Source organism: Elephas maximus, chromosome 17 (assembly GCF_024166365.1).
Source record: "Elephas maximus indicus isolate mEleMax1 chromosome 17, mEleMax1 primary haplotype, whole genome shotgun sequence".
NCBI lineage: Eukaryota > Metazoa > Chordata > Mammalia > Proboscidea > Elephantidae > Elephas > Elephas maximus.
The window spans coordinates 41,892,034-41,964,122 of record NC_064835.1 but is presented as its reverse complement, the minus strand read 5'-3'; the positions used below and the strand labels follow the sequence as shown (position 1 = coordinate 41,964,122).

General features: G+C 43.4%; 1 protein-coding gene across 1 annotated transcript; it reads right to left on the bottom strand.

Moving 5' to 3' along the window:
* Nucleotides 1-22,614: 22,614 nt before the first annotated feature.
* SLC20A1 (solute carrier family 20 member 1) lies at nucleotides 22,615-39,084 on the bottom strand. The gene is made up of 11 exons (XM_049857652.1): nucleotides 38,825-39,084; nucleotides 37,483-38,085; nucleotides 37,211-37,351; nucleotides 36,944-37,029; nucleotides 31,784-31,880; nucleotides 29,297-29,416; nucleotides 26,553-26,822; nucleotides 25,882-26,443; nucleotides 25,058-25,243; nucleotides 24,438-24,522; nucleotides 22,615-23,528 (listed from the first exon to the last, which is right to left on the bottom strand). Exons 2-11 carry the CDS (start codon nucleotides 37,814-37,816, stop codon nucleotides 23,367-23,369), a joined length of 2,043 nt encoding a protein of 680 aa, XP_049713609.1. The 5' UTR covers nucleotides 37,817-38,085; nucleotides 38,825-39,084; the 3' UTR covers nucleotides 22,615-23,366.
* Nucleotides 39,085-72,089: the final 33,005 nt, after the last annotated feature.

Below are 72,089 nucleotides of genomic sequence, written 5' to 3'. Positions count from 1 at the left end.
ACGCCTGTGACCCTTGTGCTTCCCTTTCACGAGCAGCAGAGAGGCCCTCTTTATCCCAGAATTCTCAGCAAAAGTCCTGATATTCATTCTGATTGGAGCATAGTTGGCTATACGTCCATCCTGGAACTAATCACTAGAGGAGGATGGAATGTCTTGATTGGCTTAGTAGAGCTGGAGCCACTGAAGTCCCCAATTAGAAACCTAAGGCTGCTGGGAAGGAGAAAAGGGAAGAAGGAATGGATGCTGGGATACCAACAATTGTGCACTGTACCAAGCTTCCTGAAAGAACTGGAAGGGAAACAACTTGGAGCCTAGATCTTGAAATCTGGAGAGTAATACTCTTCAGTCATTGGAGAAACTTGGCCTCTACATCTTTGATATACTCATAGCACTTTTGAACTTTTAAGAGACTTGTCCTTAACATTTTTCCCCAAGCTCAGGATTTAAAAACTCTGCCTGCCCCAGGGTAAGGCTTAGCCCATTCTTAAACTTACCTTAGTCCAGGGTTAAGGCTAAAGAAATGTAAACACGGGAAATGCATGTGACCTAAATCAGGAACCAGAACATCAATACAAGGCAAAGCCAGGTTCTCATTGCATATTCTGGCCAGCCCTTCAGTGAAGGTCACACGTAGAGCTCTAAGTGACAGTGTTTTATCTGGGAAACAATTTGTAGCTACTACAGCAAAAAGTGTCCTGGTGACTTAGGCTGGCTCTTCCTGAGATGCTCTTGGCTGTTTCTTGGTGCCAAAAAGGCTGCTCAGGAGAAACCAAGCAAGAAAGCAAGTTCTAGGCTGGTGTTTGCCCAGCAGATTTGCAAAGGCATTTTCTGGGAGCGGCCTCACTATCTCACCACAACACGTTTCTCATCTTGGTTTCCCAGAGGTTTTGCATCGTCCCCCCTCCCCCGCCCCTCACCCCGTCAAGAAGATCAGTGGCTCCTACCCATGAACTCTGCTCTGTTTCACAGAAAGTTCTGCAGGGCAGGGTGATGGGAGCAGACGTAGATGAGGCCCCTCTTCCATCCAGGCTGGGGTAAACCCAGGCTTAGCCTGGTAATGGCACCATCATGTCTCAGGTTCCTCCGTGGTCGGGGTAAACCGAGCTGCCACAGACCGCAGGGTCCACTGGGAACCCCAGTGCTGCTCTGCAGCCCCAGAAAATGGCAGTATTGTCAATATTATTATAAATGTACTTGGAAATCAGACTGTTTTTAGCACAACACTCCACCTTGGTTTATTTATATGGGAAATCTTACCTAGAGTACAAGACGCCAGCAACAAAATCCCCCAAACAGGTAACAGAGATACCATCTACAAAGCCAAAGATAACGTCCCTTGTTCTTTTTTTTTTTTTTTTTCCTTCAATCACCCCACACCTATTTTTACTGGTTTTGAAGATTCCAAAATCACAAGCCACAGGTTTCTTCCTCCAAGCACATATACAAGTCTCAATGGTCTTCATTGTCTCTGTGGTGCCCTGATCTGATAGCTGCATGTTCTTCAGAAGCACATTGCCAATGCACACACCAAATATTGTTTCAAAGTTTCTTAAATAATTTTCCTAGCACTCACTCCCTTTACGAGGAGCAGTCCAGTTGGCAAATAGCAGTCTCATCTATTGGAAGTGTTGCTGCCTTACTGACTGAATGTTTTCTCTGTGTGTGGGTGCCAGATAAACTATCCCTTGCTTAGCTTCAACGTTCTCCACTATTATAATGATACATTCCCTAGTGTGCTGGCTATGCGACCTTGGGTTGTTTTCCTCACCTCTATAATGCCTTAGTCTTCTCATCTGTAAGGTGTAACTTCCTGGCTTATCGTGAGGCTTAAATGAGTCAAAGCAAAGTGACTGTTAAATTAGTGCGAGCAAAGACAAATATTGCACCATCCTACTTACTGTCTGATTTGCTTTAGCCAACTCTATCTAAAAATTACATGACACAGAAAATCTAAATCCTATCATTCCATAATTACATATTTAATTACAAATTAAATATGCAGTAAAAGCAAAGACTAGAACAGAACATGGAAAAATACAAACAGTACACTGGGAACCATGGGTAGGTGATTTTATAATATACCATTTGGATAACATGGGAATAGGAAACCCAAAATAATCATATTCAGTGGATTATAAATTTTAAAATGCATTAAGTATACATATGTTGCAATACCCATGAAGGGGAAAAAAAAAATCTTCTGCCTTAGCTATAATTCTAGTCATCTACTATTACCTAACAAACTATCCTAAAATTTAGTCGCATAAACAGGCATTTTATTTTACACACAATTTGGTGTATCATGAATTTGGAAAGGGCTCAGCTTGGTTGATCTTCTCTGCTCCATGTGGCACTAACTGAGGTGTCTCAAGCTGGAGAATCAACTTCTGAGATGGCTTATTCACACAACTATCAAGTTGGTACTGGCCATTAGCCAAGAGCTCAGGTAGGCTGTTGGCTTGAGGGGCTTTGGTTCTTCTCCTGAATCTGCTTGGACTAGCTCATGGCACGGCAGTCTCAGGATATGAGGCTTCTTACATGACAGCTGCCTTTCCCCAGAGTGAGGATTCCAAGAGACAGGAAGTGGAAGCTCTGTTTCTCAGGGCCTGAACCTGGAAACTGGCAGTGTCACTTTTGCCAGATTCTACAGATCAAAGCAGATACAGAGCCCATGTGGATTTAAGGAGAGGAGACACAGACCTTATGTCTATGAGAAGAGTGTCAGAGAATTCATAGCCATTCTTCAACGTCACAGTGATCACTTCCTTAGGCCAGCCTTGCGTGCTGCCACTACAAACAAGCCACGGCCAAGGTTCTTACTTTACACACTCCCTTACGTTCCTCCTTCCCTCCCCCCGCACCCCCCCCGTACCTCTTATTCCTTCCTAATTTCTGGTCCCTAGCCCGTTTCTCACATTTGCCGATGCTCATCTCCAGTTACAGGTTCAGTAGGTCCACTGTGTTTCAACAACTTCAAATTAATCAAGAACTTTGGGATCCGGCAGGTCTGAGTTAGAACAAACTTTCTCAATTGTTCTCTGTAACCCTGGACAAGGTACTTAATATCTGAAGCTCAATATCCTCACCTAAAAGAAGAAGGCTACCTCATAGGATCATTGGGAAGATTAAAAAATAATGTATTTGGCAAAAATTTTAAAGTCTGACAATACCAAGTGTTGGCAAAGACTATGATGAGAGTATAAACTGGTTCAATTTGGAATCAAATTTAGCAATATTTGTAAGATTAAAGATGAACAAATACTACAATCCAGTAATTCTACTCCTAGATACAGACTGTCTTAGTTATCTAGTGCTGCTGTAACAGAAATACCACAAGTGGATGGCTTTAACAAGTGAAAATTTTATTTCCTCACAGTTGAGGGGGCTAGAAGTTCGAATTCAGGGTGCCAGCTCTAGGGAAAGGCTCTTTCTCTCTGTCAGCTCTGAAGGAAGGTCTTTGTCTCTTCAGCTTGTTTCCTGGCTCCTTGAAGATCTCCAAGTGGCTTGGCATCTTCCTCCATCTCTGCTCTTTTTGCTTGCATGGTTAATCTCTTTTACATCTCAAAAGAGATTAAGAGACACTCTACACTAATCCTGACTCATTAACATAACAAAGACAACCATTCCCAAATGGGATTATAATCACAGGCATAGAGGTTAGGATTTACAACACATATTTTGAAGGGACATAATTCAATCCATAACACAGACCCTAGAGAAACTTGCCTACAGGTGCTCAAGGAAACCCATATAAGAATGCTAGTGGAAGCACTGTCTGTAATTGCAAAAAAATGGAAACCACTTAAATGGTGACCAGGAGAACAGAGAACAGAACGTGGTATGGTCATGAATGAGTCAGAGCTACACATATATAGAGGAATCTCATAACTACAATGCTAAGCAAAAAAAAAAAGTAATTTGTAGGAAAATCCATATAGTGTGAGACTATTTATACATAACTGCCCTCAGAAGAATGACAACCCTGAGAATTCAGGTTGTCTTTCACCATCCTTCCATATGTAAAACACTAACTCCTTACTGCTATCAGCTTTTATAATTCAATTCAGTCATGGATTCCAACGCAGTGATAAGACCCGTTAGGCCTGGGACTGTGACAGAGTGCTAGCTGCCTGGACCAGTAACTCTTCTCCCCCTAAAACTAAAAAAGACCAAATTCATTGCCATCAAGTCGATTCCAACTCATAGCGACCCTATAGGACAGAGTAGAACTGCCCCATAGGGTTTTCAAGGAGCGCCTGGCGGATTTGAACTGTCAACCTTTTGCTTAGCAACCATAGCTCTTAACCACTGTGCTTCCAGGGTTTCCCTTCTCCCCCTAGTCCTTAGTAACAGAACTCCAAGTTTTAGCGGGGTATATAGCACCCCAATTAAAAACCACATTTCCCAGGGCAGAGGGTAAACGAGAAGGGAAGGCATTTCTTTACTGAAAAATGTACAGGAATGAGGAAAATAGAAAATCATCATTTCACAACCACCTTGATTCAGGGAAGATTTATCGATGGATACTAAGACTGCCTGGGCACAGAATATTCACACAATTTCAAAGTATTGCCCCTCCACAGGTAATGTATTAATTCCAAGGGAGAAAAAAAAACAAAAAAAAAACAAACCCAGTGCCGTCGAGTCGATTCAGACTCATAGCGACCCTATAGGACACAGTAGAACTGCCCCATAGAGTTTCCAAGGAGCACCTGGCGGATTCGAACTGCTGACCCTTTGGTTAGCAGCTGTAGCACTTAACCACTATGCCACCAGGGTTTCCAGGGGAGAAAAAGTACCTTTAAAATGGAGAAATCAGGCAGATACCACTTGTGTTGGCTGTTAAGCTACCATATCTCAGCTTCAAACCAGGCCTTTGAACCAGTTCATTCTGGTTCAAACCCCTGCTGAGAATTTGCATTTCCACCCTAGATATACTAAATGAGAATCTACGTTTTAACAGGATCCCCAGGTGATTCTTATATATAATTTCCTAGGAACTTGTCAGAATGCAAATTGTCAGCAGGGAACTGGAACAAACCGGTTCAAAACCCTGCTTCAAACCCAGCCCTCCATACTTTGCTGGGATGCTGGGGCTGGGCCTCTTCCAACTGTATTTGTTATGCTCTGCCAGCAGGGGGAGCTATGGGGAGACTGTGAGGCTGGAGAAAGCAGAACGAACTTACTCCTCCTTTGCCTCCTGTTCCTGTGAAGGTCACCCTCACAACGCTTCTGTACTCCAGCCATAAATAGCAGTTCTTTCCTATATTGCAGTTGAATTCTGTTGACAGTTTTTCAGCTTTCACAGAATGAGCCTCTTCACATACCTTTTTTTTTTTTAATAATTTTTATTGTGCTTTAAGTGAAAGTTTACAAATCAAGTCAGTCTCTCACACAAAAACCCATTTACACCTTGCTACACACTCCCAATTACTCTCCCCCTAATGAGACAGCCTGCTCTCTCCCTCCACTCTCTCTTTTCGTGTCCATTTTGCTAGCTTCTAACCCCCTCCAACCTCTCATCTCCCCTCCAGACAGGAGATGCCAACATAGTCTCAAGTGTCCACCTGATCCAAGAAGCTCACTCCTCACCAGCATCCCTCTGCAATCCATTGTCCAGTCCAATCCATGTCTGAAGAGCTGGCTTCATGAATGGTTCCTGTCGTGGGCCAACAGAAGGTCTGGGGGCCATGACCACCAGGGTCCTTCTAGTCTCAGTCAGACAATTAAGTCTGGTCTTATGAGAATTTGGGGTCTGCATCCTACTGCTCTCCTGCTCACTCAGGGGTTCTCTGTTGTGTTTCCTGTCAGGGCAGTCATCAGTTGTAGCTGGGCACCATCTAGTTCATCTGGTCTCAGGATGATGTAGTCGCTGGTTCGTATGGCCCTTTCTGTCTCTTGGGCTCATAATTACCTTGTGTCCTTGGTGTTCTTCATTCTCCTTTGATCCAGGTGGGTTGAGACCAATTGATGCATCTTAGATGGCTGCTTGCTAGCGTTTAAGACCCCAGATGCCACTCTCTTAAGTGGGATGCAGAATGTTTTCTTACTAGATTTTATTATGCCAATTGACTTAGATGTCCCCTGAAACCATGGTCCCCAGACCCCCACCCCTGCTACGCTGGCCTTCAAAGCATTCAGTTTATTCAGGAAACTTCTTTGCTTTTGGTTTAGTCCAATTGTGCTGACCTCCCCTGTATTGTGTGCTGTCTTTCCTTTCACCTAAAATAAAACTTAACTACTATCTAATTAGTGAATGCCCCTCTCCCACTCTCCCTCCCTCCCCCCCTCGTAACCATGAAAGAATGTTTTCTCAGTTTAAACTATTTCTCAAGGTCTTATAATAGTGGTCTTATACAATATTTGTCCTTTTGCAACTGACTGATTTCACTCAGCATAATGCCTTCCAGGTTCCCCCATGTTATGAAATGTTTCACAGATTCCTCACTGCTCTTTATCAATGCGTAGTATTCCATTGTGTGAATACACCATAATTTATCCATGCATCCGTTGATGGGCACCTTGGTTGCTTCCATCTTTTTGCTATTGTAAACAGTGCTGCAATAAACATGGGTGTGCATATATCTGTTTGTGTAAAGGCTCTCATTTCTCTAGGATATATTCCAAGGAGCGGGATTGCTCGATCGTATGGTAGTTCTATTTCTAGCTTTTTAAGGAAGTGCCAAATTGATTTCCAAAGTGGTTGTACCATTTGACATTCCCACCAGCAGTGTAGAAGTGTTCCAGTCTCTCCACAGCCTCTCCAACATTTATTATTTTCTGTTTTTTGGATTAATGCCAGCCTTGTTGGAGTGAGATGAAATCTCATTGTAGTTTTCATCTGCATTTCTCTAATGGCTAATGATTGTGAACATTTCCTCATATATCTTTTAGCTACCTGAATGTCTTCTTTAGTGAAGTGTTCATCTCTTTTGCCCATTTTTTAATTGGGTTATTTGTCTTTTTGCAGTTGAGTTTTTGCAGTGTCATGTAGATTTTAGAGATCAGGCGCTGATCAGAAATGTCATAGCTAAAAACTTTTTCCCAGTCTGTAGGTAGTCTTTTTACTCTTTTGGTGAAGTCTTTGGATGAGCATAGGTGTTTGATTTTTAGGAGCTCCCAGTTATCTAGTTTTTCTTCTATATTCTTTATAATGTTTTCTATACTGTTTATGCCATGTATTAGGGCTCCTAATGTTGTCCTTATTTTTTCTCCCATGATCTTTATCCTTTTAAAAATATATATCCTTTTAGATTTTATATTTAGGTCTTTGATCCATTTTGAATTAGTTTTTGTGCATGGAGTGAGGTGTGGGTCTTGTTTCATTTTTTTGCAGATGGATATCCAGTTATGCCAGCACCATTTGTGAAAAAGACTGTCTTTTCCCCATGTAACTGTTTTGGGGTCTTTGTCAAATATCAACTGCTCATATGTGGATGGATTTATGCCTGGATTCTCAATTCTGTTCCACTGGTCCGTGTATCTGTTGTTGTACCAGTACCAGGCTGTTTTGACTACTGTGGCGGTATAATAGGTTCTCAAATCAGGTAAAGTAAGGCTTCCCACTTTGTTCTTCTTTTTCAGTAATGCCTTATTTATCCAGGGCCTCTTTCCCTTCCATATGAAATTGGTGATTTATTTCTCCATCTCATTAAAGAATGTCGTTGAGATTTGGATCAGAATTGCATTAAATGTGTAGATCGCTTTTGGTAGAATAGACATTTTCATAATGTTAAGTCTTCCTGTCCACGAGCAAGGTATGTTTTTCCACTTATGTAAGTCTCTGTTGGTTTCTTGCGGAAGTGTACTGTAGTTTCTTTGTATAATTCTTTTACATCTCTGGTAAGATTTATTCCTAAGTATTTTATCTTCTTGGGGGCTACTGTAAATGGCATCGATTTGGTGATTTCCTCTTCGATGTTGTTTTGTTGGTGTAGAAGAATCCAACTGATTTTTGTATGTTTATCTTGTATCCCGATGCTCTGCTGAACTCTTCTATTAGTTTCAGTAGTTTTGTGGAGGGTTCCTTAGGGTTTTCTGTGTATAAGATCATGTTGTCTGCAAATAGAGATACTTTTACTTCTTCTTTGCCAATCTGGATGTGCTTTATTTCTTTATCTAGCCTAATCGCTCTGGCTAGGACTTCGAGTACAATGTTGAATAAGAGTGGTGATAAAGGGCATCCTTGTCTGGTTCCTGGTCTCAATGGGAATGTTTTCAGGCTCTCTCCATTTAGGTCTTCACATACCTCTTAGTGTCACCAGCTGCCAGCATGCCCTCCTCAGTGGTTTGGGTCCCAGGCCCAGGGGACTACCTTCCAAGCTCAGAGGTACCAGCGCCAACCAAGCGGTGATGCTTCCTGAGACCCTGAATTTCAGCTTCACAGGGGTCCTTCTCCAAGCTTCTAAAGCTTTAATAATTCTACCCTCTTTCCTTTATTCCCCCAACCTCTGTAGCTGCTACCACTATGATGCCTTAGTGTTCACTTTCTGCCATTTCAATCACCTGGTTAACACTTTACACCTACCTAACAATTCTTTTATTAAATCCTTTGTTAAATAACTAATGTGATTACTGTCCCCTGGCTGGATCCTGATGCAGAAACTGGTACCAGGGGTAGGATTTATATCACACCCTCTGGTGTGCATATACCTAAGGCATCTAAAGCTACTTCCTGTTCATCAGAACTCTGAGTGAGCAAACTAACATTACCGACAATGAGACAACTGACATCTTTGGGTCTTGACGTGGCAACCACACGTTGAGGATGATGAAGCAACACAGAAGAAGCCTATCCTTCTACCCTGATGACCACAGAAGCACCGTAACAACCCTGGGCTTCCTTTATTTGAGGGAGAAATAGATTTTCTTCTCTGAGCCAGTATTCTTGAGGTTTTCTGTCATCCACAGCTTAACTTAGTCCTAACTGACACAGGATCTTAAACACTTTTCTTCAAAGGCAATATACCAAAATTAAATCATTAATTTCAGATTTAAGAAATGAAGTTACAATTAAGTAAAATTACTTGCCACACAGGGGTGGATTATCCAATAAGCAGGATAAGCACGGGCTTATTTGTGCTTACTTACTAATCCGTAGTGAACAATCAATCACACATGGGTTTCACCACGCCACATTAAAGTGAAACCCATGTGAAACTGTTCACGACAGATTAGTAAGTAAGCACTAATTAAGCCCATGCTTACCTTGCTTACTGGGTCATCCACCCCTGTCAGGGACCCTAAATTTGAAAAGAGGCCTTAATTCTGTAGGAAGATGTTTTGGGGTTGGGAAAGAGACAGACGCCAGCCATACCTAGAAGCAGAATCTTTAATATGGTGAGAAAATGTGCAATTGTTCACTAATATTAGTAAGTAAGCACAAGTAAGCCTGGGCTTACCTTGCTTGTTGGATAATACACCCCCGTTGCCACACTACAGTTAGGGAAAGGTGAATATTATTACCATGTCAAGAAAAGTTATATATATTTATTTAGAGAACATTATCAGTTAATAAATACCATTTACGAAACGCCTGTTAAAAAGCATCAGGCAAGGCACACTTTAGATGCATTGTTTGATTTAATCCTCATGAAAATTTTATGATCTTTTTTTAGCTGTCATTGAGTTGGCTCCGACTCATGGCGGTCCCATGTACAACAGAAGGAAACACTGCCCTGTCCTGCACCATCTTCACAATCGTTGGTATACTGAGTCCGTTGTTGAGGCTACTATGTATTTTGAGTGCCTTCTAAGTCAGTGGGCTCATCTTTCAACAGTTTATAGGACAACGTTCTGCTGTGATCCACAGAATTTTCATTGGCTAATTTTCAGAAGTAGATCACCAGGCCTTTCTTTGGAGTCTGTCTTAGTCTGGAAGCTTCACTGAACCCTGTCCACTAGGGCTGACACTGCCGGTATTTGAATTACCAGTGGCATAGCTTCCAGCATCACAGTCCAGCATCACAGCAGCATGCCAGCCACTGCAGTGTGGCAGACTGACAGACGGTTGGTGGCCTGTGACAGGAGTGCCATTATTGTCAACAATCTTTAGACAAGGGAAGTTTGGAATGATTAAAGAACCTCCTGATAAGTGCTAGGGCTAGCATTAGAACCCAGGTAGGTTTGGTTCCAAAGCTTATGCTTCTCACCACTACATTATACTATAACCAGGAGATAATGAGCCGACTTTAAGATCTCTGACTCCAAAGGAAACTGAATTTAAATCCTCCCCTATGCTAGACAGTGATTCTATGTGGAACAGAACTGAGCCACTCTAAAAAAAAAACACTAAGACTCTAAACAGATGTGTCAACTTACCAACTCTATACTCCCAAGCTATTAGCATTTCCAAAAAGCTGGCAAGATCGTCCACATTTAGAATGATGGGGAGCTCATTAGAAACCAAGATTTTATCTAATGCCCTTAGCTAAAAGATTAGTTCCCTTTCAAATCAATAAGGTACACGCAGGCCTGCTATAGGACTGTTTGACTAATGGCCATATCGACTAACATTCCCAGAACCTGGCCCCCTCCCAATTTTTTTTAATTGAAATTAAATGTAATAAGGGATCCCAGAAAAAGACATCAAGTCAATAACCACTTGATTGTAATAGGCTGCCATTAGATCTCTAAGGTCCTCATAAACAGCACAGGCTCTCTCTGGGATGTGCAAAGATCCATTACCCTTAGTGCTAAACTTAAAAGTACTGATTCACTTTAGGATCCAAATTGGTAACTCAGCTGCCAACCATTATTTTTCAAAGCAGGACACCGTTAGTGGAAAATTATATTTTTCCAATTAGCACAGTGGGAAACACTGCGGAGGCATTCAGCCCAAGGCTGCAATTAGAGAACATTTGCTTGCTTCTAGAAATAGACTAGCTGGGAAGTAGAGACCTGCTCTCTAAGGCCTTCTGCAGTAACACTATGGGGCTGGAGACCTTGCTACAGTTTCAGTAGTCCACAGGAAATAACCATCTTTACTCGTTTTAACAGGTAGCGTTCTGCACTTCACCGCAGTATGCCCAGGAGAGATGAAGAAATCCAGCAACGTCTCTGAATGTAAAACAGGACTTACACGAGAGTCCAAATCACTAGAAAGGCAAGTGCTACTGCCAGTGAGCAGTTCTAGGGCTTTATTTCAGTAGTTATGTTTAAAATCTGTTAATAAAGGCTCAAAGGTCTCCATCGGTCACAAAAGTAAGTTTGGTGTGAGCACCTCAGTAAGCTTCGAACTAGCTGATGCTTCTCAGCTTTTCATGCATCTGATTTCTCGCTGTATCTCAGGTGAGACAATGGAAAGTTAAAGAATTCACAGCTCTTGGGTAGAAAGAAAGACACAGGCAGAAAGCAGTATTAGAGAGAAATAACTGTCCCGCCACGAGGTATGAGTTCAGTACTCCTAACTTTATTAAAATTTGGAGCCCAAAACCAGTGTTGCAGTGAACCAAGAGAAACGACGGCCATTAAGTCTGCAAACATCTTATGTGTGGCACAGACATCACAGCGTAGGAATGGTTTCATAGACCAGGCATCCCCATACTACCAGGTTTTACAGGGAACACCTCGGCCCAACTTGGAATGAGCAAGAGTCATAAACGTTGTCACCTTTGGCTTTAAGTGGCTTTATATTGCCTGAAGGGGAAAGAGTGAGGTAGACTGAAAACAACTCCTCTGATTTCCTGCCAGTCAGGAAATGAACCATTGAAAGCACTAGCAATGACCAACTAGCTTAGCCCAACTTGCAAAACTGATGGTAACTTACGAGTGAACACATGCATGATTATGTAACATTCATCTAGTTCTCAGCTACTGTGGTAGGTTAACCAAGTGATTCAACATTGACACGTTTACTCTGTGAATGACATGGTTTAACTTCTAGACACCAGATGCTTTATTAAGGAATAAACAGCTTCATTTCTCAAAAACAAACAAAAAAAACCCTGCAAGTATGCAAGTGTGTGCATACGTGCACACGAGTAGGCAATGCCTAAGATGTGCTAACTACTGATAGTGGTTGCCTTCGGTTAACAGGGAAGCAAACAAGGTTCTGTTTTCTTTACCTTCTGCACTTAATTGCTCCAAAAAATTTCAATTTAAATATTCCAATAAATATTTTGCTTCTTAAAAAATTACTAAACTATCAACTAGCCAGGACCTTCTAGGTCAAGACAGGTTGCAGCATTTACCCTCACACCTTCTGGAGCTCCACCAAAATGGTGGTGAGGGAACATTATACAGGCACAGAACAGGAGACAGAGACAACCACAAACTGTGGAAGCTAGACACGTATGGAAACAGGCTTGGCAGACCTGAAGCTAGGTAGATCACTAAAATGCTCAAAAATGGGGAATACAGGTACCTCTAAAAGAGGCAATGAAGGAGGAGCTAAAACCAGAAAGACCGCCTGACGGTCTAAGAAGCAGTTGGGGCAGATGGGGTATTAAAAACTAGTAAGTTGATAGTAAAGAATCAATATTAATTTTATTGGATGTGATAACAGTATTGTGGTAACTTAACAACAAAAAAAAACCCTTATCTTTTAGTTATATCCTGAAGTATTTTACAGGTGAGATGGTATGTCTGGGATTTGCTTTAAAGCACTCCAATAAAACTGTGTGCAAGGAAGAAAAAAGAGAGAACACAGGAATGGCAGATTGTTGACTGTTCCTGGAGCTGGATAATGGGTACATGGTACAAGCGTTCATTATACTCTTCTACTTTTGTGTATGTTTGAAATTTTCCATCACTAAAAAGAAAAAAAGTTTTCAAAAGACAGCAACAATGAAACCTCCGATTCTTTACTCCACATTGCAAAGCCAGGGATCTGTCTTCCATGTGGTATTAAGCTGAAGTTTACTGTATAAAAGTCCTAACAGAGAGTCTGTGGACTGGGAAACTGCAGAGCTGAGGGCACGTAATACACAGGCAGTCCTTCCTTGGACCCTAGATGTGAAACCACACAAATGGCCATGCAAGCTGAAACCATACAAAGCAATCTAAGAATGAAAAAATTATGGTTGTTCCATGAACTTGAAAATTCTTCTCAAAACATTAAAAACTGTCAGTTACAAATGTATAGGGAAGTGAAAAAATGTAGTAAAACTAGTATTTTAAACTGTAAACATTAGAACATTAGAAATAATGGGATTAAAGTGTTTTGAGATCAGCTTCCAACAGTTTACCCTTTATGCTTTCAATGTTGTGAAGTATCTCCAAGGGGGCCCTTAATGTGAGGTTTCTGCCAGCATCACCACCCCTGGGACATGTGCAGCCTCTTCATCACCTTCACCTTCCGCATTGATGCTGCCAAGTTCCCCTTCACTAAGTTCCTCCAGCTGCACATACAGAATCTCCCAAACAGCAGCAGCATCAACACTGCCACGGCCAACCATTTCTCCCATAACTCCGTCTATGTCTGCTTTGAATCCTGCAGTTGTTTGTGGTGTAGTAGAAGCTTCTGCCACACTGCATATTTCTGTTACCTTCTGTGATGATGCTTGAACATTTGTAATTACCTGCTTTGCTGTATTTTTTCCAAACCTCAGCTAAGGGAACTATGAGTTCTCCAGTTGTAGGGTCAATAACCTGCCCAAAAGTCCATCTGAAAACCCCAGTCAACACCCATTCCCCTCCTCCCCTTCTCTGTCTTGCTAACCACAAGCTTGTTTTGAGCAACATTTTTCAGGAAGTCGCAGCAGGTAGTGGCTCCATCCACTGAATTAGCCCGAGCTATTTTTTCCACACACCTTGAAAGCACACGCAGATTGAAGAGATCACATCCTTCAACCCACCCCGGGCCCAACTGTCACCAGAAAGAACGCTATTTCCCAGCCCATGATTTCACCTGATTCCATTTGAGAAGTGAGGGGTCCCACTACACACACATCCCACTTAAGATGATTTAATATCTGGACCTTCAAGTATGGACACGGGAGGGCTAAGAGTGGAGAGTCCCGGGTACGCAACCCAAACCCCAAAGCCACTGGAAACAAAAAGCTCCCCGGCCCCCATAGACCGTGAGCATGTGGTCTTATGGTCACTAGACCCCACGTTGCTCCTTGTCTGCATAGACAATAAATTTCCACTTTCTGTTTCCCTTGCAACTGGTGGTGTGCCATCCACCTTATTTCGATCGGCTAATAGGACAGGACAAGAACCCTCATTCGGTTACATAACCATCATAGGCTTTCAAAATTGAAGTAACCCCTTGTCCACTGGCTGGATTAATGTTGTTTGGTGGTAACATGTTTTCATGCAAGACCCCAAGAGAATCAGAACGACCTGGAGCATTATCCAACAATAGTACTGAAAATAAGCCTCCAGTGTCTCTCTACTGCTAAGAGATAAGAGGTTAATACAACCAAGGTTTGCTGTCAGTGCCTGAATTAACTGATGTGCAGTGGTTAATCACCAAGACTTTGAAAGAAGTGACATAATTGTCGTTCATCATAAAGCACACCTGGTTTTTTATGTAGTGATTTGTGGACTGAACGGCCAGCAGTAAAGCTTGTACTTAATGCCAATTACTCACAGTTCATCTACCATGGTAAGTGAAATTCAAACCATGTTGTTTGGCGATTGGTGTTACTTATCTAAACTGTGGTAACTGAAATTCGTGCATACCAGAACTATGCAAAGCAAATACTGCCTGTACTGAAAACAGGGAGATTAAAATACACAGTGACCTCTTCCCCAACTGAGCCTCTGAACTCTAGGCCATCAGGCTTTACCCTCTTGATTCTTCTCTGGAGCTCCCCAAGGAAACAGCCTAGCCGAATCACCCCAGGCCGGGTTTCTCAACCTTAGCACTACTGACATCTTAGGCCAGGTGATTCTTTGTTGTGGGCTGTCCTGTGCATTGTAGGATGTTTCAAACAGCATCGATGGCATCTGCCTACTAGACGCCAACAGCATTCCCCAGTTTGACAACCAAAAATGTCTCCAGATATTGCTGCACATCCCTGGGAGAAGACAAACATCTCAACTGGTTGAGAACCACTGCCCTAGACAAAGGCCTCACAGTTCAAGTGCCACCCACACAGAAATCTTCCCATCAGCATTGTAGTGCTCTACTCACGAGTAGATGACCGAAGACTACCAAGCAGAAAAGGGAAGCCTTTGGCATGAGACCAAAATAGAAAAGACAACTACAGTGAAAAAATGAAGAAAAATATTTTAATGAATTAAAATTATTCGTATCCTCAGATATTACATCCACGGAAGAATAGGATTCTAATTTTTTAATGTTGTTAGCTGCTGTAGAGTCAATTCTGACTTACGGTGACCCCAAGTGTGCAGAGTAGAACTGCTCTGTAGGGTTTTCAAGGCTGTGGTCTTTTGGAAGCAGATTACCAGGCATGTCTTCTGAGGCGTCTCTGCGTCAGTTCAAACTGCCAACCTTTCGGCTAGTAATCAAACGCTTAACTGTTTGCACCATCCAAGCACTATTATTTTTTAGTAGAGTCTTAAAAATTAAAAATAAGCAGAAATCAGAAACTTAACAGAAGGATAAGATGATAGGGTTGAGGGTATCTCCCAAAAAAGGACACCAGAAAAATAGAAAAATGGGCAGAGCAAAAAAAAAAAAAAAAAAAACTGAGAAATTAGAGGACTAGACTGGTAGCTCAGAAAAAGATGTAGAGGATATCAAAGTAATTCAGGAAGTTCCTGTCTTGGTCATCTAGTGCTGCTATGACAGAAATACCCCAAGTGGATGGCTTTAACAAACAGAAGTTTATTTTCTCACAGTCCAGTAGGCTAGAAGTCTGAATTCAGGGCACCAGCTCCAGGGAAAGGTTTTTGTCGGCTCTGGAGGAAAGTCCTTGTCATCAATCTTCCCCTGGTCTAGGAGCTTCTTAGCCCAGGGATTCTGGGTCCAAAAGGCACACTCTGCTCCTGGCACTACTTTCTCATTGGTATGAGGTTCCCCTGTCTCTCTGCTCACCTCTCTCTATCTAAAAAGAGACTGATTTAAGACACAAACTAATCTTGTAGATTTGAGTCCTGCCTCATTAACATACCTGCCTCTAATCCTGCCTCGTTAACATCATAGAGGTGGGATTTATAACACATAGGAAAATGAAATCAGATGACAAAATGGTGGACAATCACACAATACTGGGAATCATGGACTAGCCGAGTTGACACATATTTGGGGGGGATACATTTCAATCCATGACAGTTCCTAAAACTCAAAGATATGCATTTCTTCACTTAAATGAGTAAAGTACCCAGCCCACTGGAAAATATGCCAACTCTTCATGGTCAAGTTTTCAACACTGAGGACTAAATAACCCAACAAGCGCTGAGAGAGAAGGATGGGTGGGCCACACTCATACAAAGGATCAGGCATCAGAAAGGCTTCAGATTGGAAGGTAAATGAAGCTAAGCAGTACCTGCAACATTCTGAAGGAAAATTATTTGCAGCCTAGAATTCTATACTCAAATTACTGATTAAATGTGGAGGTAGAATAAAGACGTTTTCTGATGTGCAAGGTCTCAAAAAGTGCTCCCCCAGCACTGTTTCTCAGGAAGCTGCTAAAGTATATGCTCCACAAAAACAAGGGAGTAAACCAAGAAAAATTAAACCATGGACTATAGGAAACAGGAAGTCCAACACAGGAGATGTAAGAAATCCCCAGATTGATAGAGGGAAATTTTAGAATGCAACTGTGAAACCTGTCCAGACTGGAGATCAGAAGCTTTGGGTGAGGCTTCCCCAATTAAATGACATCAATAACCTTCCTGATTCTTTTGATTTTCCTATAAGGAAATTCAAACTGGTGGAGACTTTTGGGATGGATTAGTGATTAAGAGCAGACAAAAAATGACCAAAAAATATATGGAAAGGAAAGAGGCCCCAGATAAGCAAAGCCTTATTGAAGAAAAAGAACAAAGTAGGAAGCTTCACACTACCTGATCTCAGAACCCATTAAAGAGCCACAGTAGTCAAAACAGCCTGGTACTGGAACAACAACAGACACATAGACAGTGGGACAGAATTGAGAGCTCAGATGTAAATCCATCCACCTATGGCCAGCTGATCTTTGACAAAGGACCAAAGTCCATTAAATGAAGAAAAGACAGTCTTTTTAACAAATAGTGCTGGCAAAACTGGATGTCCATCTGTAAAAAATTAAACAGGGCCCATACCTCACACCATACACAAAAACTAACTCAAATACCTAAATATAAAACCTAAAATGATAAAGATCGTGGAAGAAAAATAGCGACAGTGCTAGGTGCCCTAATACATGGTATAAATACAATACAAATCATAACTAACAATGCACAAACACTAGAAGATAAAGTAGATAACTGGAAGCTCCTAAATATTAAACACTTGTGCTCCTCAAAAGGCTTCACCAAAACAGTAAAAGGAGAACCTACAGACTGCAAAAAAGTTTTTGGCTACGACATATCCAACAAGGGTCTCATGTCTAAAATCCATAGAATACTTCAACAGATCAACAACAAAAAGACAAATAATCCAATTTAAAAATGGGCAAAGGATAGGAACAAATACTTCGCCAAAGACATTCAGGCAGCTAACAGATACACGAGGAAATGCTCATGATCATTAGCCATTAGAGAAATGCAAATCAAAACTATAATGAGATACCATCTCACCCCAACATCACCGGCACTAACAAAACAGAAAATAACAAATGTTGGAGAGGTTGCAGGGAGATTGGAACTCTTACGCACTGCTGATGGGAATGTGAAATGGTATAACCATTATGGAAAACAATATGGTGCCTCTTTAGAAAGGTAGAAATAGAAATACCATATGATCCAGCACAATCCCGCTCCCAGAAATATACCCTAGAGAAATAAAAGCCACCACATGAATAGACATATGTACACTCATGTTCACTGCATCATTATTCACAACAGCAAAAAAGATGGAAACAACCTAAGTGCCCATCCACAGATGAACGGATAAACAAATATGGTACATACAATGGAATACTACGCAGCAATAAAGAACAATGATGAATTCGCAAGACATCTCACAACATGGATGAATGTGGAGGGCATTACACTGAGTGAAATAAGTAAATCACAAAAGGATAAATACTGCATAAGATCACCATTATAAAAATCCAAGGAAAGGTTTACACACAGAAAAAAACAATCTTTGATGGTTATGAGGGAGGGAAAGGGTGGGGAAGGAAAAACATTAACTAAACAGCAGACAAGAAACCCTGGTGGCATAGTGGTTACGTGCTATGGCTGTTAACCAAAAGGGCTGCAGTTCAAATCCACCAGACGCTCCTCTGACCTATAGGGTTGCTATGAGTTGGAATTGACTCGACAGCAATGGGTTTGATTTTTGGTTAAATAGCAGACAAGTTAACTTTGATGAATGGAAAGACAACACACAATATAAGGGAAGGCAGCATAACCTGACCAAGACAAAGTCATAAAAGCTTCCTAAATACATCCAAACACCTTGAGGGGCCGAGTTACTAGGGCTGAAAGCTAGGGGTCATGGTCTTAGGGGACATCTAGGTCAACTGGCATAACGTAATTCATTAAGAAAATGTTCTACATCCTACTTCAGTGAGTATTGTCTGGGGTCTTAAAAGCTTGCGAGCGGCCACCTAAGGTACATCTATCGGTCCCATCACATTCGGAGCAAAGGAGAATGAAGAAAACCAAAGACACAAGGAAAATATTAGTCTGAAGGATTAATGGACCATCTGAACCACAGCCTTTGCCAGCTGAGCCCAAAAGAACTAGATGGTGCCTGGCTACCACCAAGGACAGCTCTGACAGGGATCACAACAGAGGTTCCCAGACAGAGCAGGAGAAAAATATGGAACAAAACCCAAATTCACAAAAAAAAGACCAGACTTACTGGTCTAACAGAGACTGGAGGAACCCCCAAAACTATGGCCCCTGGACACCCTGCTAACTCAGAACCGAAGTTACTCCCGAAGTCTACCTTTCAGCCAAAGATTAGACAGCCCTGTAATACACCACCACTACACATGAGGACATGCTGCTTAGTTTATTCAAGAGAAGAGACTTAACAGGAACACCTGCCCAAAAGCAAAGATGAGAAGGCAGGAAGGGGCAGGAAAACTGGACTAACGGACACAAGGAACCTGGAAAGGGAAAGGGGGAGAGTGCTGACACATTGCGGGGATTGCAACCAATGTCACAAAACAATTTGTGTGTAAGTTTTTGAATGGAAAACTAATCTGTGCTGTAAATTTTCACCTAAAATGCAATTAAAGTTAAATTTAAAAAAAGACAACTTAAGGAGGCAGGGAGAGTGGTTTTTACTAATTAGATAGTAGATAAGAACTATTTTAGGTGAAAGGAAAGATAGCACACAATATAGAAGAGGTCAGCACAACTGGACTAAACCAAAAGCAAAGAAGTTTCCTGGATAAATTGAATGCTTTGAAGGCCAGCGTAGGAGGGGTGGGGGTATGGGACCATGGTTTCAGGGGACATCTAAGTCAATTGGCATAATAAAATCTATTAAGAAAACATTCTGCATCCCACTTTGAAGAGCGGCGTCTGGGGTCTTAAACACTAGCGAGCGGCCATCTAAGATGCATCAATTGGTCTCAATCTACCTGGATCAAAGGAGAATGAAGAACAACAAAGGCACAGGGTAATCATGAGCCCAAGAGACAGAAAGGGCCACATAAACCAGAAACTACATCAGCCTGAGACCAGAAGAACTAGATGGTGCCCAGCTACAAATGATGACTGCCTTGTCAGGGAACACAATGAAGAACCCCTGAGGGAGCAGGAGAGCAGTGGGATGCAGACGCCAAATTCTCGTAAAAAGACCAGACTTATGGTCTGATTGAGACTAGAAGGACCCCGGAGGTCATGGTCCCCAGGCCTTCTGTTAACCCAAGACAGCAACCATTCCTAAAGTTAACTCTTCAGACAGGGACTGGACTAAACTATAGGATATTGACAATGATACTGGTGAAGAATGAGCTTCCTGGATCAAGTAGACACATGAGACTGTGCTGGCATCTCCTGTCTGAAGGGGAGATGAGAGGGTAGAGGGGGTCAGAAGGCTGGCAGAAAGGACTTGAGGATAAATAGAGGACGGAAGAAGTGTGCTGCTAATTACGGGGACAGCAATTAGGAGTATGTAAGAAGCCGTCTATAAATTTTTGAATGAGAGTCCAGCTTGATTTGTAAACTTTCACTTAAAGCACAATAAAAATTAAAAAAAAAGAACTTATTCGGGGAAAACAAAAAGTCATACAGGAATAGTGGTCATGATGTATTTAAAGACTCAGCAGCTCAGCAGTATTTTTAAAATACTCTTAGTACCAATCTCATCAAAATTATATCGTGAAAGTGGGAGATTAGGAAGAGTCTGTGTATGGTAGTTGATGACTGGAATTTAACATCATTTTCCACTATGGGAAGTTGTCTTAGTCATCTAGTGCTAAGATAACAGAAATACCACAATTGGATGGCTTTAACAAACAAATCTATTCTCTCACAGTTTAAGAGGCTAGAAATCCAAATGTAGGATGCCAGCAGCAGGGGAAGTCTTCCTCTGTCGATTCTGGAGGAAGGTCCTTATCATTAATCTTTTCCCCTGGTCTAGGAGCTTTGCAGCACAGGGACCCCAGGTCCAAAGGACACATGCTCCTGGCTCTTCTTGCTGGTGGTGATGAGGTCCACATCTCTCTGCTTTCTTTTATATCTCAGAAGAGATCAACTTAAGACACAACCTATTCTTGTAGACTGAGTCCTTGCTCATTAACATCGTACAGGTAGGATTCACAGCACATAGGAAAATCACATCAGATGACAGAATGGTGGACAATCACGTAATACTGAGAATCATGGTTCAGCCAAGTTGACACATATTTTGGGGGGGCACAATTTAATCCATGACAGAAGTCAAGAGCTAATGCCAAAACACAGAAGTAGTAATACAAGCCTATTATTTAGATACACAAAAGTCAATACCAAAAGAACTGAAAACGGTTGCTTCTGGAAAGGGGAAAATGGTGTACACCCGTTTTCATTACAAGCTATTGAAACATCTAATTCTTCAACATGCATACATACAACTTTAATTAAAAAAAACTATTAAGAAAGGACACCTACACCCAAGAAAAACAGGCCAGGGTTCTCACCAGCATGTCTCCTTGCTCTGGAGCCCAGGAATCTGTATCGTTCCACATACATTACTATGGTAATAGCCTCCCCTCTGGTCTCTTTCTAGCTATCTGGCTTTTCTCTTCTCCGGGTCTAGCTGCCTCTTCCTAGACAGGAACTTGCTTTGTCTGTTTTCTCAGCTGTCCTCTTCTGAACCAAGGGAGGAATGTTGAGATCACCAGTCCCCATTTAATCTCAGGGCTCTGACAGCACCTGGGACTCTTTGAGGTCATGCACCAGCCAAGAGCTGATATGCCAGTACCAGAACAGAGGGTCTCCTCCTGAAGCTTCAGTGCAAGGCTTAAGGCTAAGTTCCCTTACCACAGCCCCTTCCTCCCTCAAAAAAGAAGTCTTATGCTATTTTTAGCTGGCCCCAAAGGCTACAACTCATGTCCACAGTCTGCTAACATACAATATTTGGGAAGTTAGTTCTCTAGGCCCGTTTCATCATTTCTAAGACCTACTGTAAAAGGGCATGAGGATTAAAGTGCCTATAAAAAGGCTCACTAACAGTGCCTGACATAAAATTTATTGAAAACCACTCAGCGAGTCCAAAAACTAGCAGGACTCAACAGTGCAGACCCAACAAGCAGTCTGATCCTTCTCAGGCACAGGTAAAGCTAGGCATAGCCTTCTCCTCGTTATGTTCTTAATGCTGGCATTTAAAACTCTGTAAATCAACTCAGTCCCTGACAAAAAACTCAAGAGCATCATCCTACAGCTCTCAGGACAGGAACCGTTAACCCAGCTTGCAAAGAAATGCACGCTTTCATTTAACCATTCTGATCACAGGCAAAAAAAAAGGATAATGGGTCAAGACTTAAGACCTTAACCCTCAAAATTTTCAAATGAAGCTGCCACACTGCCACACGCACACTCACTCACTTTCACGTTCTTTGTAAGAGCAAAAGCTTGAGAAAACCTAAATAAGGGTCTGGCTAGTCATACAGAGTCCCCGGGTGGTGCTATCAGTTAAGCACTGGACTACTCAAAGGTTGATGGTGAGGAGCCTCAGAAGACAGGCCTGAAGGGCTGCTTCTGAAAGGTCACAGCCTTGAAAATCCTATACAGCAGTTCTGCCCTGCACACTTGGGGTCACTATGAGCTGGTGCAGACTCGACAGCAACTAACAAGTCAAACGGAAAACCTTGCAACTGTTAAAAACTGAGTAGATTTATAATGTGCTAACGTGAAAATGTCCAAGCTGAACTATAAAAGGGAAAATGCCAAACTGTACACAGTAATGATCCGCGTGAAGTCACGTCATCAGTGTTGGAACGCACAGAGAAAACTTGAGGAACCCCAAGGTACCTAACAAGAGTGGGAACCAGCAGCCTGAAGATGGCTGGCAGCGCTCACTTAGATCTTCCCCTCTCTGGAATGCACAGCTCTCTGATCCGGAACCCAGACGATTCCACATACAACACATGAACAAAAACCACGACAACAAAATTCTCTAAAAACTGTAGGCTTTTTATTCAGTTAAGAGGTAGACAGATGAACATGGAAGGCTGTCCCATTTAACTTGCCGAAATTCACATCCCACTTCATTCATCCATCCCAGCTGCCAAAAATCTTAAAGAAATAACCAAGATTCCGGAAGTCTTTGTCTTCCTACTTCTTCTTAAAGTTACTACTAACTTAAATTTTCACTGTGTCCAAAGAACCTCATCCCTCTAGAAGTTCCCACGTATGCCAACAGAACCTGCCCCTACTCTGACAGGAGGGCAGAGCACGAATGACGATTTGTTTTAAGAGACTACAAGGGGCGCTTCAGTTTAAGCTTGTGTTGTTAAATCCCTGTGCGCATTAGGGCAGAAGCTGGTGAAATCAACAAAGCAGAGCACAGGCTGTCAAACGGCTCTGAATGGTTGCTGTCTCTGAAGTTAACTTGTGATTTTTTTTTTTCTTTTTTAACATTAGAACATAATGGAATTGAAGCCTGATACAAAAAGTAGAGAAATATGTACAGGAATCCACAGCCCAGAAGGAAACGGGACTTCGACAGCAGCCGGTGGAAACGTGGCTATTTTACATAGCTAATTTTGAGACAAGTCATATTTAGCACAAAAGCAATTATAGCACAATAACACCTCCCTCCCAGAGCTCCCCGCCAGTCTTCTGTAACACTGCAGTCATTCTTCAAGGGAGCAGGAATGCGTAAGGTGGACCCAAACACTGACAAATTTTAATCCCAAACAACTTCACACTCTGAGGATGACATATTTGAAGACTGCCATGATAGCAGCACTGATAACTCCCGAAATGGGGACTGTCACAAACCAGGCCATAAAAATGTTGCGGAAGAGTCGCCAATCAACAGCCTTCTTAGATCGGAGCCAGCCAACGGATACAACAGAGCCCACCTACAAAAAGATACAAGGAAAATGGTTCCTAAAGTGCCAATGATATTTTGGTAAACACGAAGCTGTTTAAACAAGGAGCCCCAGACTACTAAACAAGACTGATTCCATGAAAACTGGTTGTGACAGGTTAAGAAGATGACTCCTGGAAAGATGAAGACACCATAAGAATCAGTCATTACATCTGTGCTAACAACGGTAAGACGACACGAGAAAAACACTTCCTTTCTCCCCTCCTGGAATTTCTTAATAACTACTGATTTCTTAATAAATTAAATTATTTAAAATTTTTTGTTTTCCAAAGATCATTCTAGCAGGAGGCTGCTATTAGACCTAACAGCTGATCACCTGGAGAGAGATTCTGGCAGAAAAAGGATGACTCATCAGACTCCCTGATGGGCCGAACTTGAATTTCCTGAAGGCAATGTCAAACATGTGCTTTCTGTAAATAACTGCCCATCCAAAAGTCCAGACTTGCAAAACCAAGGCTTTAGCCACCACAAATGGCAGCAACAACTCACAGAGCCAGAACTATAAAAAGCTGGCTGGTTTATTACCACACCCAAACTATTCTGAATGGCTTCCTGAAAAAGGGCACTTAACAGTGCCAAGCAGAATTGACTTGAGAGCAAAAAAATTACAAAGCAACTGTAAAGAGCCAGAAATTATAGCTAGCTCTGTATAATGGAAAAAGACTTTTACACTACTTTAGAAGAATACACATTAATTGCTTAAATGAGCAGACACAAAAATTATAAAATGTAAGCTTTTACATTCTTGGATTCAGCTGTCCTAACCTTGTGGACTCTTGAAGACTCCTACTGCCTAAAACTTTCTCAATGTACCAGAGAAGTAAAGCCTGCACATTACTAGACCCATTTGTCAGACACACTACATTAACTTTAAACTTACTTTACAATGTGTTGTACTGATGGGAAGGCCGATATTTGATGCAATTACCACAGTGAGGGCAGATGCCAGTTCAATACTGAAGCCGCTGTAGACACAAAAAAATAGCGAATACTTTAGTTTGATTTTTTGATCCGCTAACACTTCAAATTAAAACGATCTTGCTTTTGCTCTACTTGGTGACAGAACTTCCACTGGCATCTTTATTTGCTCTAACCCCTGAAGTCTAAACTGGGCCATGGGACTGACTCCCCCTCTTTCCCCTCTCCTCTGCGTTTAATTGAGGTTTTAAGTTCTTCTGGAAGTCCAGTATTAAATCTATCTTCGCTTTTACGTTGAAGAATTTGGTAATCATCAGTCTTAGCCAAGTATTCATAGCTCTTCCCTTCTAACACACAAGTCTTTCTCAAAAAGTTATCTGGTTAACAGAACACTGAAGCTGAATGGATAAATGTTTAAACAAAATTATATTTAAGGGCCATACAGTAAGTATAATTTAAAAACTCTGCATCAGCAAACTTGGTTACTTTAACTAAAAATGATTTATGTGTTGGCACTATGTAATATTACATAATCTCTTATGAAAAATGAGTATTACGCTAAGGCCTGCTTCAACAACTCACCTAGAGGGGGTGATTGGTGTCAGATCTTTTCCCATGGTCTGGATAACTCTCCTTCCCCAGACCCAGAGGCCAATACAGATTCCAACACCACCATAGAGTAGAAGCCATATTGGTGTTGCTATTTTTGAAGACACATCTCCCGTATCATAAACCAGATACAAAGCAACCAGAGGACCAATGGCATTGCTGGAAGAAAAACGAGGGCAAAGATGGCTTTTCAGGCAGAACTAGCAAGATCTGACGTGCTGAACATACCAGAGTTTTTAAAGCACAGTTTTCAAGATCATTTAGCAAATGAGTCTTTTTCCAAAGGAAATGTATGGAACCTCAACATACACAACAGAAAAAACATGAGCTGCTCTGATGGGGGGCAGGACCACACATTTGGTCACCGCTCCTTCTGCAAGGGGCCTAGAACAACTCTCGGGTTCCAGTTTATAAACTGCAGAGCTAAGGAACTAAGGCTAACAACATACAAATTCATCCTACAGGGCAGTGGTTTTAAGTTTTCATCTTACGTCGCACTATTTACTGTCAAGGAGCTCGTCCCCACCTCGATAGACAAAAAGGCTTTTCTGTAAAAGACATCTGTTTGTCATCTGCAGAAACAAAGTGAAGAACATCCTTTGTAGCCTCCCTGAAGGCTAAGATTTTACTGCCTGTATTAAGTCAGTAACTGCTATTACCTCACTCCATCTGGATTATTCAGTGTCCTCTGGATGGCACAGGTACCACTGCCACTGTGGCCCCTGCGAGGGCCTTATAAAGAGGATAAGACACTTTAAAAACAGAGAAAGCAATGCTACAATTCAATGTGTACTAACCTCACGTCGTTGCCACCATGGGCAAACGACCCAAAGCAGGCCGTGAGGATCTGCAGGAACTGGAAGAGGAGTGACACTTCTGGTTTATCTTGGTCATACCACTCTTCTTCTAGAGAGCCACTACTTCCTTTTCTGTCGCCCAGGCCCATTTCTCCCTTGACACTCACGTCCATCTCAGATGCAGAGTGAATATCAGACACTGCATTGCAGTAACTGGTGTAACTATCCATGCGAATTCGCTTCTTGGTGTCTGCACCAGGCCATGTCAGCTTCTCCATCTCTTCGCCTTTTTGTTCACCTTCTTTGGCACGGAATGAATCCAGAGGCATGCCACAAATTGCCATAGTATAGGAAGTATAGCTATTATTGCGCCTCAAGGGTTTGTCACCGGAGTCTCCCATGCAGTCTCCCACCTTGGCTAGATGTAATTTATGGAGAAGCTCTTTGTACAAGCCAGAATCTTTATGCACGGTGTGATACTGATAGTGACCGCTGGAGTTCATCTGGTTGCTGACTGCTTGACTGAACTGAACAAGGTTCCCATTAGGCAACTGCACTGCACCTACCCAGACCAAAAAGCGAACATCAAGATCAAAACAGTAAGTTCCTTCACCACCACGAGTAACAAAGAGAAACAACTCCACCCCCCCAATCATGGAATTTCAACTCACCATTCATGGCACTATCTATGCTGGTTTCCTCTTTCAGCTCCATGCTAGGAAGCCTCTCTCGCTCTGGAGCTTCCTCCAAGTCTCCAAGCTTGAATGAGACCGTCCTCTCCTCCACCACAGCCTGGAGGGGCACAGTGGCCGACCCCACGTCAGAAACAGGACTTCTACTTTCAATATCAGCAAGAGACAACTTTGTTTCTTCATGGTCTTCTTTCAAGCTGTTCTTTTTTTCCATCAAGGGGCTTTCAGAAGGACTGGACTTTATTTCTCCTAGAAAAGAAGGGGTATTTTAGTTTGGGTTTGACCACACTGACTTCTTGTACAGCGCCCTTTCCCCACCCCCAAAGAATCCACATCGCAGTAAGAACACACATAAATTGCAGTTACAATCGAGGATGACTTCCCCATCTGCTTTGTCAACAACGCATCCTACACCCAAGAACAAACCAGCAATGCAGAACTCCCAAGGAGTTGACCAACTTCTTCTGCAAAGGGCCAGAAAGCAAATCTTTTAGGTTTCTAAACTCTGTCACATAATCTTGTCCTTTATTATTATTATTATTTTTACAGCCCTGCTTTTATGGATTGAATTAAAAACTCAAACCAAACCCATTGCAGTTAAGTCAATTCCAATTCACAGCAACCCAGAAAGAGTAGAACTGCCCCAACAGGGTTTCCAAGGAACAGCTGGTGGATTCCAACCACTGACCTTTTGGTTAGCAGCCAAGCTCTTAACCACTGCACCACCAGGGCTCCATGGACTGAATTATGACCCACAAAAAATATGCCTGTGGTTATAATCCCATCTGGGAATGAGTTTTCTTTGTTAACAAACATGGAAACAGTTTTCTTTGTTGTACGGCAGCATTACTGTAGGGCATGCCTTGAATCAATCTCTTTTGAGACAGAAAAGAGCAGTTTAAGCAAGCAGGCAGAGATGGGGAAGACAGATGCCATGCCACATGAAGATCACCAAGAAACCAAGCCAAAGAAGCTGAAGAGAGGAGAACCTTCCCCCAGAAAAAATCCTTCCCCTAGAGCTGGAGCTCTGAATTCAGACTTCTGGCCTCCTAAGCTGTAAGAAAATAAATGTTTGTTAAAGCCACCTCCCTGTAGCATCTCTGTTATAGCTGCATTAGATAACTAAGACACCTACCAATCTTAGCTCCCTGCCAGTCCCTTCAGTATTGGACTACACCTAGTTCATACTTTAGAAAAGGAATCCCCCAAATTTCGGCCCAAGAGTCCAAGCAAAGCAACAGTTCAATGCAGGCCACCTAGAAATGACAACTTTACCCTCTGTTTTCAGAGAGTAAGTCTATATCTCAGAAGCCTCATGGTTCTAAGTTCCATGGCCGGGTAGAAACGTTTCCTGCCTACCATGTCAATGCTCAGTACTTTAATCCACTCCTTCAGCTACTGCAGTTATGCATCTAGCAAGATTTCTCTTCTCTCACACTGAGGTAAAAAACGAGGTCAGGAAGTCTGGAAAGCCTGATTCCCACTAAACACGTGTTCAGCATAGCCAGGCTAGCACACAGCCTCACCCAGGCCATTCCGTCCAGCTGCAGTGACGCTGCTTCTAAAGAACTTTTTTTTTTTTTAAATAATTTTTATTAAGCTTTAAGTGAAGGTTTACAAATCAAGTCAGTCTGTCACACATAAGCTTATATACACCTTACTCCATACTCCCACTTATTCTCCCCCTAATGAGTCAGCTCTTCCAGTCTCTGCTTTCGTGACAAATTTGCCAGCTTCTAACCCTCTCTACCCTCCCATCTCCCCTCCAGACAGGAGATGCCAACACAGTCTCAAGTGTCCACCTGATACAAGTAGCTCACTCTTCATCAGCATCTCTCTCCTACCCACTGTCCAGTCCCTTCCATGTAAAGAACAAACTTTAAATCACTACCTTAAGCATCTGCATAGATGAAAAGGGCAGATAAAGGTTATGTGAAGAGATCTCAGCCACTAAGAAGATGAACACAAGGTTGAAGTGAGAGAACCGACAGTATCAGAACCTAGTCAGCATTAATTATACAATATGTATAGTAATGGCCGAAATGATTCCCTCACACACCAATTAAAAATGTTTACCTCTAGAATTTATATTAACCTGAGTTATTAACCTCTGAAAATTAACCAAATCTAAGGTCATATATGGAGCCCTGGGGCACAGTGGTTTCGGCATTTGGCTGCTAACCAAAAGGTTGGCAGTTTGAACCCACCAGCTGCTCCTAGGAACCCTATGGGGCAGTTCTACTCTGTCCTATAAGAGTGCTATGAGTCACAATCAACTTGATAGCAACAAGTTTGGTTTTTTTTTTTAAGTCAGACATACACATTATACTTAGCTTTGCATGTCTGAATCTGAAGTTATACACTGAGAACTACATATAAGCAGATGAGGCAAATATTTCTTCTACAAAAATATTTTGTACTTACCTCTTAATTTTTCATTATGGTATCTGCATACTTTTCAATTAACACAGACTACAACTTCTCTATATTCATCTATCATGTCACTGCAACTGATCCAGGTACAGTAGGAAAACAGATTACAGCACAGGTCAAGTAGACCTTGACTCATGCCACAAAAAAATATGGTTTGGGCAACACATCCATATCTACTGAAAATTTCTTACATTGCCAACTTATCCAAATAGAGGGCTTTTACAGGTGACCAAACAAACAGAAATAAGTACATTATGAGTTACATTTTTCTGCCACACACAGTTACTTACGTTCAATTTTTCTCTTCATCCTGGGACATACAAAGAACCAGACGATAAGGGCACAGAAAACTGCACAGCCCACCGAGATGAGGATGGTACCCCACAGAGGAAGTTTGTCAAAGCCCAGCACTAGGAGATAAAATGGTGCATCTTGAAAACCCCAGGGCAACAGCCCCCTGCAATAATGTGTAAACCCTCTGGGTCTCTGAGGGGTTCCCCAAGCCAGCCCATCACCTTTTACAGCTGCTACCACCTGTAGTTCCAGAGTTTACTGTGCTAACAGCTATAAAAATAAGTCAGCTTTCAATTTGTGAGAAAAATCCTATAGTTACCTTAAATCCACACTCAAAACACTTGTAAGACTGAAATTTCCTAAGCTCCTTCACACTCTAGTTTTTTTCCTTCACTTTGTAAGACGCTAAGGATTACTGTACTTTGAGGACTTGCAAACTAGTCATTCCACTCATCGGCCTCCTGAAGTTGGCTGCCATTCACTACGTTTACACACAGATTCATTTTAATATTAAAAAGGAAGGAGTCACATTTGTCGAGCTGCTGAAATTCTCTGTAGAAAAGTTACCTCATCCATACTAGCTGTCAGTAAAATATTTTAACAAGGTTGTCTCTTTGGAAGTATTACCAAACCAAGAAAGAAAAGTGGAATGTTGTCTATCAACAGATAAGATTACCCTCAAGAGCTCTTTCGCAAAAGGAAAATAGTTTGGTAGTAAATTCACAAACAACCCAGATCTTAAGAGACTTGCCTACCAATACTTTTCACATGGCTCAGAGATGGCTAATTAGTCATTATCCACCTGTCACTTTAATGTTAATAACTCCAAATCACTAACCTGCACTGAACGCAGAATCAAAGCACTACACAGTCCAATCAAGCCTAAAAGACATTACCACGATCTGTAGTTCTATCTAAGAACAGCTTAGTTACTTGTGGTTACTTTGCTTATCAGGAATTAAATTACTGAAAAAATGGAAATTCTATTGTCCAATGATCAGTCTTTGAAAATCAGACAAACTGCGGCCTCTTCTTAGCCTGAAGGTCTACAGTGACCACAGGTCTTTTCACCTTAGTCTCTGCTCTCAATCTCATCACACTGCAAGTCAGAGACTAAGCTGTACATGAGATCTAGTCATTGCCTGTCCAAGTGCAATCTGCCTACTTTCAAAAGCCAAAAAGGGGAAACAAAGACACTGGTGTTTCTGGTAAATGATCCACAAAGGAAAGGAAAAAAATGTCAAAGTTCCCATTTTCAAAAATGATTGAAAATTTGGTTTTTAATTGCGCTGAACTATAAGCCTTGCCACATAAGCTACTACCAAATGTGCTTAGAGTTTCATGGAGATTCTTCTTGTTTATCAAGAACACAGTTTTAAGCGGAACAAGTTTTTCTTCACATGCACCATTTAGAATAAGGAGTCTGGTATCCCTTAACATGAGATCAGTAGTCTCATAAAGTGCTTCATTTTTCTTGATTTATTCCAAGAATAAAGGCAAGGTTAAAATTACTTAGCTAATTCCATTTTTGGCCAGTTACATTACTTACATGTGGTTGAAGAAGCAAATCACTACCCATTAGGGAAAAAAAAAAATCAATTTAGTGGGCCACAACCAGATTTAAAAAAACAGTATATGTGAAAACATGAGTGCATCATACATAGTACGTAGATTCATAATGCTATCCCGTTTATCTCTCTCTCTCTACAGAATGCGTGTGTGCCTGGGCCACACTGCATTTCTTCCAGTGGGTCACAGGCAAAAGATTGACAGCCAGTGACAATCACACCAAATGAGCCTAGACAGTATGGGTGGTCTAAAGCATGTGCTCTGTCCTGCCTGCCAAGCTACAAATTCTCGGTCTTTTGCAGTTGTTAAGTTACACGTATATAGCTGTGATTTAATCCATGCTTTGCCTTAGTCCCAACGTAAAAGTAAATAACATTTCGATCTTTACATTCTCACAAATTTTTTCCTCTTAGCTGCATGAATTCTTCTTCCAAGTGCACTTAGGCCAGTTGTTAAACATGCCAACTCTTCTCATTCAAGCAGATTCAGGGAGTAAATTTAGTACTCAGAAACAAAAGTAGCTCCATTTGGAAGAGAAAAATGAGAATATCCAGCCAATCAGTCCTAAATGACTGACTGTTGAAGACCAAATATTACTAATGACTCTTCAGTAGTCGAGGTCAACATCAATTCCAGCATTTTTAGCACAGACAGGAGAAGGGGAGGGAGAAGATCCTGTGAAGACTAAAGAGGAAAGGTCTGTAGTGATTTAGAATCTGAGCAGGTCTCTTTGGTTGAAAACCTATCTAGGTTAACTCAGCATACACTAGCCTGCAGCCTTCTGAAATGGGCGCAGGCCAGCCACCTTCTAGGAGATTTCAGCCCTGTAAAGCAAAAAGGGGTAAATTGGGCATTTAATGCAAGTTTTGCAAACAACTTGAAATTTACATTTAAATATTTTAGTATTTACTTACAGGGTGCTCCAGTATACATGATGGAAAAAAGGTTTATTCCAACTGTGCAGGCATAGAAAACTGGCAAAGCTCTCAAACCATTAGGAACTGGATCTGCCTGTAAAACACCATTCAGATCAACACATTAGAAGCTGTAAAAGCTAACCCATTTCTACAAAACCTTCTAACAGAGCGGGTTCGGGAATTATAGCACCAGTGTTCCTCCACAGCAGTTTCCAAGGGTGATGGGGCTTTTTCCTGCCAATGCTCCTGGAAGTCTCCCCCCTCAAGGCCAACCCCATCTCCTACCTGAATTTAAGTTGACACAGTTGTGTTTGGGTCCTCCAGTACATCATGTCATTCTTGCTTTCTTTCCTTTTTGTTTATTTATTTGCTACCTTAATAATAAAGCTACCTACCTATAACAGTGACTGATAAAATCCAGAATAATCGCTTTTCAATACCCACATTCTTAGGGTACCTGAAAGTCCAGATGTCATCTCAAAACTCTCCTTACGAAGTCTGAGCACACAGCTCAAGGTGAACTACACTTCTGTAACAAATGTCACTATACAGACCATCAGCTGTCAGGACACTGCTTTATCTGAGCTGATACCTTCAGAGATTCCTTAAAAATAAAACATGTAGTAGAACACGCTTGCAACAACCACTCCACAGACAAATACACCATAATGTTCTACTGAAGTGCTAAGGTACAAGTCAACCGTGCAGTCCATCCATTCATCCGACTATCTCCCAAGGACTATTCTGGGCACTGGAATACAGGAGTAAGTGGCACAAGGTTCCTGGCTCACAGAACTAACATTTGTACTTGAGTATGGAATAATGTCAAGCACTGACAAGCGCTATAAAAAAAGCTAAGAAGGCTGAGCGGACAGTGATCACAGGAGGGGCATATTTTAGTCCAGGGAGGTCAGGGAGTAAGTGTCACCTGAGAAAAGACAAGAATGTAGTCAGCCAACAATGGTGTAAATAACCAGGGGCTAGGAAGGAGCAAGTCACCTGGCTAATTATTCCAGACACAGGTATTAGCAAATACAAAGCCCGTGAGGCAAAAAACTTTAACAGCACAAAGGAGGCCAGTGTGACTGGAAATGAGAGGAGTTCCACTCACAAGGAATGTATGTTAATTCTACAGAAAACACTCAAGTCGAACACTTCAAGAATGGGAGCACAAATCTAAATAAATACATAAATCAGAAGGCTCAATTTTAAAAATGTTAGCCTAAAGATTCAATATAATCTTAATCACATTTCCAATGGAGTATTAGGCAGAGGGGGAGACGGGGGAGACAAAACAAAAAGACCCTAAAGTGACTCTAAAGCTTCTGGTAAGAATCATCAGTACACTGAGCAGAATGAGTAGTGGCTTAAGATCAATGAAACAGAAAAGCTCAGACATAAACCCATTTGTGTAGTAAGGATGCCATTCCAAATCAATGGGCCTCAGTGAACACAACCACTCTGAATGTTAACTCCACTATCCATTGTTTTTGGTTTATCCATTACTTAAAAGAACAGATAGCGAAACCTCCGAAACAGACCCAAGAATAAATTACAGAACCTAGGAACTGTTAAGCACCTCTGAATAACGTACCAGTGTTAGTCACACACTGAAGGCAGTCAGTAAGGTTATGAACTTTTTTTTTTCTTCTAAGGACTATCCACACCTTTAAAAAAGTTCTCCAAGAGGCCTAAACCAAACCCCATCGCCTTGGAGTCAATTCTGACCCTTCGCAACCCTACAGGACAGACTAGAACCATCCCATACAGTTTCCAAGGCTGTACTCTTTACAGAACAGATACCAGGTTTTTCTCTCATGGAGCAGCTGGTAGGTTCAAACTGCCAACCTTTCAGATAGCAGCTGAGCACTTAACCACCAGGGCTTCTCCCAAGAGACCTGACACCCCCCGTACTAAAAAAAAAAAAAAGACTCAAGCCCATTAGGGTTCTATATACATTATGTAGGGACTTCTCTTAACAGATTGTCAAAGACTATTTGGTAATACGGTATCTACAAACCAAACTGTAACTGGTCAGAGTTGAGAAGAAGTAAGGTTTAACATGAAAACTTCTCTCCTCTCTACCTTCCCCAGCCTTCCAGTCACTCCCAAGAGGTAACTAGGGCTACCAGTTTCATGACATTGTTTTCCTCACCGTATGCCCCATCTAACACACACTTAAAGCTGTGCCTGGGAATAATGGATTTATACCTCACCGTCCAGTTATACACTCTAAGAAAGGAGGGCTTAATACTCCCCATTTTCAGCCACAGTAGTTCATTTTTCACATACTGCATGTTCCAGAAGGTTTAGTCTAAAGAAAAGTTCTGTTAAGTTTTAAAAGCTGTTCTAGACATATTTAATATGATTCCTGACAAACGGGAGAACGCGTGATGGTCCACGTTCTTGACCAGAACTTAAATACTCAAAAGGAAAACTTTCCTCTTCCTCTATTCCTTCTGTTTAATGCCACAACAATCCTTGACAGAATTACCCCACCTTCATTCTGCTTTTACCTACTAAATAACCTGGTATCTCTGGAACAGAGACATTCAGAAAATAGAAATTTTTCAAAAAGCAATTTTAATCTTAATTTCGAAAACAGAAGCTAAAAAGAGTTGAGCAGTATCTTATAGTCAAATATTCAGATCTTATCACAAGACCCCAAAAAGCTTATCAGTCTAAGGATTTTTTTCAGCGATTTTAAAACCTAACGGTAACCATAAATATTCACTCATCACCTCCAAATCCCTCATGTTACTAAGGGACTGGTGTGTGCGTGTACACACACGGGGCGGTGGGTATGGAAGACCCTCAAAGCCAGTATTGTTTGAAACACTCTTGCTGTCGTTCCTGATCACGCTCACCCCTCACACCCACCTAAGGAACGTAGAGTTAAAATCCACATTAACATATCTAACTTAAGCTCTCAATAACTGGGGACTGTATCCCTCAAATGAGAGGTTCTGGGCACCTGAAGGAGCCCTGGTGGCATAGCGGTTAAGAACTTGGCTGCTAACCAAAAGGTCGACAGTTCGAATCCACCCGTCACTCCTTGGAAACTGAATGAGGCAATTCCACTCTGTTCTATAGAGTAACTATGAGCTGGAACTGACTTGAGGGCAACAGGTTTGGTTTTTTTTGGCGGGGGGTGGGGAGGAGACCTGAAAAATTCCTCTTGATGTCTAATGGTACGATTCTCCCTCCAGGACAGAAGACAAGTTTGTTTTGTGGAAGGAATATACATGAAGCCTCTCCAGAGGCAGAAGAATCTGCCTCCCAATAATCAACAAAGTCAATGTAAACCCTTTTAAGACAAGCACCCACACAGGACCCTATTAATTCTCCGGGTTCTCTAGCATGTAGGGGGCTATGCAGCTCTAGTAAAAACACTAAAAAATCTGGCCACTGACTACTGGTGAGCCTGAAATTCAAACACTGTATCATCATATGCTAGAGTTGGGGGGAGAAGGCAGGCAGGTGCTAATCACACCTGCTTGCTAAATGAGACACAACTTCTGAGTCGGTCAACACCAGTAAACCGTTTACACTGTATCAGTCAAATTATACCTACCTATAGATGCTTCCCATTGTGGTCAAGCAGATTTCAGAAACCCTGGTGGCTAAGTGCTGCTAACCAAAGGTCGGCAGTTCAGATCCACCAGGCACTCCTTAGAAACTATGGGGTACTTCGACTCGATGGCATTGAGTTTGTTGTCTTTTTTGGTTTTATAGGTGTTTCAGTAGGAACTCTGACAGCACAATGGTTAAGCACTCAGCTGCTCATCAAAAGGTCAGCAGTTCAATTCACCAGCCACTATGCAAGAAAAAGATGTAGCAGTCTGCTTCTGTAAAGATTATAGCATTGGAAACCCTATGGGGCAGTTCTACTATCCTATAGGGTCGCTATGAGTCAGAATTGACTCGACCACAATGGGTTATAGATGTTTCAAATCTTTGAGTTAAACTGCTATATTTTGTCAGACTTAGGTTATAGGAGATAGTGATCATGATCACTTTTCTAGAATTTCTACAGAGACATGGTACAAATCCTTCCCCAGAGAAGCTTAAAACTAGACCAGTTGAGTGGCTCTAAATACATTTTTACCCCTTGGGATTAAGCTACCTATCTCCCCTCACTCAGATTTCACAGTTTAGAAGCTTTTTAAAGAGCTGACAATGGACCGGTTAAAAGCCATTCCCCTGAGAAAAAGGACAACTCTGTTTCCTGAGAAAAGAGTATTTAGTCTTAGTGTAACTCAGCCCCATGCCAACATAACCCCTTGTTGTCTACATTTATTCTGCAGTCAGTATCAGACTTCTTGATAAAAGAAATGGGATCAGGTCCCTCAAAAACATTTTCAAATGGACAGGAAATAAAGTGACTTTCTGGATGGGGGGAGGGGAGGACTACCTTTACTGTTTTTTTCTCTCGTCTGAGAAACTGGAGTTGAGTCCAGTGTGAGGAGAGTCCTCATCTAGAAGCTTATAAACTGGTTATGATAATTAGCACTGTAGAAAGAACTATGTCAAGACCCAAACTACTCCATTTAACTGGCAGCTTAGAAAAAGCCTCAAGAGACACTGTGACCTGTCATTGTAACCTCAAACTTACAACTCAAATTGTTCTCGATATTAACTTAGATAAAGTAGTAATCTGCACACAGCTGGACACCAAACCAAAACCAAACCCACTGCCATAGAGTCACCTGGGACTCACAGCAACCCTATTGGGCACAGTAGAATTGCCCCATAGGGTTTTCCAAGGCTGTAAATATTTTAAGAAGTAGACTGCTACATCTTTCTCCCTTGGAGCAGCTGGTGAGTTCCGGCCACCAAACTTTTGATTAGCAGCCAAGCGTTTTAACCAGTGCGCAACCAGGGCTCCTACAGCCAAAGTTATTCTAAATAAATTTCCTTATTTCTCCACTTGTGTTTCTTCTTTTTCTTGGTAGGCCCTAGTACTCATTCAATTTTTCCTTCCTGGGTATTGAAAACTTGCTTCTTTCAGAGAACATAGTACCCAAGAAGCACACAGAACTTTTTAATCTTCCAAGGCCACAGCACCTACACACCAATGTCATCTGCAAGAATGCTGCCCCGGTTTGAATACGAATGAGTAGCCCACTGGAGGTCATGAAGGAGGAGGAAGATTACCTTACAGAGGATGAATGCACGAACAAGGAAGAATAAGATTCCAGACATAATCCCGGAAAGCAGCGGAGAAACAAACCAAGACATCACTGGAATAGAACATATTGAGAAAAACCATCAACTACTGCAAATCAGGAGGCAAAAAGTCACTTCAATGTTTCGTTTTCAACACTATGAGGTGTGTCCTTCCATTTTACACCATCTTCTCCTGTATGTACACGGTAACACATGACAAACAAAAATTAATAAGCCATTTAGAGTTAAACATACCGATTTTTATCAGTTCAGACCACTTGACGCCCTCCTGTCCCTTCGCCACCAGGGAGAAACCAATGGTTGCACCAACAATGCAATGGGTCCCAGAAATGGGAAGCTTCAAAAACGAAGCCACGAGCTGCCACACAGCAGAACCTGAAACAGTCAAGTTTTATTAAGCAGCAAAATTCCCTCACGTGAACAGAGAAATCTGAAAGGTAAAGTACAAGAACACAGTCACCCACCCATCCTGCAAATCGGCTCCCCCATCACTAAAAGGAACTTACCAAACATAGCGCTAACTGAGCCGGCCATCAGCAGCTGCTGGGTCGAGTTGTACATCTCCACATCAATCAAGCCCTTCCGGATGGTTTCGCTCACTTTGGCCCCCAGTAAGACAGAGCCCACAGTTTCAAAGATGCTAGCTAGGATGCAGGCTTGCTTCAGGGTCACTACACCTGAGCCCACAGCTGTACCAAAGGAATTTGCTACATCATTGGCTCCCACGGAGAAAGCCAAGATAAAGGCAATAATGAAGCCCAGGATAAGCATCCATAGGTAGTCCACCAACGGACCGGAAGTGGCGGTAGTGGTAATCAGCGTCGCCATGGTAGATGCCATTCTTAGAGTGTAGTGGTATTTAATCAATACGTGAATTACTGTGCAGCTTTGAAGATGTGTAAACACAAAATGAGGTATGGAAATACTATAATAAATAACATATATTATATAAAGTTAAATACTGTAAACGACGGCACAGAAACCGAACTGGGAAGTTACTGCTATACGCTGCATAGGGGCATCTGTTGTCTGTGGCTTCTTTGGTTCTGGAAGGCTAAAAGCACGGAGCGGAATTCCATGGCAGAGAAGATCAAGAGCGCAAGTTCATCCTGCGGGGGAGGAAACGACAATAGCGGCGCTGGGGCAGCCGTCTCGCGTCCCCTGCGCACAGCCCGGGCGGGTCGTGCCCACCACACACGGCCCGGCCAGCAAGGGTCCCCTGCCCACTACCCAGCGGGCTCGGGTCCACTGCGCACAGCCCGGGCTGCTGACGTCCCCTGTCAGGCTGGCTCGCGTCCACTGCGTACGGCCCGGCCGGCTCCAATCCACCGCGAACAGCCCGGGCGGCTGGCGTCCACTGCGCACAGCCTGGGTGGCTCGCGTCCCCTGCTCACTACCCGGCCGGCTCGCGTCCACCGCCCACTGCCCCGGAGCCTCGCGTCCACCGCCCACTGCCCCGGAGACTGGCATCCCCTGCACACATTCCGGCCGGTTCCAGTCCACCGCGCACCCCGGCCGGCGGGCACGTGGCGCGGGCGCCTCCCGGCCGCGCGCTCAGCCCCAGCCCCCAGCCCCTGCGCAGCCGCCCGCCGCCCTCTCCGCGCCGAACCGGAAAAGGGCCGTTCCCGCGCGCGCCGCCCGGGGAGCGCCAAAAAGGCCGGCGGGCGGGAGGAGGGTCGGGCGGGAGGAGGGTCGGGCGGGAGGAGGGTGGGGCAGGCGGCGGAACGCAGCGACACCGAGGGCGCCGCGCGGGGCAAGGGTCGCGCGGCCCACACCGACCCTCCCGTGGCCGCGGCGCCCGCGCAGGCCCGGAGAGAAGACCCTTTCCGAAGCGGCGCCACCACTCACCAGCAGAAACGAGGGCCGAGCGGGAGACGAGCAGCCCCGGCTGCGGCGACAGGCTGGGCCACGCACGCACACCCCCGGTCGGCGAGTGGACAGCTCGGCGCGGGGGCACCTGGGAAGGCTCGGCGGGGCTCGCGGCCCACCCGGGAAGGAGCGGCGGTCCCCTCAGCGGCCGAGAGGAGAAAGCAGGCAGCACGCACCGGCAGCCATCGCTCTGGCGACGCACGCCGCTAAGTGCCTCTTATAGCCGGCGCCCAGCTCCGCGTGACCCACCGCCCCTCGCGCGCCCAGGAGCCCCGCCCCCTAGTGACGCACGCCGGCCGGCCCGGCGTGCACGGCCGCGTGAGCCCGACGGCTGCGCTCATTGGCCTGGTCCGCACCGCCGGCCACGCCCCTAGACAGGAGCGACCCACGTGGGGAGGGCCGGCCGGGTTCCTGCCGCCCAGTCCCGGCGTCGCTTCGCCGTAGAACCCTGTGGCTGCTTGCGGGCAGAAATCGAGGATCCCTCGCGCTGCTCCCGGAGGTTGCCGTGTAGGGTTACAGCGCCTGCGACCGAGGTCGTTCCTCGTTCCTTCCCACGAACCTAACGGGCCCGGTTTTGCAGTACTAGCTGCGCCATCAGGCCGCACTGTCAGCTCACTTGTGACCTGCCACGCCCGGGGGCCACACCTGACCGACTTCCCTCCACTCCGCCAGATGACGCTGCGGGGGAGCTCGCGCCCTGCGGCTCCGGATCCACTCCCGGCACGTTGCGGCACCTGTGACTTGCCCTTGGCTAGGCTGGCACTGTCCCGCGCCTGGGGGAGGGCTCACGTGGTCTTTTTGCTACCGCAGTCATGCACTTAATCGAAAACAGAGTGAAGAGTCACGAGAACCGGTTGTCTCTCCAGCTATGGCGCAGAGCCCCAGAATGGCTGTAGGTCATTAATTTCCCGGTGGCAGACTTGCGTCTTCTGAGCGGCGGCCTTGGTGAGGGGGTAGGGGAAGACACTGCTTCAGATTCAAATTCGGACTTTTCCTGCTTGCTGCAGTGTGTCACCTTGAGCAAGTCTCAAATCTCTCTCACCCTGCATTCTCACGAATGTAAAATGTGAAAATTGAATGAGTTAGCGTGTGGGAATGTGACTGAACTCAGTAGGTGTTCAATAAATGTTCATTTCCGAAAAGGGTGCAAGGGGGAGTTCTCTTTGCATCTTGGAAGCTTTCTTACCCTTTTGAGGTAAAGATTGATTTCTAGAAGCAATATATGGTGTTTACTGTACTTTTGAGATTAAGATTTGTTCTGCACTTTTGGGGGCATTTCATTCCCTGGTTTAAGATCAGAATGAACCAGCTAGTCGTGCCATGGGAGATTAAGGTGATCTTTTTCAGGCTCGTTGTTGTTAGCTGCTGTGGAGAGGATTTTCCACTCATAGCAACCCATGTAACCAGGTAGAACTGCTCCAATAGGGAACTGCCCCACAGGGTTTTCTAGGCTGTAATCCTTACAGGAGGAGCCCTCGTGGCTCAGTGGTTAAAGAGCTCAGCTGCTAACTGAAAGTTCAGCAGTTTGAACCCACCAGCAACTCCATGGGAAAAAGATATGGCAGTCTGCTTCCATAAAGATTTACAGCCTTGGAAACCCTGTGGGGCAGTTCTACTCTGTCCTATAGGGTCACTATGAGTCAGAATCGACCCCACTGCAGTGTGTTTTGTTTTGTTTTAAATCTTTATGGGAGCAGATCACCAGGTTTTCTCCATCAGAGCCTCAGGGTGGGTTTGAACCACCAACTTTTCAAGTAGTAGCCAAGTTCTTAACCTTTATGCCCACCAAGGCTCCTTCTTCAGGATTGTAAAAAAAAAAAAAAACATTGCCACTGAGTCTTCCAACTTACAAGGACCCTATAGGACAGAGTGGAACTACCCCATAGGGTTTCCAGGGACCGGATGGTGGATTTGAACTGCCGACCTTTTGGTTCTTAACCACTGCACCACCAGGGCTCCCTTCAGGATTACAGTGAGGCAAAAAAATACCAGGCTATAGGATAGCACTGACTAACAGCCTTGTCCTGAATGGCAGAAACAAATACGTTGAAAGTCATTGTTATGTCTGTGTCAGCCTGTGTATCCTCTGGCCTATCTAGAACGTTTGGTGGAGTTATACCAGAAACTTGCAAGTTTCTAGGTCCCAAGGTTAAGTCTGAAAAAGAAAGTACATGCCTGGGAGCCCTGACCCTGGAGTCCAATTCAGATGTAATTCTGGCACATTGAATGTACTGTTTCCTCCACCTTTACTTGACTTCAAGGTTATCAAGAACTTGAATAAGGAGATAAAGGTCCTTGATGTTCTGCCATTTAAAACAATAATTTTAAAAGTAATAATTTGTAAGCAAATTGCCTAGAACTTTTCCCCAAACCATTGCCATGAGTCAGTTCTGACTCATGGAGACCCCGTGTGTCAGTATGTGTTTTTTTCAATCTGTCTATAAACATAATTTGCCAGCCTGTGGTATCGGTTCTTTAAAAAACAGTTGGGAGGGGGGCAACCATTTTTTGTGAGGTGGTGGGGCAGCCCCAGGAGGCAGCAAGGTGAGAGAGTGCAGGCCCCTCAAGGTGGGTTTGCATGAGTAAGAGAGGACTGGGGTGGAGGTGCAAGGGGAATTCCCCTGTCTTGCAAATGAATTCTGTCAGTGTCCTCCTTAGGGTTACCCTCAGCGCCTCTGCTGTAGAGAAGGTGAGGGATTAGGATGGGTCTGATCTCCTCAACTCAGGAAAGAGAATGGGTGCACCATGATCCTTAGAGACCTGGACTTGCCTGGTCTGGGCTCCTGGCTGTGCCTGTGGAGAGAAGTTACAGTGACCTGAAAACGAAAGAAAAAGTAGGTATGAAGGCTGCCAATTTGTGCACAAATGGCCCTGGTTCTGACCTTACTGCTGAATGTGGGAGGAGTGGGTGGAAATCCTAATGATAATACCACTCTGTTCACATCAAGGTGTTGCCAAGAGCATTCTCTAGGGTTCTCTAGGAAAGGCTGTTTGCTGTAGGGGTTAAGCACACAGGCTGTAAAGCCAAACTACCTGTTCTGCTACTCACTAGTAATGTGACCTTGAGCAAATAAATTCTCTGTGCCTCAGTTTCCTTACCAGTCAGGGGGGAGATTTAGAATCCCTACTTCATAGGCTGTTGTAAGGACTAGGTGAATCAATGCACATATTAAAAAAAAGTATTTTTTTTTTTATATGCACATAACACCCCTCCAAAAGAGTGTCTAACGTGCAGCACGGAGCCTTGGTCATGCAGTGGCTAAAATGCTCAGCTGCTAACCAAAAGGTTGGTGGTTCCAACCACCAGCCCCTCCAAGGGAGAAAGATGTGTTGGTCTGCTTCCATAAAAATTACAGTCTTGGGAACCCTATGGGGCAGTTCTTCTCCGTCCTATAGGGTCACTCTTGGACAGCAGTTGACAGTGTGTAGCTGGTGCCACCCGAGTGCTTTTACTCTGTTCAACAACTAGCTGAAGGCCTACTGTGCATATCTCATGCTAAAAATGAAGTATGTATTAGGTAGCAAGACTTCCTCCCTCCATCAACTGGGTCCCTGGTACCAAGCTCTTCCACTTCTTTCACTGCTGTTGGAGAGTGAGGGGCCATCAGGCTGAGGCTTGCTGCCAGAAGGGCACAGCCAGTGCGTTGGGCTCACTGGCCTAGGAGTGAGAGCCCTGGCCTGGCTCAGATCCTGACTGCCCACAGGATCTTCCGTGAGTCACAGCCACGGAGCCCATGAGCCCTAGCATCCCTCTACTCTCGGCCTCACAGAGAACAGAACACGCTGCTGAGCATGCAGCTGGGAGGCTGTGCATTTGGCATTTCCTGGAGACGTTTCCATCTCTCCCTAACTGGCTGGGTTGAATGAAGCTGTTGAGAGCTGAGAAAGCAGATCCAACAGTCCCCCCAGACCTGCAGAAGTCCAGACAAAAGGAGGAGACGATGCCACTCCTGAGCTTCCTGAGCCCAGAGAGACTCCCAGTCAAGGAAATGTGTCTGAGGTCACCTTTCAAGGAGCACGAAGTAAGCAGCCAGGGAACAGTCTACTTGGAGGAGGAGGACTGCAGCGGGGATGGGAAAAGTGTTCAGCCAGACCAGGAATGAAAGCAGTTTCAGAGGCCATTAGCCCTTGGATGGGAGCAAGGGGAGAGAATATCCAAGGAAGGGAAGGCGGACCCTTTGAGTAAAGGAAACCCACCTCCTATCTACCCACCACTCGCCTCCCCATCAGTACAGTCACAGTGAAGTAATAAACAGAACATATAGGATGTAACTGAAGGCTCCCCATGTGCCAGACACTGTTTTGGGTGCTCTACCTGCTTTATCTCATGTGACACTCTCAATAAACCTCTGATGCGCTAACGTTATTTCACAGATGCAGAAACTGAGGCACGCAGAGGCAACTAAGACACTCCTAGGTATTAACTCTCATTCACTTAACACATTTACTTCTTTTTTCCTCCTTCTTTCTATTAACTATGTTGCTTATACAGTATTTCAAGCCTCCTAAATCCTGTTGGGATTTAGGAATTTTTTTTTTTTAAATCCTGTAGGGATAAGAAAGGGCATTTTTTAGGAAACCTGTCTCCAAGATTGTCCCAGAGTTTTCTCAGAGTAGGAAGAGGCAGGAAACCAGGGCATATGTTTTCTCCAGAAATAAAGTTGATGCAGTGGCCTGACCTTGTCTTAGAGTCACTGAAAACTCTGCTCTCTTGAGACTTCTCAAGAAACCTGTCTTGCAAGATTAAACCCACCATTAAAAAAAAAAAAAAAAACGGGTTTTAAAAATTTTTTTTTAAATCGTTGTCATCAAGTTGATTTCAACTCATGGAAACCCCATGTGTTACAGAATAGAACTGCTCCATAGGGTTTTCAAGGCTGTAATCTTTACAGAAGCAATTCACCAGACTTTTCTTCCATGGAGCCACTGGGTGGGTTCAAACTTCCAACGTTTAGGTTAACAGCTGATTGTAAACCACTTGTGCCACCCAGGCTCAATTCCTACAGGTAGTAGTTTCAAAATAATGTTTCCCACAAGGACCACACATCACCACCACCCCCACCACTTTCCCCCCTGCTCTAGGGTGTGGCTGACCTCTCCGTCTTCAGACATTTCCTCCTTCATTATCTAACAGGATTGGACTCCCAGTCTCCATGACTCTGCCCCGACAAGGTCCATGGAAAGCTCACAGTGAAGGAAGGAGGGGCTTTAAAGCACCCAGAAAGCCAAGCCTGGAATTGGAAGCTCACTGGTTGAGCCTGGTCTCAACCTGGTCTCTTTATTGCTGTGGACGCTGGTGCACAGCAGTAAAGGTCTGGATTTCTGGTGGACCAGGTAAACCGGGTAGCTAGTTCCACTGTCAACATAAGGAGAGGGGACTGGCCCAGCCACCCCTGACCATGCATCACCTGGTCTCTTCCCTTTGGTTTTGACTTTACACGTTTAGGCATGATGTGGAACAGGACCCAGAGAGAGGGACTGGAAGCATAGTTCTCAGGAACGTGAAAAAGTCCAGGCGTTTCTGGTTCTGTTGTGAGGCAGCTTCAGGACATCACAGTACTCTCCAACACTTCTTCAGAAAGATCTCTCTGGAGGTTGAAACTGGGATTCCCCATTTTCTTCAAGACCCAACTTTCTCAGTGCCTAGTGGGAGGCAGGGAAGAAAGGCAGCTGGCTGGAGACTCAGGCGCTGTGTGTAATGAAGATGCTGTGGCAGAAGGAAGGGTCAGCTCACTGCCACCACACCCAGAACATGTGGCTCTAGGCTAAGAAAGTGAGGGGGCAGCAGGATGTGAGTCATCCACACAGTCATTCCAGGGAGGAGGTAGAAGGTAACGGCTTCAAGCTCTGTGTCTTGAGGCTCTTCTTTCATTCATTCATTCATTCATTCAACAAACATTTGTCATGAGCATGCTCTGGATATAGTGGATCAACAAGATTGACCTGACTATGGCCTCACAAAACACAAACCCCTTCTTGCGTTTAGAATTTCACATTGAGGACAGGCCATAAACACAACAGCCAAGGAGGCAAAGTCAACCTTCCACCCCATACCAAACCTCCTCACTTCTGTACACAGCCCACACACCTCACTCTTCTGGTGGTTCAGTCACTCAGCAAACATTTCCAGAGCCCAAGAGGCTGTGCCAGGCTCCTCGATGATAGTCCGCCCACCACTGCACAGACTCCTGCTCTCCGGGGTCTCCTTCCCAGCAGGCTCAGGGCCCCTTACTCACACCTACTCCCCTCAGCAAGAGAAAGGGCTCCAAGGAGAGTCCCAAAGGGCTGGGGGAGGAGGGAGGGAGGTAAAGCTAGGAAAGAGCTGTCTGTCATGGGGGGTGACAGAGCCTGGGCTTCTCCTCAGCTTTGCAGGTCCAGAAATTTAGGTATTTGGGGCTCAAAGCGTGGCTTCAGCTCTCAGGAACTGCTTCATGAGAGACTGATGCTCTGCGCAGAGCCCTGGTTTTCAGTGGGGAGATCATTTCCGTTGATGGAAGCCCTCTTGCTGCTATGACCTTGGGCAAGGTTCTTAACTTCATTATGTTTCCTCCTGTATAAAATGGAGATAATAGAGTTGTTATGAGGATTATTATTAAATGGACTCAAACATACCAGTGATCATGAAGATGGTACAAGACCAGGCTACGTTTTGTTCGGTTACACACAGGGTCACCATGAGTCGGAACTGACTGGACAGTAACTAACAGAAACAGCCCATAAAAATCCATTGAATCAATTCCAACCGATAGCAACCCTATAGGGCAGAGTAGAACTGCCCCATAGAGTTGCTAAGGAGCAGCCGGTAGATTCGAACTGCTGACCTTTTGGTTAACAGTGTAGGTCTTAACCACTACACCACCAGGGTTTCCAACAAACAAAAACAACATGAGGCTTAAATAAGTGTTAGCACTGTGCCTGGCCAACAGCAAGCACTCAGCAAATTTGAGCCATTTGAGTGTCTCCAAGAAGAGGGCCGGTGCACAGTGGTTAAAGCGCTCAGGTTGGCAGTTTGAAACCACCAGCCACTCCAAGGAAGAAAGAGGTGGCAGTCTGCTTCTGTAAAGATTTACTGCCTTGGAAACCCCATGGGGCAGTTCTACTCTGACTTATGGCATCGCTGTGAGCCGGAACCGACTCGACAGCAACAGGTGTGGTTTGGTTTGAACATGAAATGCTCCTGTAGTTGGTCTTATCCATTATACACAAATTCTTACCAGTTTCATTTTCTGAAAGTGATTTTATTCCTGGCGGCACCTTACCGTTACTCCAAAATATATTCATCTCAGGACTGTACATTTATACATGTGACCATTCATCACCATCCCCCCATCTGCAGGGGACTGAATTTTTAAATGTGACCTTGGATAATGCCTCTACCTTTCTAGTGAAGTTTTGTAAAAACCTTAATTATGTTTACAGGGCTCTTCCACTCACAGTTCTAGGTACTTTCAAAAACATTGCTTCATTTCCTCCTCTCAACTGCGTGATGTAGGCAGAGCAAGTATTATCACCTTATTTGACAGGGAAATAAGGCTCCGAGAGCCCACAACCACGCGTCTAGTAAGCAGGGAGCAGGGCCAGGAATCCTGGCAGAAAGGGCCCTGGCAGGCATTCAATGAGTGAATGGCTTCAAGTTCACATTTAAACCAGAGGTGCAACATACAGAGGTAGAACTTTTGGGCCAGACAAGGAAGAGAGAGAGCTGCACTTCATTTTCTAGGACAACCTCAATTACAAATACTCTGTTCCATTGTCCCGTAATGATTTACATTTATCAGACTTGTTTTCTGGCTATTTAGTTTACAAAATGTGGTCACTGAAACTATTAGGCTAAGTGGGGAAATAGCTTAGGGCAAGGGGAACTTAAGTTTTTTTAATTATTGTAAAGATAATGCATGTTCATGTTAAAAACTATGCAATATATAAAAGATTACCTACACACTGGGAAAACGTTTTTAGCTATGATAGTTCCGATCTGCATCTGATCTCTAAAATCTGCATATTGCAAAAACTCAACAACAAAAAGACAAAGATAACCCTATTAAAAAATGGGCAAAGGATATGCACAGGCACTTCACCAAAGAAGACATTCAGATAGCTAACAGATACATGAGGAAATGTTCACGATCATTAGCCACTGGAGAAACGCAAATAAAAACTACAATGAGATTCCGTCTCACTCCAACAAGACTGGAATTAATCCAAAAAACACAAAATAATAAATGTTGGAGAGTTTGTGGAGAGACTGGAACACTTACAGACTGCTGGTGGGAATGTCAAATGGTACAATCACTTTTGAAATCAAAAGCCAGAAACAGAACTTCCATAAAATCCAGCAATCCCACTCCTTGGAATACATCCTAGAGAAACAAGACCCTTTGCACAAACAGATATATACACACACATGTTCATTGCAGCACTGCTTACAATAATAAAAAGATGGAACCAACCAAGGTGTCCATCGATGGAGGAACGGATAAATAAATCATGGTATATTCACATAATGGAATACTACGGATCAATGAAGAACAGTGATGAATCCGTGAAACATTTCATAACATGGAGGAATCTGGAAGGCATTATGCTAAGTGAAATTAGTCAGTTGCAAAAGGACACATATTGTACAAGATCACTATTATAAGAATTCAAGAAATAGTTTAAACAGAGAAGAAAATATTCTTTGATGGTTACCAGAGTGGGGAGGGAAAGAGGGGGAGGGGTATTCACTAATTAGACAGTAAATAAGAACTATTTGAGGTGACGGGAAAGATAACACACAATACAGGAGAGGTCAGCACAACTGGACTAAACCAAAAGCAAAGAAGTTTCCTGAATAAACCAAATGCTTTAAAGGCCAGCAACTGGGATGGGAGTTTGGAGGCCATGGTTTAAGGGGACATCTGGATCAATTGGCATAATAAAATCTATTAAGAAAACATTCTGCATCCCACTTTGGAGAGTGGTCTCAACCCACCTGGATCAAAGGAGAATGAAGAACACCAAAGGCACAAGGTAATTATGAATCCAAGAGATGGAAAGGGCCACATAAACCAGAGACTACATCAGCCTGAGACCAGAAGAACTTTGATGGTGCCCGGCTACAACCGGTGACTGACCTGACAGGGAACACAACAGAGAACCCCTGAGGGGGCAGGAGAGCAGTGGGATGCAGACCCCAAATTCATGTAAAAAGACCAGACTTAATGTTCTGACTGAGACTAGAAGGACCCCGGAGGTCATGGTCTCCAGACCCTCTGCTAGCCCAAGACTGGAACCATTCCCAAAGCCAACTCTTCAGACAGGCATTCAACTGGACTTTAAGACAGAAAACGATACTGGTGAGGAGTGAGCTTCTTGGATCAAGTAGACACATGAGACTATGTGGGCAGCTCCTGTCTGGAGGGGAGATGAGAAGGCAGAGCGGGACAGAAGCTGGCTGAATGGTTATGGGAATATAGGGCAGAGAGAAGGAGTGTGCTGTCTCATTAGGGGGAGTACATAGCAAGGTGTATATATATCTTTATATGAGAGACTGACTTGATTTGTAAACTTTCACTTAAAGCACAATAAAAATTAAAAAAAAAACTATACAGTATAGAAGGGTATCAAGTTACAATTACCTTTAGATCAGCAACTTTCTAATCTAACCCTCTATTAATAAGAGAACTGAGGCTGCGAGTTGATGGATTCTTCTGAGGACATAGGAAATTTCACAAAGGTCATTGACCACTGTGAAACACACCCAGAAATAGATAAACAAGAAGACAGGGTGGAGACATGGTGATCATAAAATCACAAACCCTACTCTGTGACAAGACATCCGTTGACCAGGAATTTGTTCAGTTTACTTCGTGCAAAAAATCTAACTTTACCGAAAGGTAACCTAGCCTTTTGCCCCTGTTTCCTGAGACAATAACCCTAAACCTTTGCAGTGGTGTCACTAGGAGAAAGCAGACCACATCAGGTGACACTGTCAGAGGAGGTGACACCGAAATGACTGTCTATAAATCATTTGTGCAGTGTTTCATTGGAATTTTTTTTTAATATCCTTGTAGTTACAACAACAAAAACATTTTTCATAACCCTAGCTTACTTATATCAATATACCTACAAGGCTAAAACCCCATGCTAATTTACCTTTTGAACCTTCTAATGCCCTCCTTTCAGAGCTGTCATTATTGCCCAATTACAATGAAGCTTCGAACCACGTGGTTTTATCAGCACTCGCTACAAGTACGCATTGTTGTTTTTGTTTTTCCGTGTGTTTTAATAGCTACTGACTTTGTCACATTTTCTGGTGTTTTAGCTACAATATTGTGGTGATTAGTATTTGTGGACCTATATCAATTACTTTTTTTCAGAATGAAGTAGTAATTAAAGGAAAAGAAGGAGTGATATACAGGAATTACAATTTACTAGTAACTTTATTACAAAAGACATTGTTAAGGATTCTGTACAGTCTGGTACAGGAGGTGGTCCATGGGGTAGATTATGCCATGACTCACTATACTGGGTGACACCAACCCTAGTGATGCCACTGAACCTTTGGAGGCTTCTAATAAAACTGAGATGCCTTTACTGTGCAAATGGGTGGGGAATGCCAGGCCACAGAGACCACCTAGTAATTTGATGCCAGCTGATCTCAGAAAGGGAGGCATTAGTCCTTCAATCACATTTAAGGCCAGCCAATTTTCTACTCTATCTCCTCCTTTTCACTTTAAAATCTCGTTGTAATTAGCTTGCATGGAGTCTTTTTTTCTTTTTTTAGAAACATCATAGTCTGCTTGTATGCATACAGATTAACTGCTCAGATGAGCCCTATATACTTTAATTTCTTTGTGCTTCAATTATTTTGGTTATTGTCATTGTTAGTTCCATCGTTGAATCAGTTCTGACTCATGACAACCCCATGTGTACAGAGTAGGACTGTTCCATTGGGTTTTTAAGGCTGTGACCTTACAGAAGAAGATTGCCAGGCCTGTCTTCCTAGGCATCCCTGGGTGGGTTCAAATGGCCAGCCTTTCAGCTAGTAGTCGAGTGCTTAGCTGTTTGCACCCTGAGGAACACTGATTATTTTTAACACCCCCAAATAACTAACATCAATAGTTTCTTTGAATACACACACAACCATATAAGGTATTCATATTTTCATATAACATACACGATTTTCTTTTTTAATCAAATGAATCATTCCAAGCACAATTATTGTCTTAGTTTCCTAGTACTGCCATAACAGAAATACCACAAGTAGGCGGTTTTAAAGAACAGAAATTTATTTTCTCACAGGTTAGGAGTTTAGAAATCTGAATTAAGGGCACCTGATCTACGAGAAAGCTCTTTCTCTGGTCACCTCTGGGGAAAGACCCTCGTGTTGTTAAGCTTCTGTAGCCCTGCCATTCCTCAGTTCCTTGGCCATCTCCACGTGGCACCTGCCATCCCCCACCTTTGTGCTTGCTTCTATGTTTATGTTGTTCCTTATAACTCGGAAGTGACCAGGTTTAGGACATACCCTACACTGCTATGACCTGATTAACAATGAAGAAAACCCTATTCCCAAACAGAATTACATCCACAGGTATAGCAGTTAGGATTCCAACACACATTTTGTGGGACACAATTCAGTCCATCACAGTTATGTCATTTGTTCTCTTCAATTAACACTTAGATGCCTTTGCATGTAATTGCATACAGGTCTCCCTGATGGTTTTCTTTTAATACCTACATAACGGTCCGTTATAAAAGATGTATGTGTGTATACATACATACACATAAACATATATGACATTAGTGAGCTGAAATGGACTGGTATTGGCCATTCGAATCACATAATCATATGGTTTACTACGCCAGGAATGACAAATTGAAAAGGAACGGCATCACATTCATCATCAAAAAGAATAGTGATTGGATAATATCCATACATCTACAAGGAAGACCAGTTAAAAATTTACCTAACAATAGCTAAGGCCAAAGATGAAGCAACTGAAAATTTCTACCAACTTCTGAAGTCTGAAATTGATCAAACATACAATCAAGATGCATTGATAGTTACCGGTGATTGGAATGGAAAAGCTGGAAACAAAGAAGAGGGAGCACTGGTTGGAAAATATGATCTTGATGATAGAAACGACGCTGGAGATCACATGATAGAATTTTGCAACACCAATGACTTCTTCATTTCAAATACATTTTTTTCAACAACATTAATCAAACACGTGGACCTTGCAGGATGGAAAACACAGGAACTAAATTGACTGCATCTGTGGGAAGAGACAACTGAAAAACTCGATATCATCAGAATAAGGCCAGGGGCCCGTTGTGGAATAGACCATCAATTGCTCATATGCAAATTCAAGTCCAAGCTGAGAAAAGTTAAAACAAGCTCAGAACAGCCAACGTATGGCCTTGAGAATATCTCATCTGAATTGAGAGACCTCTTCAAGAGCAGACTTGATACTTTGAACACTAATGACCAAAAACCAGACGAGTCGTGGGATGACATCAAAGACATCATACATGAAGAAATTAAAAGGTCATTAAAAAGACAGGAAAAAAATAAAAGACCAAAATGTATGTCAGAAGAGACTCTGAAACTTGTGAACAGAGAGTAGCTAAAGTGAATGGAAGAAATGATGAAGTAGAAGAGCTGAACAGAAGATTTCAAAGGGCGGCTTGAGAAGACAAAGCAAAGTATTATAATGAAATGTGCAAAGACCTGGAGTTAGAAAACTAAAAGGGAAGAACACACTCGGCATTTCTCAAGCTGAAAGAGCTGAAGAAAAAATTCAAGTTGCAATATTGAAGGATTCTATAGGGAAAATATTAAATGACTCAGGAAGCACCAAAAGAAGATGGAAGGAATACACAGAGTCACTGTACCAAAAATAATTGGTTGAAGTGCAACCATTTCAGGAGCTAGCATATAGTCAAGAACCAATGGTATTGAAGAAGTCCAAGTTGCGCTGAAGACATTGGTGAAAAACAAGGCTCCAGGAATTGACGGAATGCCAATTGAGATATTTCGACAAAAGGATGCAGCGCTGGAGGTGCTTACTTGTCTATGCCAAGAAATTTGGAAGACAGCTACCTGACCAACCAACTGGAAGAGATCCATATTTATGCCTATTCCAAAGAAGGTGATCCAACCAAATGTGGAAATTATAGAACAATATCATTAATATCACCCACAAGTAAAATTTTGCTGAAGGTAATTCAAAAGTGGTTGCAGCAGTACATCAACAGGAAACTGCCAGAAATTCAAGCCAAATTCAGAAGAGGACATGGAGCCAGGGATATCATTGCAGATGTCAGATGGATCTTGGCTGAAAGCAGGGAATACCAGAAAGATGTTTACTATTGTTTTATTGACTATGAAAAGGCATTTGAGTGTATGGATCATAACAAATTATGGATAACATTGTGAAGAATGGGAATTCCATAACACTTAATTGTGCTCATGAGGAACCTGTACATAGACCGAGAGGCAGCCGTTTGAACAGAACAAGGGGATACCGCGTGGTTTAAAATCTGGAAAGGTGTGCATCAGGGTTGTATCCTTCCACCATGCCTATTCGATCTGTTTGCTGAGCAAATAATCCGAGAAGCTGGACTATATGAAGAAGAACGGGGCATCAGGATTGGAGGAAGACTCATTAAAAACCTGTGATATGCAGATGACACAACATTGCCTGCTGAATGTGAAGAGGACTCGAAGCACTTACTGATGAAGATCAAAGACTATAGCCTTCAGTATGGATTACACCTCAACATAAAGAAAACAAAAATCCTCACAACTGGACCAATAAGTAACATCATGATAAATGGAGAAAAGATTGAAGTTGTCAAGGATTTCATTTTACTTGGATCCACAAACAATGCCCATGGAAGCAGCAGTCAAGAAGTTGGGTAAATCTGCTGCAGAAGACCACTTTAAAGTGTCAAAAAGTAAAGATGCCACTTTGAAGACTAAGGTGTGCCCAAGTCAGGGTATTTTCAATCGCCTCATATGTATGCAAAAGCTGAACAATGAATAAGGAAGACAAAAGAAGAATTGATACATTTGAATTGTGGTGTTGGTAAAGAGTATTGAATATACTGCCAGAAGAAAGAACAAATCTGTCTTGGAAGAAGCATAGCCAGAATGCTCCTTAAAAGCAAGGATGGCAAGACTTTGTCTCACCTACTGTGGATATGTTATTAGGAGGGACCAGTCCCAGGAGAAGGACATCATGCTTAGTAAAGTAGAGGGTCATCGAAAAAGAGGAGGACCCTCAACCAGATGGAATGACACAGTGGATGCAACAATGGGCTCAAACATGGCAGTGATTGTGAGGAGAGTGCGGGAAAGGGCAGTGTTTCGTCCTGTTTTACACAGGGTCTCTGTGAGTTGGAGCCGACTCAATGGCACCTTACAACAACATGTATGTATATATACACACATGTGTGCATGTGTATCCTTGTGCAAGTAGACCAGCTAGGTCATAGACTATATGAATTGTTTCACTTTGACATGACATTGCCGAACTGTAGCAGTTTTGACATCCACCCAGTGCATAAGAGAAAATACCAGTTTTAAGGCTGGAATTTTTTTTTTTTTTTAATTTTTGGTGAAACTATACATAAAACATACACACTATTATGGGTTTAACTGTGTCCCCCAAAAATATGTGTTGTAAATCCTAACCTCTGTGCCTTTAGGGGCCCTGGTGGTACAGCGGTTAAGAGTTCGGGTGCTGACCAAAAGGTAGGCAGTTTGAAGTCATCATCCGCTCCTTGGAAACCATATGGAGCAGTTCTACTCTGTCCTATAGAGTTGTTATGAGTGGGAATTAACTCAAAAGACAGTGGGTATTATATAATTCCATTTCGGAATGGCTTGTCTTTGCTATCTTAATGAGGCAGGATTATTGTAGGGCGCATCTTGAGTCAATCTCCTCTGAGACATAAAAAAGACTAAAAGCAAGATAGCGATCAGAAACGGGGCAAGATAGATGCCAAGACACATGGAGATCTTCAAGGAACGAGGAAGCAGAAGCTGAAGAGACGAGGACTTTCCTCCAGAGCCAACAGAGAGAGAGAGAGAGAGCCTTCCCCTAGAGCACCTAACAACAACAAAGTCAGTGCACTGAATTCAGACGTCCAGACTCCTAAACTGTGAGAAAATAAATTTATGTTTGTTAAAGCCATCCACTTGTGGTATTTTTGTTATAGCTGCACTAGACATCTAAGATACACCCATTCAACATTTTCAACAAATACAGTTCAGTGACATTGCTTACATTCTTCACATTGTGTCACCCTTCTTGCTCTCCCTACCCATGTTGTTTCACCACCAGTAACGTAGACCCTCTGTCCCCTAAACTTCTTGGGGTTTTAGAGTTACTACTGTCAATTTGATCTCAATGGGAACATTCTTTGATAGTTGAACTAAATTGATTTTCAGTTTAAAGATGACATCACAGGATTGTTTCAGTTCAAGGCTTATAGAATATCTCAGGGCAGTAGATTCTAGGGTTCCTCCAGTCACAATGGGTCCAGTAAGTCTGGTGTCTATAACAATTTGAAATTCTGTCCCACATTTTTCTTCCCTTTGGTTAGAATTCATCTACTGGGTCCTTGACCAAAAAGGAGGAGTGTCTTTAGGCCTCATTCAGATGACACTTGTGGGCCTAATGGGCCAGCTACATCTCTTTCATCAGTATCAACCTTCTTCTTTATCATCTCTTTAATATCATCTTTGAAAGCATCAATCAGAATTAAATCTCTTGCCTCTCATTCTCAGCAACAAGCTTTTTTTTTTTTTCTTTGCCTTCCACTTCCGACCCGGAATTTGTCATTCCTGATCAACACTGTCTCTCCCTTTACACTGCCCCTCTCAATTTAGAACAAGTTCTCTCTTCTGACTCCATCCCTCTTTCTTCTTGGCCAGAACAGCCTCCCACAGCCCAGCTGACAAGCTTCTCCTTCCCCTCAGGGTACATGTTTACCTTTCCAGTGAAGTCATCCTCAAAGTCACCTCCTTGCTTGCTGATGTTCCTACCTCCAAAGAGCTGGCTACTGACACCATAGCTGTCATGGGGTCAGCGTGGGTAACCAAATCCTGAAGAGACAGACTTTGCCCGTCAAGAACTTTCAATCTGTTAAGTACTCACAGTCTCAGCAAAGGTTTGCTGGGAGCTTGCTGCCAAGAGGACTGATGATTAAAGCACTCCTTGCCTCACCTCCCTTTGGTTACCCACTTTCACTTCCCGTTCAGCTGCTTATGCCTGAATGCTGATAGCAGGGGCCACCTCATATGGTTTCACCAGTGTTTACAACCTTTTGCACAATTTCTAGTCACTACTTCTGGTGGTATAGTGATGGGTTTGGTTTTTTTGTTTTTACTTCTGATGGGGCCCTGTGCTGGAGAAAGGAGAGAGGAGTAAATAATAAAAAGGGAAATAATCATTTCTCTGGGTGTTCTGGGTCCTAAGCTAAGAGGTCCTCGCCATTCCCAGAGTGTACCCCATCTGTCCAGCTGCCTAACTTCCCTCTGCTGCTGTCTCACCTCAGAAATGAAGACCTGGGACCGTGAGGGGACCCAGGGCCAGAGACTGGCCAAGCACAGCTGGCACCCTCACCACCTCATCTGTGTCCATTCTTCTCCATTTTCACATGTGTCATTAGCAGCTTCAGTACTTCTCTCATCATTCTCTCCTTTCCTTTTGCCTTCAAACATTCACGAGTTTCCTCTTGTTCCCTCTGTCCCTTTAATCCACTATAGACTGCTTGAAATGGTGGTCTACACCCACTGCCTTTGCTCCTTTTCTGCCCGCTTTCCTTGACTCTGAAATATGTTGTTCCCTGTCGCTATGAGTCTGGATCAACTCGATGGCAACGGGTTTGGTTTTTTGGTTTAACCATACTTGCTAAAATTCCAGTGGCCTCTAGCTTCAAATGCCCCAGCCTTTTCTTAGCTGTCTTTCTTCCTGAATCCTCTCCAGCTTTTCACTAATCTCTTTCTTAAGGTTGTCTTCTCTGACATCCATGTCCTCTCCACCTCACCGATTCCACATCAGTCTCCTCCCCTGCTTCTTCCTCCTTTCTCAGTTTCCCAGTGTGTTTCTCTCCACACCTGTCTTAGGAATCTCATCTAATCCATTACCACCCTAAATCACCACCTGCACGCAGATTTCAACCAAACCTCCATCTCCTGGTGCACAGTTCTAATGGCAGCTGCTTATTTCTTCTATGAAATGTAACACATTTAAACCAAAATTTCTCAACTTCTCACCCCCTCAAGCAACCACCTCCTCATGACTCCACGCTTTGGTTACTAAAGCTGTATCTTTGTTTGTTGTTGTTGTTGTTAGTTGCCATTGAGTTGATTCCAACTCATGGTGACCCCATGTGAGCATGGGGTTTTCAAGGCTGAGATCTTTCAGAAGCAGATCACCAGTTCTGTCATCAGAAATGCCTCTGGGTGGGTTCAAACTACCAACTTTTCTGCTAGTAGTCGAGCACTTAACCATTTGCACCACTCAGGGACCCATATCTCTCTTAGGTTCTCTGAAGCTTCAAGTCTAGTGTTCATTGAATCCTTCAGCTTCAATACTGCATCAATCTTTACATCCTCAGAAATTTCTTCCAAATAGATCCCTCTTCTCAATTCCCACCCCTGCTACCTTTCCTGGTTTATTTGAATCCATGTGGCCCGATCCCCGTGTATGCTCTCACCGTGTGCCTTCATCCTGCACAGTACTCCCACTGCAAACCCTTCAGGAGTCACCTGCCGTGTGAAATGAAGCCTGAGCACCAAAAATGAAGACCCCCTAGTGTCCTTCCCCATGTGAAATATCCCTCTCTTCTGCCCATCCAGACTTTCCTGTTTCCATGAGGCCCAGTTTGCACCTCATCTCTACACACCTTTTAATCACGACTCTGGCTGGAGAAGATCTCTTTGCTAAACTGAATTCCAAGATACAGGCATCTGCACCACTCATTGGGTCTGGTATGGTCAGCCTCTTTGCCTGGGTACTTGGTCTTGTTTTCCCGACAGTATCAGAAGCCCCTGGGGTAACTTTGTATTTCTTCATGCCCTGCACAATGGAATTGGTAAATTCATAAGTTCAAAGTCAAGACGGTAGTTGTTAGCAAACATGGAATTAGCCCCCAATTAAGTGATAATCCCATGCATGGCAGGATTGGACTGTTGTGATCCCTGTGGTTTTCATTAGCTAATTTTCAGAAGTAGATCTACAAGCCTTTCTTGCTAGTCTGTCTTAGTCTGGAAGCTCTGCTGAAACCTGTTCAGTATCATAGCAACACACAAGCCTCCACTGACAGACAGGTGGTGTTCGCTCATAAAGTACCTTGGCCGGGAATCAAAGGCAGGTATACGAGCCAGACAGGGAGGGAGGTGTGTGATATAAAAGGGGGTGGCAAGTCATGTGTTGGTTAAACCAAACTCATCTGCAGGTTGAATTGAGAATCTCATCCAGGTGTCATGCCCTGACGGCTGTTCCATAGAGACTTACGCTGATTCTCCAGAGGTAGCCAGTTGGTCCCTCAGCAACTGGCAGAGTGTATGGGGGCAGGGTGACCTGATTTCCTTGGCCTGGAGTCGAGGTGTCACCTCCTGTTCTCACTCAGCCGGCTGTGCTGCACCTGACGTCAGGTGCTGCCCTGTGGCTCTGGCTTCCTGTGAGGTCTAACCAGCAGTAGCTTTTCTCACTCTCATACTAAAGAAAGAGTGGGTCTGCTCGCACACTGCTCACAACCTGCTCACAGCAGCCAGACAAGTTTACCCTGGGAGGGCTGGCTGGCAGATGATTCAGCATCTGAAGCAATTGCTAAGCTTCATTTGATTTAGATGTTAGAACACAGGGTTCACATGGGAGGTGGACGTGGTGTGGAGACCGAAGGACCATGGAAGGGAAAGGCAAAGAGAGAGAAAGACACGAGAGTAAACACAAAGGGCATGTGGAAACCAGGCGGTCACTCATACCTGCCCTCCCCTCACTGCCCCCAAACTCCTAAGTCCAGCCACTCATCCTCTGACACCTCTCAGCTATTTCCCATCCTCCAGCCTCACCCCACAACAAACCAGCCTACACAGATGGCAGAATAATCTGTTAAATCAGTAATTTCAAAAAACCTTTCTCCACCCCCATTGCCTACAGGACAAAATCCAGGCTGTTGTATCTGGCTGGGGCTTTCCATGACGGGTCCCTGCTGCCAGCCAGCTTTATTTTCCACTGCTTCCAAACAGGAAAAGCCTACTCTGCCCTGTCTGACTGTCACCACCACGCCCTTCTGGAGGGAAGCAGGTGGCCTCACAGGGTTACCTTAGAAAGTAATTCCCTTCCTCACAAATGTCAGGTGTTTCCATGTGTGTCTCCCCACTTCCCTCCTTGCCCCAAGTCTGGGAGAACACCTTAGTTACCCTACATCTGCAGATGAGAACCTGGGGCTTGGAAGGGCTCGGTTGCTTCCCAAGGACACAGAGCTAGTAAGTGGCGTTGTAGTCTCCACTCAGGCCTTTTTTACGCCACCATTCATGGTCTTTCCATTTTACCTTATTTCAATACAAACTATAAGCTCCTGGGGAGCAGAGTCCAGGTTCTGTTTTTTGTGTGTGTGGTAAGCAATGTGTACAAAGGGTTACAACTGCAGCAGGTGACAGAAGAGAAAGCAGGGTTATGTAAATAGTTCAGAGGAACATTTGTTCACTTTTTTTTTTCTGTTGTGTTTGTTTAATCTGCAGAGTTGCTCAAATTCATTTTAAGAATTCATTTTCCTCCCACTTGGCAGATAGCACCATGCCATCCCCGTAAAAGGCGTTTGCTAAGGCTGGGAGAACAGACACACATCGAGTGCAGGACAGAAGCAGGCAGAGCCTGGCTATGCTGTCCTTGTAGTGCCTTTTGAGGTGGCAGGGCCTCTACGGAACAGAGTGCATGATGTCTGTTATTGTTTCTTCCTTCACGATAAATGTGTGGTTGCCGCTCTCGCAGAGCAAAGAGAATCATGACTTATTTGTGTTTCATGATCCGTGTGATTCCTGACAGCTACAAAGAAGTTTTTTATCTGGAATATTGGTGTACTGTGATGGGAGGTGGGTGTGCAGTTCTGTCCATTCTGCCCCACACTGTATCAAGTCACCACGTGCTCGGGGTGAGGCACAGCGAAAGAGAAGAGGAAGCTCCAAAGACTCTAGGCTGGATCACCTGCAGCGGAGTGCAATTATTCCCTTTGAACGGCTAACTGGTCCTCCACCCACTCCAATCCTAAGAGTCAGCTTTTAAGTGCCAATGTTCACCTCTGAGGCCCAGGTTTATTTCCTTAAATTGTTAGGTTTATATACTGTGCAATCAAGTTTCACTCCAGAGAATCATGCCGGCTACACCAACTGTGCAAGCCAGCAGGGAGACTAAAGTCACCCACTTCTGATGCTAAAATGGGTGGTGGATAACGAGCACAACTCCACAGGCCAACTGCATCCTGCAAAAATCTCAGCTTCCCTTCCAAGTTCAGTTCAGACCCCAGCTGCCCACGAAGCCCTCCTCTTTCTAATTCCCACCCACCTAGGGCTGGTCAGCGGGTACCAGCTGCAAGCTTAGGAGTCTACATGACTCCCTCCACTTCAGATCAGCCAGTCCCAAACTCAAGGTTTTCTACTACCCACTCAGAGTACCAGCCACAAGCTCAGGAGTCCATATGACTCCCCTTTTAGACAGGCTGGCTCCCCCTTACTCCGTTGGGTTCAATAATTCACTGGAATGAGTGACTCACAGAGCTAATGGGAAACATCATACCTGTGATAACAGCTTTAACACAGCAAAAAAGGATACGAACGAAGACATGTATAGGCGAAGGTCCAGGTGGGGTCCCAGTGTGGAGTCTCTGTGTCCCAAAGCGACACACTACCCTCCTGAGAGCAGAAACTCACTTTTACCTACCTGGAAGCTCCATTGGAGCCCCAGGGCTCAGGGCCTTCATCAGCCTCACCACATGGCCATCATAAACTACATCAGGCCTCATGAGTCTTAGCATCAGGCACGTAGGTGAGCCTCTGAACTCTGGACTCTTACTGGCCTTACCATGTGGCCATGCTAGATTACATCATGGCTCATGAGGCTTAGTCATCATTGGGCCCCTAGGTGGTTCCATTTGGTCATTAGCCTCAAGTCATTAGCCTCAAGTATAGTCATTAGCCTCAAGTATAGTCAGGCTCTCAGGAACAAAAGGCCAAACTGTACCTCACATATAGAGTGAAGAGATAACTTAGTTTTATAAATTCACTGTCAAACTCGAGTCATGGCTCCCTGCCTCTGAGCAGCTCCTGCCACCCTGCTCCAACCAGCACACCCTCGCCAACCACCCCTGGTACAGCTGTAAACTCACGGCATCCCCTTGCCAGGGGCGGATTATCCAATAGGCAAGGTAAGCCAAAGCATCTGTAGTGAACTATTTCACGTGAGTTTCACATCGTGGTGAAGCCCATGTGAAACTGTTCACTACAGATTAGTAAGTAAGCACAAATAAGCCTGTGCTTACCTTGCTTACTGGGTCATCTGCCCCTGTCAAGGATTGTAACTGAAAAGAGGCTTTGATTCTGTAGGAAGGTGCTGTGGGGTTGGGAAAGAGACAGGTGCCAGCCATTATCTAGAAGCAGAATCTTTGATGTGGTGAAAAATGTGAAATTGTTCACTACAGATGATCTGGTAAGTAAAGTAAGCATTGTGCTTACCTTGCCTATTGGATAATCCACCCCTGCCCTTGTTCAGACAACAAGTGGGGAAAGATGGGCCCTGCAGACTCCAAGAGTGCAGCAAGCCAACCCTTCCTTTTCACACCATGAATGTTGTCATCGGCTAGCTTTCCCAGGCTAGGTTCCCTTTAGGGGCTAAGCTGAGCAGCAAAGACCCATATGAAAGAGAATTGCATTACATTACAGTGTGATAGGTGCAAACACAGAGGTACACACAAAATACATCTGCAGCAGCAAGCAGAGTGTGGGGTGGGGTAGTGATGGGTGCGAAAAGAGTGAAAGGAAGGTATGAGACTGAGCAGGAAGTTTGCGAAGCCAAGTGGCCCCAGTTCATTCCCGGAGCGTAAAGTCCATCGCCGTTGTCAGCAAGCCCCTGCCTCAGCCTCTATTTCATAATAAGGCCAAGACTATGTCTACACAACAGAGCTGCTGTGTACTGCTTAATCGTAATCTGATCGTGACTTCGAAGGGAAGCCCTTCTCACATTAACAACAGCAGTTTTTCCTTCTGCCTCAACACTGTGGCCTTCCACCTGCAAATCCCAACGAGCACTTTAAGGAAAATAAAATAAAAATATCAGAGTGCATCAAACATAAACCAAAATCAAACCTGTGAGCTCCTAACCACTATGCCATCAGGGCTCCGCATCAAACATTAAAACCAACCAACCAAACAAACAAACAAAAAAACCCGTTGCCATCCAGTCAATTCCAGCTCAGAGCAACCCTACAGGACAGAGTAGAGCTGCCCTACAGGGTTTCCAAGGAGCAGCTGGTGGATTCAAACTGCCGACCTTTTTGTTAGCAGATGAGCTCTTAAACACCGCACCAGTAAGTATTATTTCATGAGACTTCTGTTTCAGTTATGTGTATGCATCTGTGTAAACTGGGTCATAATGTGAAATGTATTTCTTACTGTGGGTTGTGGTTTAAAGTCTTTAAACTGGCTCTCTGCTTCTGAAAGGTCACAGACTTGAAAACCCTATGGACAGGTTCTACTCTGACACTTGGGGTCGTCATGAGTTGGAATCAACTCTACAGCAACTAACAACAACAACAAGCATCAGAAAGTATATCTTGTTCTAGGGTAAAGAAAAGAGTAAGACTTGGCTCCTGCACATAAGAACCCCCAAATCTGGGGCGATGGAGGAGGTATGGTATGGTAACGAGAGGAATACACCGTGAAGACAGGATATGGAAACCACTGAGACGGAGTGGTGTGCAGAGTGCCTGAGGGCTTGGACAAGGGAGCCATCCCCTGGCCTGGGGCCCCAGTGCCCACGGAGGAGGTGGTACGTGGCTGGTGCTGAAGTGTGGCTGGGTGAGGAAGGGGGAGTGGAGTCTGGATAGGGGGCAGGAACCCAGAGCTGCAGGGCCCGGGGTGGGGGAAAGGGCAAGGGGCTGCTCTGCATGGCTGAGAATGGGTGCTGAGAAGGGCACAGGGGAGCAGGGACAGACAGGCAAAAAACGATCAATAGGGGCCAGGTATTGACTTCACTCTCTTGGCAATACGGGACTATTTTGTTGTTGCTTAAAAGGGGGATAACAATGTTGTGCTGTGGGGGACAGTGACTTGAGGGCCAGATGCTACATTTGTTCCTTGTTAAGGATTTCCAGATTTATCTGAACATTGGTCCCAATTAAACTCATGATCCAGTAACCAACAGTCTGACAATGAGTTATCCATGTTTTGATTTTCTCCATGTTTCTGCATTGCTGCTCAGTTACCAAACTTTAGCATCTGCCTATCAGGCTCCAGGGGCTCCCTTTCCCACTGGGCACAAAAGCCTCCTTGCTCTCTTTCCTCATTTCCTTCCTGACCCCCCTCCCTGCCTCTCTGTTACTCCTGCTGAGCACCAAACCATACAGCAGGGGAGGGGACTAGAAGGGAGAGAAGTGATTTCTCCTCATGTCTCTTCTTACTTGCCTTTGGGGGCTCTGCAGGTAAGCTTGCTTTAGGAAGATAAAGCCAGGCTGATGGTCTGACGTTTAGCTCAGCAAACAAGGAGCAGCTGCTCTAGACTGGAGTGATTGCTGCTTATAAACTTCAGTTTCAAACATAGAGATGGAAGAGAAAAGCAAAAGCAATGGAAGGAGCCAGCATTTTACCTACCCTTTATGCAAAAAACTGTTAATGTGTAGATCCACAATTCAGTGTCTGCATTTTCCTGATAATCTCCTTGACTCCAGTCATAAAGAATTGGAAAAAGGCAAGGTAGATACCAAATATCAATAGGGAGCTATCAAAGGGCAAAAGTCTAGGGACTGGAATTCACCAACCTCAGCCCCTCGCCCTAGCCTTATTGTGGACACTTTCCTCCCATGATATTCACCTTGACTTTGGAACACTAAGAGATCCCCAGGAGAGTTATAAATGTGTCGTTCTGCATTGTCCATTCTTATTTAAAGGCTGGTCTTCTCCTTGGCTCCCAACACACCATGTCCCTTCTATGCCTTTGTTCACAGTGGGTTCTGCTATATGGAATTTCCTCATCCCTTTTCTATACCTACCTGAATCCTACCTACAAGGCTTAGCTCAAATCCCATATCCTCCAGGAAGCCAACCCACAAAGAGTGCTCAGAATTCCTAAAGACCTTATAGACAGTACCCACTCATTCATACCCTTATCTCTAGTCTTGTGGTGTGAAATGTTTATCACTGAGACCGTAGATTCCTGGAACCCAGGGACCCTAACTCATACTTCTGTGCCTGACATAGAGCTGAGTATGTAGTAGGATCTCAGAGCATGCTCATCAATTAACTTTCCTCTATTAACATGCATAATCCAGGGTCGACTATAAAACTGAAATTTAAGGAAAGTCTAGGATAAGAGACACTATGACTTCAGGATTGGCTCTGCCATCCAGATCTCCTCCATAGTCCTTAGCAACAAAAGGAAACAGCTACAATTTCAGTCTGTCCCACCCTGCAACCATTTTCTTTTCTCTTCTCATTGTTGGTACTTGTTGAGTAGTATGGTGGTCGCAAACCTGGATTCTGCATACAGGCCTGGGGGATGTGGATGCTGGGCATTCAACATCCATTCCTACCTCCTTCTAGGGAGTCTTTCTGCATTGCCCCTAGAGGCCAGGGCAGTTAAAAAAAAAGGGCAGTTCGATGGTCTTAAAAGAAAGGTAAAATGAAGTGGAGGCCATCATCCCACTGCCTGGTGCTGTTTTCTGTTGGCACAAAAGGTCACAGAAGCTGTGGAACCAGAGCCAAGATTCCAGCCTCAGGCTTATGAGAAGCAGTTGCAGTGAAGATGACAACTTACTGATGCCTGGATGCAGCTAAGGCAATGTACTCTTGAACTTACTAGTTTTAATGGCAGCTTCCTGATTCTCCACCTTCCTCATTGTGGCAGGTCAGTTCTTTGGGGTTCTGGGAGTCATCCCAAGAGGTCCAGCCCCAAACCCAGTATCCTAGCCCTTCCAACATTTTAAATTCCCTGCATTAGTTCCTTTTCTGCTTTAAATTCTCAGAACGATATCTGTTTCCTGAGTTAAATCTTACCTGATACAAAACCGAAGTTCAAATTCCTCGTATCTTGAGACTTCCTGTAACCTCGCTAAGTCGTGGCTTCCTCTCTTGTACAACAAGAATAGTAATGTTGTTGCTGTTGTTAGGTGCCATCGAGTGGGCTCTGACTCATAGCAACCCTATGCACAACAGAACAAAACACTGCCTGTTCCTGGGCCATCCTTACAATCATTGTTATGTTTGAGCCCATTGTTGTAGCCACTGTGTCAATCCACCTCATTGAGGGTCTTCCTCTTTTCCACTGACCCTGTACTTTGCTAAGCATGATATCCTTCTCCAGAGACTGATCCCTCCTGACAACATGTCCAAAGTATGTAAGACACAGTCACTCCATCCTTGCTTCTAAGTAACATTCTGGTTGTACTTCTTCCAAGAGAGATTGGTTCATTCTTCTGGTAGTCCATGGTATATTCAATATTCTTCGCCAACACCACAATTCAAAGGCATCAATTCTTCTTTGGTCAATTCTTCTTTGGTCTTCCATATTCATTCAAGGATAGTAATAGTACCTACCATTTAGGGATGTTACAAGGGTTAAATGAAACTGTAGGAAAAATTTTAACACATAGGAAGGGCTCGATTATTTTTGTTACAAAGTGGTAAGATAGAGGGGCCCTGGTGGCTGAGTGGTTAATAGCTCAGGCTGCTAACCAAAACGTCATCAGTTCAAATCCACCATCTGCTCCCTGGGAACCCTATAGGGCAATTCCACCCTGTCCTATAGGATCGCTATGAGTTTGAATCAATTCAATGGCAATGGGTTTGGGTTGTTTGGGTTTTTTGTAAGATAGATGTCAAAAGGCATTTTTTAAAATTTCCGTTTCCATTCAGTTTTAGGGTTCTTCCCATTCTTGTGGATTTTATTTTATTTTTTTTATTTTTGAGATGTGGAATATTAAAATGATTCCAAAAGTCAGCTCAGAACAAGAAGATATGTTCAGAGAAGTGTCATTTCCCTTCCATTCCATTGATCCTTTCCTTCCTGTCCCGACCAGATAACTGATCTTATCAGTCTCGGTTTCTTTCTGTGTTTCTTGTTACTTGAATGAATAGGTAAATATTCTCATTTTCTCTTCTTGCAGGGTATTCTCGAGATGACGTTCTTCAGCCCAGCTTTTCAGGCTCCAGTCATCTTTTGCACATGCTGGTTGACGGTGTTGGGCAAGTAGGAGCTCCGGTACAACGGCATTAGTCTGTGTGCCAGTCTTCACATGGGTTAGTCATAGTGAGAATAAGTTACATTCTTCATGTGACCAGCCCTATCATAAATGCATGCTCCAGGTCTCAGAGGCTCCCTATGACTGGTAATGGAGCCACAACTCAGTTCCTGCAGCTCAGGAGGCTGGAGCTAAAATTTGTGCCTCGCCAAGCTCATCACTGCCTGCTGATCCCCCTGGAGGTGCCTGAGTAGATTATAATATTGGATTTTTAAAAAAACTACCCTCAGTACCTGCAAAGCCATGACAAGCACATGCCACATCCCAGCAACCTTCACACATCATGAGAAAACAGCACGCTATGCTTCTAATATTTATTTCTTTGTGAGATCAGAGAAATGAAGGTTAAAAGCCTCCTGGGTACTTCTGCATAGGACCTCGTTTTAGAGAGAAAAACCCTGAGTAAATAAAAGTCCCAGCCATAGGGAGGTGGCCAGGGGAAGTGGAGCATCGCTGGAGGTGATCATTGGAAAAAGCAGTGGGAGGGAGGACTCGGTCTTGGAGTCAAGCTGTCCACAAGTCTGCTCAGAGGCAGTGACTCACTCCGAGGAAAAGGAGTGCCCTGTATTCTGGGGTAGGCAGCTTTCTCCAAACAGGGTATCTGTGGCCACAGCAGGAAATGAAGCAATCCAGGACTAGTCAGCAGCCGGGGGCAGGAGGATCCAGAAGTCCAAGCCATCCCCAGCTGTTGCTGCTTAGTATTTATCCAGAGCCCCAACATACAAAGAACACAAAAGAGACCAGAGACTACAAGAAAATTGGCTCTATCATGGGCAAGTAATGTTCCCTCTCCGGGCATGGGTGTTCTCATCTATACAGTGAAAGGGTTACCACATGCAGAAGAGGGAGAAGAGGCAAGGACCTGGGACAGAAACCAGAAAAACTGACATTTTTGGAGGGAGTTCAGGAAAGACACTGGCAAAATACACTAAGAAGGGGTGACTAAAGAGGAAGAAGGAAAATGGGGGAGGGGGAGTGACAAGGAGGCCAAAAGGGTAAGCACTTAAAGAAGGAAAAAGAGTTATAGGGTTGAATGCCACAAAGACACCAGGCAGGTGGAGGGCTAAAAAAAAAAAAAAAAAAACAGGAGGGCATAGACCGGACAGGATGGAAACCGCAGCCAATATACCAACTCAGCCCTCAGCCATATTTTATTTTACTCCCAATTTGAAAAACAATTGAATTTAGATGCTTTTTCCCAAGGCTTCTCTCTCCAATTTACCATTAGCCACCGCTATCATTCCCTACCATCTTATGCCCAGTCGGCTTCACAAATTTAAACTCTCTGCTGACCGTTAGGGACTCCCATTTGTGGTGCAAATGGTCAACATGTTTGTCTGCTAACTGAAAGGTTGGAGGTTTAGATCCACCCAGAAATACCTCGAAAGAAAGGCCTGGTGATCTAGTCAAAAAAATCAGCCACTGAAAACCCTATGAAGCACAGTTTTACTCTGGCATACATGGGTTGCCTTGAATCAGAATCAACTCTACAGCAACTCACTTGGATTTGCTTGTCTTTGAAGCTATTTGAAATGACAACTCCTAGACTGAAAAGAAAACCAAAACCAAACCCATCACCTTCAAGTCGATTCCAACTCATAGCAACCCTATGGTGCCAAGTAGAACTGCCTGATAGGGTTGGGTGTCCAAGGAGCAGCTGGTGGATTACAAATTGCCAGCCTCCAGGTTAACAGCCACACTCTTTAACCACTGTGCCACCAGGGCTCCACCCCTAAACCAGCAGCTACTAAGTCCCTTCAGCCTCTGTGATGCTCAATGATTCTATGCCTCAGAAAACATATTTGGAACACTGAGTAGAAGCAAGGAGAGCAGTCTAAAATGGGATGAGAAGGAAATGATCCCTCATCCCAGGATCCTAAAGAAGGGAGCATGGCAGGATGCCAGAGCTGAGCATCTGTCAGGCAGAACCGACACAGCTTAGGGAGGACTCAAAGCAGCCTTTCTGACAGCTTTCTGTGCATCCTGCGTCTCTGGAGCTGCTGCCGCCGGCAGCTGGGCACCATGCCAGTGAGGCATAGTCTGTCCTGTTTCCTCAGCAGATGGATAGGAAATGACGCCCAAGCTGAGGCCGCCCCCTACTGGGGAAGTACAGAAGCTGTTGTGCAGTGGGGACGACAGAGGGTATCCAGAGGGTGAAAGAGAAGCCTCACCACCTCTCCTAGATTCTCCATATCTATGATGGTGTTAACGGTTAATGCACTCGGCTGTTAACAGAATTATATATACTTGACAAAAATATATTTCAAGAATGAGGGCAAAATAAAGACAATTTCAGGCCAAAAATAGTGTTTGCCCACAACAGAGCTTCAGTAAATTCCAAAGGATGTACTTTAGGTGGAGGAAAGCAATCCAGGAAAAGGCTTTGAGATGCAGGAAAGAATGAAGAACAAACAGTGCAAAAAACAATAAGAATGTCTGCTGGATTTAAAATAACAAGATGAACAGCAATATATAAGGAGAAAGGCGAGGCTATTGTATTCAAATATCCTTATATGATTTAAAGGGCAGTACAGTTATTTATTAATTTTCCACTTTAATAAGTTAATTATGAATGTCAAAGTATTTTTGGTAAAAATCATTAGGCTTGAAATATAAATCCTACATTTAAACAAAGAATAAAAGGAATTAGAAAAATAATCCATCCAAAAGAAATCAGAGAGGCATAAACACAGATGTGAAGACAAATAAAAATCACAAAATAAGAATCAAAATAACTAACAGATCACTGGTTATAATATAAATTTTAATGGAATATATATAATATGAATGATTGGATTTTTCACTTAATGGGCAGAGTTTATCAGGATGGGTTATAGAAAATACCAATTTATACTATTTACGAGAAACATCTAAAACTTTAATTTTCAGAAAGACTTAAAAAATGCAAAAGAATATATGTAGACAAATGTTCAGAAAAGAAAGCAAATGTGGCCATATTAATAATATCAGACAAAATAGAATTTTAGGCAAAAAGCATTGCTAGAGATAAAGATTAAGAATTTCATTTTACTTGGATCTACAATCAACAACCATGGAAGCAACAGTCAAGAAATCAAACAATGGGAGGTGGGGTCGACATGGCGGAGTAGACAGACACTTCCGGTGATCCTTCTTACAACAAAGACCTGGAAAAACAAGTGAAATGATTATATATATGACAAGCTAGGAGCCCTGAGTATCAAAGGCAAAGTTAGACAACGGACAGAGCAGTACAGGGAGGGAGAGATGGTTCAGGAGCAGAGAGGAGTTGCTGGAGCTGAATTGCCGGGAACCCTCAGGCACCATTCCCTGGAGCAACCATGGTGGGACTGGTGGTAGCCTTCAGGACATGGTTTCCTCAGGGAAAGAGAGTGAGCTGCACAGCCTACTTACACCTCCAGAATGAGAGAATGGCACTCTTGGCAAAAGCTAAGTAATTGCATTTATTTTATAGTGCCCCCAGACCCCAAGCTGGCTCCAGGGGCTGTCAATTGCCCTGGCACTGAGCTAGGTTCTGCTGCATGTCCTGAGGCATTCTCCTGGCCTTGGAGAAGGAATAAATTCACAATTGGGGGAAAAGATAATCTGCCAGCTCCACTAACCTGGGAAGCTCAGAACAGGAGCGGCTCCTGTCCACACACAAACCGTCCACGGACTTTGAATATCTTTCACCCTTGCATGGACCTGTGTGGGCCCATTTCAGGAGAAGAGTTACTTGTTGGCAGACTGCAACTGTTTCTGCTGTGCAATGGAAAGGTGGGTGTTTGATGTTTGACACTGCTTTGCCTATTAAACACAGTCCTCACCAACCCACATCAGGGGCCTAAGGACTGGTGGCTCCACCTACATCACCTAGCCACCTGCGACAGGGATCCAGGAATAAGAGCTACCTCCCAGGCCTTACAACCAAAAGCATTAGGTGCCCATGGTCCAGCTGCAGACCCCACCCACTTGTGTGCTCTAGGGAACAGGGACGTGCTTTCCCCACAGACACTCAGGGAACAGTTTTCAGCCCCCTGCCTTGTTCAGAGCGTGACCTCCTGCTGCAACCAGATACCTGTAAGTACACCAATCACCCTTGCTCCTCTAAGACTGTAATACAGAGCCTGTACTACACACGTGATGACCAGCTACCTGGACTCCTGCGCTGAATCCATACAAGAAAAGCGAATGGACTCCTAGACTCATATACCTGGTAACAGCTCTAGCCATCTGGTGACAGGATGTTAGAGCTTCATAGGCGAAAATAGTCAAGCTAGCTCACTCAAGCAGCCTATCTGGGCATATCAAAACAAAACAAAGCAAGAACCTAGGATACAGTAAACAAACATAAAATAAACTAATACAATAACTTATAGATGGCTCGGAGACAACAGTCAATATCAAATCACACAAAGAAGCAGACCATGATCACTTCAACAAGCTCTCAAAACAAAGAATCAAGGAATGTTCCAAATGAAGATGTTTTCCTGGAATTACCAGATGCAGAAAACAGAAGACTAATATACAGAACATTTCAAACCATCAGGAACGAGGTCAGGCAAAACAGAGAACAAGCCAAGGAACACACAGATAAAGCATTGAAGACATTAAAAAGGTTATTCAAGAAAATAATGAAAAATTTAATAAGCTGCAAGAATCCATACAGAGAGAGAGCAATCAGAAATTCAGAAGATAAACAATAAAATTACAGAATTAGACAACTCAATAGAAAGTCAGAGGAGCCGAATTGAGGAAATGGAAGGCAGAATTAGTGAGACTGAAGATAAAATACTTGGCATCAATATATTAGAAGAAAAATCAGATTAAAAAATTCTAAAAATGAAGAAACCCTAAGAATCATGTGGGACTCTATCAAGAGAAATAACCAATGAGTGATTGGAGTACCAGAACAGGGAGGGATAACAGAAAATACAGACAGAATTGTTGAAGATTTGTTTGCAGAAAACTTCCCAGAAATCATGGAAGATAAGAAGATATTTATCCAAGAAGCTCATCGAACTCCACATAAGGTAGATCTCAAAAGAAAGCCACCAAGACATATTATAATCAAAATTCCCAAAACCAAAGATAAAGAGAGAATTTTAAGAGTGTCTAGGAAAAAATGAAAAGTCAAGTACAAAGGAGAGTCAAAAAGAATAAGCTTGGATTACTCAGCAGAAACCATTCAGGAAAGAAGACAATGGGATGGCTTATATAAAGCATTGAAGGAAAAAAATTGCCAACCAAGAATCATATATTCAGCAAAACTGTCTCTCAAATTGAAGGCGAAATTAGGACATTTCCAGATAAACAGAAGTTTAGGGAATTCATAAAAACTGAAACAAAACTACAAGAAATACTAAAGGAAGTTCTCTGGTTAGAAAATCAATAATATCAGATATCAACCCAAGACTAGAACAGATGTTCTAGATGGAGCAACCAGATGTCAACCCAGATAGGGAAATCACAAAAATAAATCAGGATAAAAAAATGCTAAAAACAGGGAAACAGCAGTGTCATTATGTAAAAGAAGACAACATTAAAACAATAAAGAGGGACTAAGAAATGTAATCACAGATCTTTCACATGGAGAGGAAGTAAGGGCAATATAAAGAAATAAAAGTTAGGTTTAAACTTAGATTTGGGGGTAAATATTAAGGTAACCACAAAGGAGACTAACAATCCTACACATCAAAATAAAATACAAGAAAAAAAAAGACTCAGCAAAAAGAAAATCAACAAGAAAAGACAATATGTGAAGATAAAACACATAAAAAAATTTTTTTTTTCTTTTTACATAGCACATAAAATTAAGTGGGAAAAGAAACTGTCAACAACGCACAAAAAAAGACATCAAAATGATAGCACTAAATTCACACCTATCCATAATTATGCTGAATGTAAATGGACTAAACACACCAATAAAGAGACAGAGAGTGGCAGAATGGATTAAAAAACACAATCGGTCTATACGCTGCCTACAAGAGACACACCTTAGACTTAGAGACACAAACTAAAACTCAAAGGATGGAAAAAAACGTATCAAGCAAACAACAATCAAAAGAGAGCAGAAGTGGCAATATTAACCTCTGACAAAGTAGACTTTAAAGTTAAATCCATCATAAAGCATAAGGAAGGACACGATATAATTATTAAAGGGACAATAAACCAAGAAGATATAACAATATTAAATATTTATGCACCCAATGACAGGGCTGCAAGATACATAAGACAAATTGTAACATCATTGAAAAGTGAGATAGACAGCTCCACAATAATAGTAGGAGACTTCAACACACCACTTTTGGTGAAGGACAGAGCATCCAGAAAGAAGCTCAATAAAGACACGGAAGATCTAAATGCCACAATCAACCAACCTGACCTCATAGACATATACAGAACACTCCACCCAACAGCACCCAAATATACTTTCTTTTCCAGCACACATGGAACATTCTGTAGAACAGACCACATATTAGTTCATAAAGCAAGCCTTAACAGAATCCAAAACATCGAAATATTACAAAGCATCTTCTCTGCCTACAAAGCTGTAAAAGTAGAAATCAATAACAGGGAAACCAGGGAAAAGAAAATAAACACTTAGGAACTGAACAATACCTTGCTCAAAAGTGACTGGGTTATAGAAGACATTAAGGATGGAATAAAGACATGCATAGAATTCAATGAGAATGAGAACACTTCCTATCAGAACCTTTGGGACACTGTGAAAGCAGTGCTCAGAGGTCAATTTATA

Bases quoted from the DNA above. Each gene is read 5' to 3' on its own strand.
- SLC20A1 (XM_049857652.1), bottom strand. From the start codon at position 37,816: ATGGCATCTACCATGGCGACGCTGATTACCACTACCGCCACTTCCGGT. The intron at 26,823-29,296 runs GTAAGTAACTGT...CTTCTTTTCTAG, and splicing joins GATGAAGAGAAAAATTGAAC to GAGAAATAAAGTCCAGTCCT. The intron at 24,523-25,057 runs GTGAGTTGTTGA...TTGTGTCTACAG, and splicing joins ACACCAATCACCCCCTCTAG to CGGCTTCAGTATTGAACTGG.